This window comes from Brienomyrus brachyistius, chromosome 5 (genome assembly GCF_023856365.1).
Source record: "Brienomyrus brachyistius isolate T26 chromosome 5, BBRACH_0.4, whole genome shotgun sequence".
Classification (NCBI taxonomy): domain Eukaryota; kingdom Metazoa; phylum Chordata; class Actinopteri; order Osteoglossiformes; family Mormyridae; genus Brienomyrus; species Brienomyrus brachyistius.
In genome coordinates this window covers 29,904,263-29,976,351 of record NC_064537.1, presented here as the reverse complement: position 1 = coordinate 29,976,351, position 72,089 = coordinate 29,904,263, and the positions used below count along the sequence as shown (strand labels likewise).

Sequence of the window (72,089 nt, the reverse complement as noted above, 5' to 3'; positions counted from 1 at the left end):
CTTTGGAGGAATCTGTGTGGGCAAATATTCAGGTGACATTTAGTGGGCCTGCAGTGGTAAGCATTATTCTCAGTCCTTCGTCTGTTATTTAAAAGGGATCCATTGCATAAACCAAGGGGAAAATCACATAAAGGAAAATCTCTTTGGATAACAATCACTGGTTTTACAACCAAGTATCAGCACAGGGTTGTGGGATATCAATATTTTTTAAAGCTTGTTACTAATATATTTATGTAACAGTTATTGCTAGGTTGCTCTACAGCAGCATAGCCCTTCCTGGTGAGTGAAAAAATGGTTGCACTGGGTAAGACTCCAGGAAGAAAGGATCATAGACGGATTAGCGGATGATGTTACTTGGAGAAAGGAAGAAATTGAATGGGATGACATTTACCATGTGTGCAGTGAAGTAGAACTAACTGACGGACAATAGCGCATACGACATTTTGTGGAGAGAGGGTTAGCATGAGAGGCCCTGTCTGAGACAATGTGCATATTCTGAATGAAATCAGAGACTGGGTCTGCTCGCCCCGCCCCCCTCCTCATCCCCCCCCAGGCTTGTGCATGGCTGTATTAGATCTGCAGTCCACTCCTGGCCCTGTGCGTCAGAAATGACGTCAATCTGGCTAGAGAGGGGCTCCTATCGTAGGTGGACCGGCCTGTGGGTGGGCTGTGGTGCCTTGCATAAATGCGAGGCGAGCTGACATCATCAATGCCGTGTTTCGATTGGTGGGGTGGGGGTAGGGTGGGGGGTGTTTTTTACTGGGGGGGGGGGAGGTTCTTCTTTGCCCTGAACTTTTTTTGTTTACTTCTTTGAGACTTTTATGCATTTTAAAACAGCTGGAGACTCCGTGGGCTGAAACTGCAGGATGATCTCTAACAGACTCACGTCGTGGGGAGCCAGGGTGGAGAAGATTTGCAGCTCCTTGGTAGAAAGAGCTTAAAACCTTGTATCTGGGGTCACTGTCAGAACATCTGTCAGATTTATGTTTTTTCTGAGTAGGGGCACCACAAAGGGGGGGGGGGCTGTTAGGACGATTCCCGAGTGACAGGGGCCCTAAAAAATTTGGAAAATAATTGGATTGGTCTGGGTGGGGGGCTCAGTGTGATAGGCTTTCATGGGGCCCAAAATCTCTAGCAGTACCCGTGTATCTGGGAATGGGGGGTGTCTTCGTTTCTACAGTATAAGTAAAAAAAATAGCAGTGATAATTGTGGAAATTGTTCCCACAAGTAGTCTACATTTCATGAATATATTATGTATATATTTGGTATAAATGCTGTAAATGAATAATAATACTTCGATAGGCAATATACCTGTGGTTATGTTTGACAATATCAAATATGAATGTGTACAGTTTGGGCCACTGTGAAAGGTTACAGCTATACAACTGAATGGCTAGGAGACCTGTTGGACACCAGGTGCTGTAATACACATACGGCACAACCTAAACGCACACTTGCCGTCGCCTGGCAACCGGAGTTACTAGGATACAGCAGTTGCAAAATAATCTGGTTTCCATGACAACAGCTATGGCTGAGTCATCTGCAGTGCAGCATATCGTTGAGAGAGCTCTGCTTTCAAACTATGATCAACGTGTTTAATCTAATCTAATCGGTCATACTTTCACATTCATTCTACCGCACAGATCGTGCTTTCGAGAGAATCTGGTAAGCTTTATAGCAGCCAGGATGAACTTGCTTGCCGGTTCGATACTGCAGCTTCGTAGATTAGTGGCCAACTCGCTTGTGCAATGGCGGCATTTTCGCTTACTACTTTTCATCGAGGAATAAGCAGTGTATGTTGTTTGCAGGCCTCCTGACTAAACACAGTCTGTCTAGAACGCAAACGTGTAAAGTAAACATAAACTTTTAATAATACCATAGAGCATCTTTAATTATTTGTATATTCCTTCATTCATTCATTCTTTCAGGTCATATTTCTAGGGAAAAGGTTATTAAATCGTATGGTCTGCATTGTAAGATGAAATTTCATGTATGTGTTGTGTACATACACTATGTACAATGTTTGAGCATGATTTTATTTGCTTTTTATTCTAGTTGGTCATCAGACCCTTTCATTGCATGACCACATTCTCATCTCCTGCTACATTCTTCCCTGAGTACCCTAACCCTAGCTAACCCTATCCCAAGTGCAGCCTAACCCTAGCTAACCCTATCCCAAGTGCAGCCTAACCCTAGCTAACCCTATCCCAAGTGCACCCTAACCATAGCTAACCCTATCCCAAGTGCAGCCTAACCCTAGCTAACCCTATCCCAAGTGCAGCCTAACCCTAGCTAACCCTATCCCAAGTGCACCCTAACCCTAGCTAACCCTATCCCAAGTGCAGCCTAACCCTAGCTAACCCTATCCCAAGTGCAGCCTAACCCTAGCTAACCCTATCCCAAGTGCACCCTAACCATAGCTAACCCTATCCCAAGTGCAGCCTAACCCTAGCTAACCCTATCCCAAGTGCAGCCTAACCCTAGCTAACCCTATCCCAAGTGCAGCCTAACCCTAGCTAACCCCACCCTAACCCTAGTGAGCCCTAACCTTTTCAGAGAGCCTCATACTCACACTGCCCATTTCTTCATTGTTATTCATGCTCCCTTCACCTGTATAAAAGACTGCAGTAAAAGTACAGCATTTTTACTGCCACCCTGTGATGGACTGGTATCTTGTCCAGCCGTGTTCCCTGTGCTGCCTGGGATGAGCTCCAGGCTCCCCAGACCCTGAGCAGGATAAGCGGTTAGAAGATGGATGGATATATTTACTGGCATGGTTTTCTGCCAGGAAAAAAGAAAACTGCTGCCAATGTCAGAGAATTGTAGGGGTCGCTTCAGCTGCTTGTTTCTAGCTTTACTACGTTGTCATGGCTGCATTGTGCTATAACAGCAAATAAACATATAAAATGATGTGTAATTATCCCCTGTTAGTTCTACCGCTATTCAAAACATGCACAGCTCCCCAACAGCCCATCCCTATGTATACTCACTAAACCAATGAAAAGCAGTGGACAGTTTCCCTTAAGCTGGTGAGCACCGGCTTGCTTGAGCATTAATCTGGCCATGTCAGTCCTTAGTGAATCTACCTCGCTTCCAAACTCCCCTCCCCTAAGTCCAGCACAGTGTGAGCTGCTCTCAGACCTATCTTTGCTAACCCCTGGCTGTTCAGTGAGCCACAGAAATGTCTGTCATTATCAGCTTTTTACAATTCACTTTTTATGCCTTATTATTTATATAGCTGAGCAGTCATCCTAGAGACATTTTGCTTTACCCTGCTAACAATTTTTCATTCTAAGAACATTTAACGAATGTCATGATTAAGTTATGTAAATGTTCAAAGTATCCAGAATTCCTGATGTTCCCAGAATGTTACTACAACTACTATTACTAACAAAGAATAATAATACAAGGCAAATTAAGAGCATGATAAAGCAGCAATATTTTTCAACATTAATTGCGTTAAAAGTATGTTCAGGTAATGTAATAGTGCTGACATGTCAGACAAACAGAACCTTTCTTAAAACGTTAATTGTGAAAATATCGTTTCATTAATGTTACAGTAAGAACGTTCCCTGCCAACTTTGAGAAGACTTTCACATAACATTGGCCAAAGTTCTGGGAACATTCCCTGTTAGCTGGTTAGTAACCTCACTATAGCAAAAGCTGTCCTGGTTTAATCGGAAACTTTTTCAGCTGAAATCTTTAGCCATGGTTGCTCATGGTTGTGCTGTCATCTGGCACCTCCACAGCTGGGGGTTTGAATCCCACTCCTGCTCTGTATGTGAGATAATTGTATGTATCCCCCCCCCCCCCATTGTGAAGGTTTCCCCCTACAGTCCAAAGGCATACAGTTTGGTGAATTATTAACACTGAGTTACCCCAGGGTGTGAGTGTGTGTGTGCGTTTGTGTGTGTATGTGCCCTGTGATGGACCGGCATCCTATCCAGGCAGATCTGCTGCCCTGTGCTTCCTGGGATCAGCTCCAGAATCACCACCACCCCAACCTGTACTAGAAAAGTGGTTATAATGAGGAATGGAAGAGTCTGAGCATTCCGGAAGGATGACCCTCTCAGCCAAGAAGATTAATTGAACATACCCTTAATATTAGTAACATGTAAATGTAGAATGTTTTCTACATGAATATGTAGCATAATTTAAATTCCTCCTGAATTAATAAAAAGCTCATTATCTAAAAAAAATGCATTATTACTTCTGTTCTTGGACACAAATAGGATTCCGCTGCACTGTCCCATAAGGAGGGCAGAGGATCTGAACAGGGCGGCAGCTCTATAAATAGAAAGATCCCTTTCTTTTGCTCTCAAACTCTGTAGCAGTTGTTAGTGAATTCACAGTAAATATCTTTTAAAGAATCCATTAGTTCATTGTCATGGCCAGGATCCAGACATGGGGAAGTGCTTTTGATGGCTTGAATGAGGGTGGGGTTCGTTGAATATGAAGACATACCCTTCAGTGGAGGAAACAAGAAGTATTGCATGTGGATGATAAGCCCATCTGCATGTTGTGTAACCACTAGCTATCGAGACTGTGTTTTTCACTATCTGACATTTCACATATAACTGACAGGAATATATTTTTGCCCAAGTGCATGAGTCTGCTTGGAATGAAAACTGTAACAAGGCTAAGGGTGAATATGTTAATCACAACTTTGCTTCATGTGTTTTCTGTCATTAGAGCATTGCAAAAAAAATATTATGCAATCAGCATTTTGGTGCTAACGTGCAAAACGTACTCTTTTTATACTGAGTATATTTATCTCCCGTGACACTTTGAAAGCTTCATACAAAGTATGAAAGACTTCACCTGTTAGTTCTGTATTTGTAAAAATAAATATCGAAATACTATTCACTAAATGATGTGCGAAATATGTTGTTGCCTCACGCATCCAGGCTTTGAATACTGCTTCCACTCTCTGTGGGTGGAGTTTGCATGTTCACATGCTGTGTGCATTCGCTCCGCCTTCACTGGATTCCTCACACTTTCCAAAGACATGTAGTTGTGCTGACTGGCCCAGTGGGGTTTATTGCATAGGCTACCCTAAGTTATAGCCTAGGGCCCTGGCAAACATCAGGGCCGGCCCCACCTCAGCAAAATGGAATAGTTAACATTTGCAACACCTGGGTGACTATGCTTATGAGGCAGCTTTAGTCAGGGCAGATACAAAATTCCACAGTAGGGACAATGTAGAGATGCCAATTCACTCAACAACACGCCTTTGGACTCTGGGAGAAAACTAGGGTATGTTATTCCCTAGAATCCACTGCTGAATAAGCAGGCCAAAGATGGATGGATGGATGAATGGATGGATGAATGGATGATTGAATGTTGCAATTATTGGTCATAATAGTTAGAGCTACTTTCAACAAGACAACACAAAAGCTGACGGTGTCAAAAATGTGTTCACGTTGAGCATGTCTATGGCCTCCGGGTAGCAGTGTCAGGACAAACTGACATGTATTGGCTCTATTTCAGGTGTACAGCACGACATCTACCATGTTAAAGAGAATGGATATTAAAATGCTGCTGTAACCTTCCCTTCCAGGGCATTTTCATTTCGTCATCACATTTGTCACGAACGATGTTGGTGATTGTGCTGGAATTTTGATACATGGAATATAGTTTTTGTATTTAGTTTTTTAGAATTTAGAATGTTTTCTACTGCAATCAATACTCACTATAAAACAGTTAATAATTCACTGTATATGTTTCATATATCTCTTGACAGATCTGTCAATGGATATGCAATTTACTGTTATCTCTGTTTACTGGTGGATTCAAGAAACGGTGTTAGTTGCTGTTTAGCTTGAATATAATTTCGGGTCAATGTCTTAATACTTTATAATATTTTCATTTATTATGAATTATTTTTGCTCTTGGAATGGTGAGCAATTTGTATGATTCATTGACCATGCCACTGAACATGTCCAGTGAAATGATTATTCATTCTCATCATTTTGCAAATTGTCATTCATAAAATGATCAGCCAATATGAATAGAAGAGATATGTGTAAGAAATATGAATTAATTGTCTGCCAGGAAAATGACACCAGCATATAACAGTTGAATATTTGTTACAGAGGTACAAGTGATTTCTAATCTAGGGGTTGTGAGTCAGGTCTCCTGATTGGATTGTAATTCATGATCATACAGCCTGATTGGCTGACGGCCCTGACATGTGCTTGTATCCCTGTACAGGCTCAAGGAGAATTAATTTTTTTCTGGCTTATTTTGCCGTACAGTCGCTTCCAATCAGGAGACTGTGGCAAACACATCTGTCTTTGTGCCATTTTACTAATTTGTTTAGTGATAAAATTAGTGTCGCATTGATCTTGCTGAAGGTTTTTTTTCCATAAATCAGCAGAAATGCTTTTTGTAAATGAACAACAAAAAATGTTAGTGAATGAAACTTGCTAGAGTGCTGCTGATTAAAGTGCAACATGGAACACATTGCGGATATCATACATATGAAAATGCATTGCCTCCTCAAATCCTGGCATTTCGAAGCCCCATTGATCTCCTAAGTTATTATTATGTGGCTGCTTATGAAATTAGAGAATACCTTCCAAAACATCAATGGTAAATATTATCACTCATCATTTAATAAAACAGCATGAACTTCCCTCCATCCATCTTTTTTTAATCCTTTATCCTATTCAGGGTCTGGAGCCTATCCCAGAGACTATGAGTGGAAGGCAGGGAACAACCCAGGATGGGGCGCCAAGCCATCGCAGGGCACACTCACACACCATCCACACACACACATGCACACCTAAAGGTGATTTGGTAACCGTACCTGGAGGGAACCCCACGACAGCACAGGGAGAACATGCAAACTCCACACACGCAGAACCCTGGCAGAACTCAGGTCCCAGAGGTGTGAGGTGACAGTGCTGCCCTGTACCATGAACCTCTGTTGACATAAATGAAGAGAACTCGGAGCTGTCAAAAAATAGACAAAATGACATCACGATAAATAAACATACAGATTTTGCACGGATGAATTCCAAATGGACACATGCACACAGTGTTTTCAGTGTGTTTGTCTGGTTTCATGTTTTACATATATATTCATACATACAGTGGGCTTAAACGAAGTTCGGTCCATCAGTCTTCAGCACAGTGAAACTCAGTTTCCATCCACAGTTTGAAATTAAGCAAACGAACAAACTGAGCCCCAAACAGCTGTCAGCCAGTAACTGAGTCACCTGCATCTCTAGACAGAGAAGACGCTCAGCCTGTGAAATACAGTGCGAGGTAGAGACTCTGGCCTGCATTCATAATCAGGACACTGACTGTTTTCCTGCGGCAGCTCTTTGGGTTTTACATCCAGCGACTGCTGAGAACTCAGGCTGCATCTGTTACCCTTTACCCCGGGCATAACCATTATTACGGCATTCTTATAACGATCAATTCTGTGGTATTAATAGCGTTTCCCAGTATCTTTGGAAGATTAGATAGATCACCTTTGTAGTGTTTTTAATGCCAACAAAAGCTCCACTGATCCACTGATCTTGTACAGATCTTCAGGATGACAAACACAAAAATATTACAGCCAGAATTATGTATTTCTGCTGTCCGTTCATGTGTGAACTAAACTAGGTTTATGTTATATTATGTAATATTTCTTATCCATAAGTTTAATCAAATAGAATATCTCTATTTATTTATGTAATTCAATAAAATGTTAGGTCATTTACACCTGTTTTTTTCTTATGAGATGTTACAGAAGGCTGTATCATGTTGAGTGATTAAACAATGCATTATTACTCATGTTGTCTGCGCTCAAAAGTTACAAGTTGAAGAGACATTAATCAATTACAACTACACAAATTACACAATTTCTAGTTGTGTACCATTACTTACAGATTAATTTACATACTTCTATTTTAAGAGCATTTTAAATTTTGATATTTAAATATTGTAATTAATATTAAAGTTACTTTTGAAGTCAGCTTGCCTTATTATCGAGAATATTACGCCCAGAACTTCCTTCATAAACTCGTGTTAGAGCGCAAACGCACAACTCCAACAAAGCTGGGATGCTGTGTCAGAAGGAAATAAAAACGGAATGTAAAGATTTACAAATCAATCCATCCTGAACTGAAAGTAGAACAATGACAACAAATCAAATGTTGAAACAGAAATTTTGTTTTATGACAAATATATGCTCAATTTGAATTTGATGCCAGCAGCACATATCAAAGAACTTGAGTCAGGGGCGTGTTTACCACTGAGTTGCATCACCTCTTCTTTTAACAACATTCTGTAAATGTTTGGGAACTTTTTGGGACCAGTTGCTGGAGTTTTGAAAGTGAAATTTTGTCCCATTCTTGTCTGATACTGGATTTCAGCTGCTCAACAGTTCATGGCTTCCTTTGTCATTTTTTTTGATTTCACATTGTGCCCAGTGCTTTCAGTATGTGACACGTCTGGACACAAGCAAGCCGGTCTAGCACCTGTACCATGGTACCATGCTGTTGTAATACATGTAGAATGCAGTTTGCCATTGTCTTGCTGAAATATACAAGGCCTACTCTGAAAACGACATTGTCTGGATGGCAGCCTTTGTTGCTCCAAACCCTGTATATATCGTTCAGCATTAATGCTGCCTTCCCAGATGTGCAAGCTACACAAGCCATAGGCACTAATGCGCCCCCATACCATCACGGATGCTGGCTTTTGAACTGTCCGCTCATAACAAGCTGGATGGTGACTCTCCCTATTAGCTCAGAGGACGCGGCGTCCATGATTTCCAAAAAGAATTTGAAATTTTGATTTTTCAGACCACAGGACAGTTTTCCATTTTGCCTCAGTTCATCTTAAATGAGTTTGGGCCCAGAGAAGTGTCTGGATGATGTTTAGATATGGTTTAGTCTTTGCATGGTAGAAGGACATCCAGCATTTGTGGATACAGTGACAAACTGCGTTCACAGATAATGATTTTCCGAAGTATTATTTAGTCCATGCAGTTATTCCCACTATAGAATTGTGTCTGTTTTTAATGCAGTGCCATCTGAGAACCCGAAGGTCACGGCTACCCAATACTGATTTTCGGCCTTTTCCCTTACTGTACGTACAGAAAAAAAAGTTGGGATGCTGCATAAAATGTAAATTTAAACAGAATGCAATTTGCAAATCATATAAAGCCATGTTTAATTGAAAATAGACCAAAGACTACAAACCCTTCTCCCTTACATACATAGATTGCTACGGATTTCATTTTAACGACATTATGTACAATACAATACAAGTGATGATGAAATCCCACAATTCTTATCCACATTATATTGAGAACAGTATTCTTAAACTGTTGCACTAATTGCACATGCAGTGGTGAAGCTCTCCCCATCTTCACTGCACAGAGACACTGCTTCTTTGGGAGGCTCTATTTATACCCAGTCATCTTACTGACCTGTTGTCAATTAACCTAATTAGCTGTGAGATATTCAACCAGATGTTTTGTTTCAGCATTACACAACTTTTCCAGTCATTTGTAGCCCCTGTTCCAACTTGTTGCTGGCATCAAATTCAAGTTGAGCATGTTTTTCATACAGCGATAAAATTTTGCAGTTTTAACATTCGATATGTTGTCTTTGGTCTATTTTCCATTAAATGTGGCTTTATATGATTTGGAAATCATCGCATTCTGATTTTATTTACATTTTATACAGCGTTTCTAACTTTTTTAGAAACGGGGTTGTAGTATTGAGTCAGTTGTGAAGCATCTTCCCAGCTGCCAAATTCTCCCTCTGTTTTTATTACCTGCTTCTAACTGATTCACAAACGAACAACAAATCATTGGCATATCAACACCCTGACTCAACTCCTGAGACATGATTTTCACAGGTAGTCATTGTGAAATATGGAACATCGGGGAGGAAAAAAAAACTCATCCTATTCCATTCATAACGCATTAATCAATTTTAAAGAGGCCCTACCTGAAGATCTATAGATTTGCATTTGTTTCACAATGGGTAGGAATGATTCAAACACTTTCATTAGCCATCAGTTTACTACACAGCAAGCTCCATAGGTATCATCAGGGACGGATTATGGGTTGTGTGGCCCCTGGGCAAAACGTTCGCTAGGCCCCCCCCCCACCACCACCAGCACCACCACCACAACCACCACAATTCAAGGGCCCTTGGCAGCCAAACGCCCTCCCTATAGGGTCAGGGGCCCTTGTAGGCAGAGGATCAAAGAATGTAGGCCCTCTAAAATAGACAAACGAAAATACATTGTTGATAAGCATTGCAAATTGTTTTGGGCTAGGGGCCCCATGGGCCCCCTGCACCCCAAGAGCCCCTGGGCAGCCGCCCCGCTGGCCCGGTCCGTAATCCGTCCCTGGGTATCATAAACATTATTTGGCTTTTTCACATTAGCTGGGTATTATAGCTAGATAGCTTGAATAATTTTAGCTCAATGGGAACTTACACACAAAATATAAATATTTTTCTAAGACATGTATTTATACTTTCTCAGTTGATGTGTTGATTTTTGAAATGATAAATATGTAATGCATTTTAATCTTTTGGCTCACATTTGTCATGGGTTGTTAATAACGCCGCCAAGACTTGATCTGTGTGTGTTGCACTTTTGTCCCCATGCCGTTTTAGTCACTCGGACTTTAACTGAACCCCAAAGTACCAGGTACTTCACAGAGAGCTTTACACTGACTCAGTTCTGTGGTTCCCTCTTCTTGTCATTCAGGGTTTTGTTTCCATGATTCCTGCCTTGTTTGTCAGAACGACATTGGTTCTCTAATTCATTTGTGAGGTTTCGTCTTTTCTCCTGGTCCCCATGTCTTGGTTCCAGTCGCTCCCAGTCATCCACACATGTGTCCTCTTCCAGTGCACCTCCTCTCAGAGCTATCCATCCACGCAGCAGCACCACGGTCCCCACGATTCCTGTGGCGTTCACCCCAAGAGTGTCAGGGACCACTAGGATGAAAACTTTCCCGTGTGGTTGGGATGATCTGATTTAGGGAACTTTGCATCTGTATCTTGTCAGAGCTTGAACCAAAAATATGTGTTTATTAAACTCCTTGGGTTCAGTTGTGACAGAGTGCTTATAAAGTTATGCAAAATATTTTGAACTCAAACATTAGAGTTGCATGCAGTTTTGGAAAAAAAACATAAAGTAAATGCAGGATTATACTACAGGCATTTTGTTTTAAAACAGATATTTGTTATTTCACAGTGGGTAGCACTGTAGCCTCACAATTTCACAGTTGTCTGCTTAATTTCTGTGCATGTATGAATTTGTGTATGGACCCTTCCAGGACTCTTCATCCTGTAACCCAAAAATATTTGGTTTAGATAGCTGGTTTCTCTAAACTATCCTATGATGGAATGGTTTCCCATCTCGAGAGAGCCTGATACTTCCTGGGATGGATTTCAGAATCACGGTGACACTGCACTCTACTTCAGCCATGTACGGTGATGATAAGAAGGTCCCAAGCCACAGGTAGAATCGAAACTGCACCAGGTGACCAGCTGAAGGGCTGCTGATAACAATGCCAATATGTGTGTGGCTTGGCGTTTACTTCCTAAGAATGTCTTTGGTCTGTATCCCAATGATTGCCACTTAGTCTACAGATCTGATTAGATGCTGGATTTCTGCTTGTTAAGAGGACATGAAACTATGATTCTAATGTAGAGACTTTGGTGAACACTGTTGGCAGGGTGAATCACATTACAACCTCTCACATTACGCTCAACCCCTGTTGTCCCACTCTGTCCCTTCCCCGTTTGACCAGCAGGTGTTGCTGATCATCCCGTCCCTCGTGTTATCAGTCTTTGTGTTCTCCCTAGTTCCCTGTCGGCTGCATAGCTCAACTTGTAGAGCATGTGGTTGTCTGTGACTCCTTCTGTCCTGTGTTTGATTCCTACTTCCTTTTTATATATATTTTATATATGTTTTACTCCCTAGTGTATCATTTGTATGAGTTTTTCTAGTTCCTGTGTTTTCTGATTTGTATTTGGTTTTGGTTAAATTCTTTGTCTCCATGCTTGTGCTTCTACCTGTCTGTTATTCCCCAATGTTAGTTTCGGTTTCCCTGTTTCCTTGGTTAGTTCTTTGTTTCCCTGTTCAGTTCCCTGAGTTAATTAGTCTTACCTGTTGCCTGTTCTTGTACCTGCCCTTGTGTGTTTTCCTGATTGCTCCTTGTCCTGCACCTTCACCTATTGGTTAATTGTCTGTTTCACTCCTGCTTGTCATTACCATGTTCAGTTTTTGTATTTAGGTTCCTGGCTGAGTTTTAGTCCGTATTGGTTCATTGTTTGTGATTGATTGTGAATGTTCTGTTGTTTGTGATTATTGGATATTGATTGTTCTGATTCTGTTAGATGTATGTTCTGCTTACCCGCCTGTTTGTAATTAGTCTTGTTTATCCCTCTTTACTTTTGACCCCTCATGGTCCTTTGTTTTGTTAGTTTTTTTTTCGTTCAGTTAATAAACCCTGTTTGTCCTTTGAGCCGCAAGTGGATCGTCCACCTTCTGTGCCTGCATCATGCCTCGTCCCCGCCGAAAACTCGTCCGGATCCATGACAAAGGTCCCCACATGCTAGGATCACTGCTATACATTAGGAAGATTGCTACAATAATGGGGGGTGGCATGGTGGTGCAGTGGTTAGAATTGTTACCTCACGCTTCTGGAACCCAAATTCGAGTCTCCACCTGGGTCACATGTGTGTGGACTTTGCATGTTCTCCCCATGTCGCGGTGGGGTTTCCTCCGGGTACTCCAGTTACCCCCCCACAGTCCAAAAACATGCTGAGGCTAATTGGACTTGCTAAATTGCCCATAGGAGTGCTTGTGTGTGTGAATGGTTTGTGAATGTGCCCTGCGATGGGCTGGCCCCCCATCCTGGGTTGTTCCCTGCCTCGTGCCCATTGCTTCCGGGATAGGCTCCGGACCCCTCGTGACCCAGTAGGATAAGCGGTTTGGAAAATGGATGGATGAATGTATGGCTACAATATTGGCTTGAAAGACAATTCAGTACCATGCTGGTAAGGGGTGCAGTGGTGGGGGTAGTTAGGACAATTTTAGGGAGCCCAAAAATATTTGGAATATAGTTGGATTAGTCTGGGTTGGGGACTCAATATTATATGCTTTCTCAGACCCAAAATCTCTAGCACCACCCCGATCCTGCCAAAACCGATAACAGATTTTAAAATTTTACATTATACACCTTTGATCAATGGAGAGCTTCAAGAAGACCATGTTTCCCCACATGACTGCATCCAAGGAATGTCAAGTAAGGTGTGAGGTGCTTGGGACTTGTTAGAAATATTTCACCCATCCAGGGATGTGATGAGTCAGGCATATGCTAGACGCCAGAGAGCACGGAAAACAAGACATCGCCAATAAGATGCCAATCCTTTACATAGTAAGCCATGAGAGACACTGATACACCTAAATTACATGTGTCTTTCAACCGCGGGTGGAAACTGGAACACCCATGTGCACGCATGGAGAACATGCAAATTCTACATACGCAAGCATTTTGTAAAATATACAGTGAATATTCTACGATTCAATAGGTCTCAAATGCCAGCTGCCGTTTTTGTTGTTGCAGAAATAAAAAATGAAGGCTTATAGGCGTGTCTTATGCTAATTATATAAAGGTTTGTTCAAGTAGGAGTAGGAGTGCCTTTGATCGCCTGAAATATCTGTCACCGGCTGTGGCATTCACGGCTGAAAAAAGCAATACTACAGCTTTAAGAGTGGGCTGTTCTGGGTTCCGCTGTCAATGGGGATGTTGATATCGTGTTTTAAGTCCTTTTGGGCATCAGTCGAGGATATAAATACACCGGTGATATCAGCTAGAGATTGAAACAGCTAATTCTTCCACGGATCATCCACTTTGATCGATAGTTTACGATTCCGTTGTATGCCTATATCCCGCACCATTCTTGATTTCTGCGTATTTTGCTGGGAGGACAGGCACGCCACATCCAGAATAACATCTCCCAACGATCCCCGATGGAAGGTAATAACATGGCGATTTCAGATCGACCCCAGGGCAGGAGATAAAGACACAGCGCGAAGAGACATCCGAAAGCGGCGGGGGTATTGTTTAAAGGTAAGAAAAGCACAGGAGGCGCACCGTGAGCATGTATTTTTGTTCCGTGCTCCATGAGATCAGCCATTCATCCCTCGCACGGCTGCGGCTGCTGCATGACATAAGGGCTTGATTCCTGTATGCACTGACGCACGCCGAACAAAGGGATCCGATGCTGCAAATGTATCGAGCGGCCGCAGCGGTGCCTTCTCATTTGATACCTGTGTGCAATGTCTGTATTTCCATATTAATTTTCATTTGTTTAAGGTACTCTTCTAATGCACTGATGCTTTTTTGGGGAGGGTATGGGGGCGGGGGGAGGGGGGTGCACTGCTGTAAACGATCATAATGACACACGCGTCTTTAATAAATCTAAAATGCATTTTTCTTTCGCTTGTATTCCGACGGATGCTGCTTTCTTCTGCTAAATCGTTGGAGCTCCCTGTATTTAGCTGAGAGAGCCAATATATTACAAGAAAGGACGTGTCGCAAATTACTTATAACGCCTGCCGTGAAAAAATAAACAATGGAAAAAGTGATGTAAGCGCCCATATTGAACTATACTCATAATGTTATTTATTTCACTCATATATTCTAATTATTGCTTGATTTGACCCAAATTAGCAAGATAAGTGGGCTCGGAAAAGAGGGGGGAAAAGGGACCATTACCAAGTAGTAAGCAAATTAGGAACGGAAAAAAATGTTTTTATGAGACGTAGTTCACCATCTTTACACACTGTAGGCGAAGATTTGTCTAAAAAAACTGCATAATAATAATTTAATATTTTCCTTCTTATTGTAATTATTGTTATTTTGACTCAATATTTTTCATGAATTAAGTAGGCAGAAGATACACAGGATCCCTTATACTCCGGGAACTTCGGCCACTCTTACGTAATTGCCTTAGGATTGTTTAGATCGCACCCTTAGAAATATCAGACTGCAGCTGTCAGTAAAATAACGCACTACAGTCATACTTTTTATTTGGAAATGTGTCTGTAAACTGTACTGGGGATTGGGGTCTAAATAACTTGCAAATATAAATATTTCTGAAGTCCAATTTTATTACCTAGTGCACGTTAATATCAGCTTGCTTAAATCGTTCCTTATCATCGGCGCAGTACTAAATAAGTCCTACATATAGGATGCAATTAAATTGGAATTACACCCAAATACATATATGTTTTAACTGCAGAGAATATATCGCCAGTCCTACAGAAGCTGCATGGCCTTTCTTTGAAAAGTGAATTGACTCCTTCATATCCAGGAAAATTTCACACCCAGATGTCACCAGAAGACATTTCTGTGCCCATTTGTACTGCTGATCCATGGAACATGTCTGTGTCAACATTCACTGCCTTTACCCTGCACGTAATATGCGATGCTACTTTTCCTACCTTTGTAAAACAGCATATCAATATGGCTCTACTTACCGTAACAGAGAAGGTTCCCCATAACTAACTCCTACTATCTACAACCCTCTGTCCCCCATGAATAATCTGAGCAATAAAGAGGTAAGTAGCAGGAGACTAAGCAAGAGCACAAAATGCCCTGAAGGTGCAGTGTCTGCCTGCTGGATAGTCATGCAGTCATCCAGCATAGACCAAGAATGGATGACAATGTGTGTGTGTGTGTGTGTGTGTAATATTTGTATTACTGAAAATCAGCAGGCATTATTAATACTACTAGCGTAAATATGTCAGAGAACATGAGAATTTACCGAACCATGTACAAAGACTGAAGCAGGGAGATTTGTTAGCTATTACGTTAAATATTTCTAATTTCAGTATCTGGTTTTATATGCATTATAAATACACCATTTGCATTGCCAATAACCATCTAAATTAAATTCAACTTTATATTATATATTATTTAAACTACCCCCACTTATTTTGAAAAACATATGTTCCCTTTGAAGTGTGATGTAAGAGGCAGTATTGTTTTCTACATCTGTTAGCAATTAATGTTTCTAAGCCTTTATTAAATATTAATTCTGCACTGAAAGATAAAGGATGGCGACAGTAAACAGACATGATAATTGATAGGTACGATGTTAACGCTACAGCTGGTTGTTAGATAGTTATATATCATAAATAACGATTTTGGTGTCTGATGATACATTTTAGCTATAGGGGTGTAACAGTGGCTGTTATGTAACTATACCGAGCTACTTTCCAAACTGTTCATCTAGTACAGGGTAACAGTGAGCCTATCCTAGGACAAAACACCACAGACACCAGGCCATTGCAGGACACACACACCCATGATCGGCAATACCGAGACATCAGTCCGCTTCTTGAGGAAATCTGGTGCAAAAACGAACAGAACATCAAACTGTTCCCACCCAGAGCAACTGGTGGAGTACCGAAACCACAACCCAGGATGAGCGAGGCCTGTGCCTCCCAAGACGTTGGTTGTTTTTAACCATTTTAACGTATTCGTTTTGCATTAAATCTAAGTGTTAATGATGTTAAATTACTGAAACACATGTATTTAGGGCTAGACTGGCAGCCTTAATTTCATCATAAATAATGTTAAGTAAGTGTTTGTGGCTTTAGAGCTAGCTAAAAGAAAGCCCTTTGTCTTCAAATACATACAGTTTTTGCAGTAACTTACAATAGTTTAATTGATATTTTTCACAGATACCATTAAAGTTGCTCTACAGGCAGTTTGGTATATTGGCCATCAGTCTTACTGTCACCTGTGAGTCAGTGTGATTCAGCCATTTGTTTTTTCTTTCAGTTTAACGTGATATTTGCGTTGGTAAGTGATTTGTTTTCAATCACTTTCGGCAGCATTTTGGATCAAAATTATTGCTCAATATTCAGTATATGTAGTGATGAATGCTGCGGTGGGCTGGCCCCCCATCCTGGGTTGTTCCCTGCCTCGTGCCCATTGCTTCCGGGATAGGCTCCGGACCCCCCGCGACCCAGTAGGATAAGCGGTTTGGAAAATGGGTGGACGGATGGATGTAGTAATGAATGACCTCACTAGAGCGGCCAGCTGTGCCCTTCGTCTTCAGTGTACTACAGGTTGCTTATGTGCTTGCCGTATTCTTTGTCCGTCAGCTATAAATGCTTAAGATGTCCACCCCCAACGACCTGAAGTCCCCCTGCGTGCCGAGGAACGGCATGGTGAAACTGCCGCCTCAGGCTAACGGCCTAGGCTCTGCCAGCATCACCAAAGGGACGCCGGCTGCCAAGAACCGCCTGTGCCAATCATCCTCCGTGCCCACCATCCTGCTTCCCCCGACTCTGCCATATTACATGGAGCCCCTTCCGTCGGCGGCCTCCCTGCTGGGCTCCGATTCGAACGCCGCCGCCGATCACCTGTCTCACCAACAGCTGTCCATGTCTTCCCTGGAGAGGCAGCTGGTGCTGGATGAGAAGGTGCTGAACCGGCTGCTCTGCTACTTCACCACGGCCGAGAAGTGCATTCTGGCCCAGGTGTGCAAGACCTGGAGGAAAGTGCTGTATCAGCCCAAGTTCTGGGATGCCATCACTCCTGTGCTCCACGCTAAGGAACTCTACAATCTGCTACCCAATGGGGAGAAGGAGTTCGTCAGCCTGCAGGGATTTGCTCTGAGGGGCTTCCAGGCTTTCTGCCTGGTCGGTGTCTCCGACTTGGACATTTGCGAGTTCATCGACAACTACCCCCTATCGAAAAAGGGGGTCAAGTCGGTCAGTCTCAAGAGATCCACGATCACCGATGCAGGTTTGGAGGTAATTACACATGCTTTACATTGTTTTGTCATTGTTTTGTGTCCACATGAGTAGGGGTTATACTTCTCACGGGGTATTGCAAAGTTTAATCTAGCCAGCAAAAGTATTTTGAAAGGCTGCTCTATGGCTAAAGTCAACCATTTGCAGTGTAATGGTCTTAATTGGGTGTCTGTGCTCATTCTGATCCTTCCGGTCTGTAATGATAGTAATATTACATTCGTTTTGATGAAGGAAAAGTGGCAGTGAAAGAAATATTAGAATGCTTATTTTTTCTGTCAGGTTATTTCAGCTTTCAGTTATTCTTAATGCTTATTCCAAAGGGCATAGTGACTTTAATGGAGTTAATTTAGTAACAGTGAGCAATGCAGTACTTCTCTGCTATTGTAAGGGTTCACTAGTTATTTCTGGGTGCGGATGAATTTGACAAAAGCAGAGGTGAAAACCACAAAGCTTCTGCCATCGCCGTATATCCTGTGAACTCATTCAGTCACAGAAACAGAGACTGTGGTCTGGTTTAACTGTGGAAATTGAAGTGAAATTCCTGTTGGCACGTAGCTGTTAGATTCAAGGTTTAGCCCATTTTCACAGTTAAACTAGCTTTCAGTACCTAACATTTGGCTGTTTATTTTATGGCTTGCAAGCAACAGTTTGGAGCATTTGTTTGTGCAGTATACAAAGGATTGCAGAGTTTACATGCAGATTAGAATTCAGAGATGCACTTATTACTTAATAACTACATATATATGTCACCTGTTGTTCAGCTAATACAAAAATACTGGATAATATCTAGTACCAAGCAATCAATCACTTCACATACAAAGAGCCAGAGGGTCTGTCTGTAGAAAATTTGCCTGCAATTCTGAAGTAAGGTATTCGATGTTTGACGACTGAACTTTTTTAGTCATATGAATTAAATGTTTCTAATAAACAGTATTTTTTTGCAATGTAAATTATAGGTAGCCCACAATTTAACAGGTATTTGAAAGTAAACTGGAGTACTCTCAATGAATATTTATGCTCCAATCTAGGATTTTTGTGGAAAACTTGTAAATGTATTCAAAGGACAGGACTACAATGAAACAAATCCCTTAAAATACATTAACTGCACATGTACCAGCAAACATTACACACTTCAGCTCCTGTTAAAACTAATTGCACGTAAAGATATACTGAGAGACAGTCTACATAAAAAGTAATCGATGTAGTGCTGTTGTACAGCTGTTATAGCAGCGTTTTGTGACCACAGTAATTTGATGAACTAAGTATATAGAATAAAACCACAATCCTTTAAACTCCTACTGTTATATAATTCAGTTAGGAGAAATTGGTGCACATTTAATCTCTCTCTCTCTGTCTGTCTGTCTGTCTATTGTCTGCCTGCTCCTTCTGTAGATTCTGTCTTAAAGCCAACTTATTCTGGGATGTTAGTCAATAACTACAGCCGAAATGTCTTCAGAGCTGATGGAGCAAATAGTAATAATGGCAAGACAATAAATGGTGACTACATTTTTGATAGGAAACTAAGACATGGGGGGAAAAAAAACTTGATTTGTATGAATGATCAACAGAAAACACGAGTTCAAGGCTGGTCAGACATCTCATGTTAGGCAGAAAAATGGCCATCGATTCCCTTATGTGACAGTGTTCATTGTAGCATATGTGAGATATCAAATCTTAAACTGAAATTCTGCTTTACTAAGAGTGTACAAGAAAATGTCTCTTTTCCATTGATTTCATGAGAGCTCAGCAATGGGAGTAATGAGATCCATAAAGCCGAAACGCTGTAGGTGAGAGCATGTCTTTGGGGGCACCCTCAGCGCGGGGCGTCTGTCGGCTACCTACACAAATTAGAAACAAATAATTAAAAACGGGCGACAAACGCTGCCAGCCTGAGCGACACTGGCACCGACTTAATCTGCACAATGCAGCCGAATTTCCTCTCATTTGTTCGTTTTAATGATGTTTTCATTCTGTCATCAGTGTGCTTGTTATGATAACGAATAATCCTTAGAAAAAATAACTTAAGTGACAACATTCATTTTCACACTTTGGATCCTGCTAATTCTATTTAGTTATATATAATATATTTACCTATATAATTATAGCCAGACTGTGTAAAATTAAATTGCATTTTAGTTCTTTTTTTAACATTTGTATTTATATTTTATCTTTATTTTTTGATTAGTTAAAGATTTCTTGCTACTGTATATATCCGGAATGAACAAAAGAAATGAATGAGATTGCTGCCCTATTTACTTTGACAGATAATAATAAAAATGTGCTAAGATCCTGGAGGAAAACAGTCACTACATATTACAATATCAGGGTACTGAAACAAATATAAGCAATGAAAAGGAGATATAGGTCACGATTCACGTAGAGAGAATCACACAGTTTCACCAAAAGAAAGCAAACAAACATACGATTGTGGCTGATGTGGAATTCAGCTAAAATGGAATCAAAATTCTTGGTGGAGGCCTTTCCAGTGCGGTCATATCAGGCATTATCTAGGACACACAGGAAGAAAATGAATCAAATTAACCAATCACCAGTCAGAATCAAGTGCACCTGCTCTGTGAAAAGCACCAATCGTGTATCAGTGTCTAAGGCTCAGAATTGAATCAATTCACTCTCCCTATCCAATGGTTCAAGGAGGCGTAGAAACGGGTGAAACGTCTGCACTTGACTGACACAATTTTTATGATGTTTACCCAGACTTTCAGGGAGGCTCCGCCTCTGTTTGAGAGAGTCAGGCTAAGATTTGAGGTCTCAGAGTTTCGGGGTTTCTATCTAGTTTAGGTACCGCAACTTTTGGTTTTACAAGAAATAGATTTATATTAAAATCTGAAAGAAACAAAGATATATCTCTACTAAGAAAGCACCTTGGTATTGAGAGTTTAATCATTATGTGAAATATAATCAAAATAATATATGTGTTCCCCTGTCTGTACTTTGAGTATTAAGTGTAATGCAGACAATATACATAATAATGTAGCAGATCGAATTAAAGTAAAGTAAAAGCTCTGAATCCTACAGGGACAGATGCTGATAAAAGGGGGTGAGGAATGAGCGATGAGGCGAGAGTAACTCAATCAATGTAGAGTGCAGAGCGAGAGTCTTACTAACATCTATTTGGATGGCATGCAGGTCCTGCATTTAAAGACTTTTTTGAGGAAGTAGTTTCCAGGATGAAAGAGATGATGAGGAAGGTCCCATTTATATGAGCTGCATATCTTTTTGGCCTGCTGACAGATCATAATGGAGGTGAAGCGCTCCTCCTTCCCGACATTCCAGGTGGTTGATTGAAATCGACTGGTCTTAATAAATGTACTTTAAAATCAAACATTCTGAAGTAAGTTTTAGCAGACATTTTAAAACTGTCCCTCCTCTTAGATTTTGGAGTATGTCACTTATTGTATTTTTTATCAAGTTTACCAGCAGTGGTTTTGGTGTCATTGACTGTACCATTGAACTCTGTTATGACTCCAGCTGGCTCTGTCATTGATACATCTGCATTACTTATAATCCTGTGGAGTTACAGGTAGTCCTGTGGAGTTACAGGTAGCCTTTTGGAGTTGCATGAAGCACTGTGGAGACACAGGTAGCCTTGTAGAGTTACAGGAAACCCTGTGGAGATACAGCTATTCCTGTGGAGATGCAGGTAGCCTCGTAGAGTTACAGGAAGCCCTATGGAGTTACAAGTTGTCCTGTGGAGATACAGGTAGCCTTTTGGAGTTGCATGTAGCACTGTGGAGACACAGGTAGCCGTGTAGAGTTACAGGAAGCCCTATGGAGTTACAAGTTGTCCTGTGGAGATACAGGTAGCCTTGTAGAGAGACATGAAGGAGGGTTGTAATGCCGGATTAGTAGGGAAAACTATAAACGATTTTTCTTCAGAGATAAAGTCAATGTGAACAAGGTGTATTATATACAGTTTATGTATAAATGGTGACGGTGTGTTACAAATCACCCTTTTTCCTCCTGCAGGTGATGCTGGAGCAGATGCAGGGTCTCGTACACCTGGAGCTGTCGGGCTGTAACGACTTCACTGAGGCCGGCTTGTGGTCCAGCTTGAACGCACGTTTGACCTCCTTGAGCGTCAGCGACTGCATCAACGTGGCGGACGACGCCATCGCCGCCATCTCACAGTTGCTGCCCAACCTGTCGGAGCTGAGCCTGCAGGCGTACCACGTGACCGACACGGCCATGGCCTACTTCACGGCCAAGCAGGGCCACACCACCCGCACGCTGCGCTTGCACTCCTGCTGGGAGATCACCAACCATGGTGTGGTCAACATGGTCCACAGCCTGCCCAACCTGACGGCACTGAGCCTCTCTGGCTGCTCCAAGATCACCGACGACGGCGTGGAGCTGGTGGCCGAGAACCTGCGCAAGCTCCGCAGCTTGGACCTATCCTGGTGTCCTCGTATCACTGACATGGCACTGGAGTACATCGCCTGTGACCTTCACAAGCTGGAGGAGCTGGTGCTGGACCGGTGAGTGTGCCGTCCTCTCACAGATGGCAACAGCGAAATCCCTGTGAAGTCAGTGATTACCGAGGACCCCCTGAGGTCTAGGCAGTGCGTGGCTGTGTTTCCTAACCTCCGCTGCTACTTCCTCTTGCAGTTGTGTGCGGATCACTGACACGGGTTTGGGATACCTGTCCACAATGTCATCCCTACGCAGTCTCTACTTGAGGTGGTGTTGCCAGGTAAGATGAGCATAGCTTTAATTACCAGTGGGATGAGGGTAGCTGTCTTTGACGCATGGAAGAATAACAACAATTTAGGATGCTATACATAGTACAGCACATTCCCGATACATGCTGAACTGAAGGTGAATTGGAGTTGCACAATTTCCCATAGGTGTGAAAGGTGTGTGAGTGTCTGCAATGAGTTGGTGGCCCATCTTAGGTTGTTCCCTGCCTTGCCCCTCTGGGATGGGCTCTGGAACCCCCATGACCCTCAGTTTGACAAGTGGGTTCAGAAAAAGGATTGATGGACCGATAGAGAGAGTGTGTGTGTGTGTGTGTGTGTGTGTGTGTGTGTGTGTGTATATATATATATATATATATATATATATATATATATATATATATATATATATATATATATATATAAACCAGTGTAACCAGATCTGCATGTCATTGCCAGTTGTGTCTGTATAATGTATGCATCTGTATGCATGTCAAATAAATCTTGAATCTTGTTGATGTCTCACTCTATGGCCTTTCTTTCAGGTGCAGGATTTTGGTTTACAGCATCTCTTTGCTATGAAGAGCCTACGTCTGCTATCCCTTGCAGGTACATTAAAATTGATTCATTTTACTTAGTCTGCCCTAAGTTATTCGTAATAAAATGGCATCCATCATTCTCTTTTTGTGTCCAATGTTTTTGCGCAAAGAGGTTTGGTTAAGCATTGCTTGGTATTTTAGAACCATGGAGTTATCTGTTTGTCCGGTTCAGGGTCACAAACAGAGTAAACTCGAATTTTAATTTGTTTGTTGTAGGTTGCCCCTTGTTGACCACTACCGGGCTATCCGGCCTCATTCAGCTGCAGGACCTGGAAGAGCTAGAACTCACCAACTGTCCCGGGGCCACCACTGAGCTCTTCAAGTACTACTCTCAGCACCTGCCCCACTGCATGGTCATCGAGTAGTGAGAGTGAACAGCAGCACTACGCATCACCAGGACAGTCTCATTCAGTTTAAACATGAAGGCCGACCGAAACCGTCTTTATCCACCCAAGGGGAAAAAAGCAAGTGACACAGATGAGGAGAAGACGAGAGATGAAAACGAAACATATGTGCCGATGGAACGTACGAAAGTGAAGGCTTGGCGATTTCGGAGACCCAAAAGGAAAAGGAACGGTAATAAGTTAAGGCAGATTGACGCACACATTCAATCACACTAACAGTGTTCAAACGCATCATGTTTCATGAAAACAGCGAAGCCGCTTTGGTGTGACATTCTGTGTTTTATCGACTAATAAAAAGCGCATCCAGTTTCGTCCTGCCGCCTCCTGTCCCAGGACTCGGAGCCCAGGGAAAGGGGTGAGAGTAAAGGGGAGCCCCCCCCCCTCATTTCTATGTCTTCTACAAGACCAGTAGAATGAAGAATAGTCGCTTTCGCCTTCGTCCCTCCGAGCTGCACGCTTAAATCACTTCTTGTCACTATGTATTTTTTTTTAGATATATATTTTTTCGAGGTTATATTTTGATTAGTGGGACAATAAGAGAAGTAGCTCTGGCAGGCAACGAGCTGTTGGTAGAAGGTACTGCAGTCTTCACAGTGGCCTCATTATGAGGTTGTTGTGCTGCAGAAGATGGAAGAGAGTCGCTCCATACTTACCCTTATTCGTGGTCATAAAGGAATGTACTTGTATAAGCATAATAAGGCCAACTTGGATATTAAGACGTATACTTTATGTACATCCATGTTTGTAGTCATATAGCACTAATGACTGATGTTCAGCTACATCACAGGGCTGCCAAAGCCAGTGAGTATGAAAGCCAGCTGTCGCGATATTGCACATTCTTGGTTATTTCTTGATAGTGGTGCGTAGCACTCGACGTCGACCACAGCGAGTTAAGGAACGGACGTGCTCTGTCAGCTGTAATGCGAAAGTCATGCAGGAAGCACCTTAGTATCGTGGGAGCTGATTCCCCCGAAATATACAGGGTGTGCTGCTGTTAGCTGGTGGAAGGGAGCCGAACGGTCAAAACTGTTTATTTTCTTGTTTGAAAAATTACCTTCGTAATTGAAACCCAAGAGGTTATAAAAAGAAGCGGTGTTTGTGAAATGGAGAACCCCGTCCAGTGCAGACAGGCCACATTGCCATTCCTCCCAAGCACTCCGAGGGCTGAAATGTGGTTTTGCTCTCCATCTCCCCCCCCTCCCCATTTTATTCTGAATGTTGACATTTCTGACATATCTCGGGGTGGGGGCAGCGTTCCGGACACCATCCACATACCCCGCCTCCTTGCCTTTGTGTTCTCCTGCTGTCATTGAGAGACTCGCCTGTCCAGTGAGCTCCTCTCTGTTTACACCTGACCTCCTGTGCAGTGCCCATTGTCAGGGGACGCACAGTGGCATTAAGAGCACAAGAGGCTCTGTTGGAAACAAACAGTGGCTCTCCACGGAGCCCACAATCAGTCTTAAAATCAAAATAAATACATACGGTCAGGATTTTGAAAGCATTTCGTTCCTTTATTTTCCAGCATGATATTATTTTGGGTAAAGCTGCTCCTTAACATCCATGTTCACACCAGAAAGTCCTATTAGAAGAGATTCTCAGTTATTAAAATAACCATGTGTTAGTCATCTCTGCATATGTATTAGGCTGATTGATAATCAGCAAGTTTATTCAAGGAAAGGAATATAAGGGAAGCTGAACCATCTGTGAGCTAAAAGCTAATGTATTTCTAAGAGCTGAGGTCACCATGAGTAAACACAGAGTGGAAACCTGTCTTATTTTGTCTTCAGTCTAAACAAAGATGGATTTCTTCTCAATAGTCGATACAGCAAATCAAGATATAAGGCCTCAGGTTATGTCACCGGAGGTCCAGCCGTATGGAGACCCGTCATTTTGGATCTCCTCGATTTAAATTTTTTAATTTTTTTGTTTTCTACGAGTCTAGTAGAGAGTTTAAATGAAATAGGATTTGTTGCAGTTACATATCTGTAAAGCAGTCCATGCAGATGGGGATGTCTAAAAAAAGAAAAACGATGGACTAAGTGGATTCCACTGGCTTGTAACACTTTCTACATTCTCTGTTCTTAATCAAGGCCAGTGTGGCTTCACATAATACTTCATGCTTCTGTATTCCTTTTTATTTATTTTTCCTGTGTACCTGAGTGTAAAAATATTTTTTTGTTGTATTTATTTATATATTTATTCAGCGAAAGGGCCTGTCAGGCAGGAGTATGTTTTGGGTTGGGGGCAAGGGACGGAAGTGTTTTCGAAGTATCATTTCAGCTGTTTGTTGGGCTTGCACCCTACATTTACGCTCCCGCTTAGCCATCTGCTAACCGCACTGAACTGGCTGCACTGCGTCGCTGAATCAGAAATGTTTAAAATCACAGCTTACTTAAATATTTGTGTAACAGCGCCGTTCCCAAGCGGCGAGACGCGGGGCGATGGCGAGGTCGATCCGTCACGCCCCCTGGAGGGGGCCCAGATGGCCGCTGTAAACTTAGCTTTCCTGACACCTGCGCTCAGGCCGCTTAGCGACCAGGCGCCACGGTAACGCTCGTGCTAGATTGGTGGAAGAGCAGCTAGTGACACGGAGCAATGATCCTGCTACTGCACAGAGCCTGACCTCGGCATAGCAGACTGAGCAGTGTCACCCATGCAACTGGTCATCAGGTTTTTTAATGCATAGAAGGAGACCAATACGATGGAGCCCATTACCTCGTGTTTTCAAACCAAACTAGCCAAGTTCCTAGTTTAATGTACCTATTTAACAGTAGTGACCGTGTGGCAGGATGCATAACCATTTGGCCGAGGTTTGTTCAAAGCCCAAGTTTAACTTGTTTTTCCTGTTTTTGATTTTTTGCATTAATGTCCTGATACTTTTTTGGAAACATACATTCTATTAATAGATGCGTAGACATTTCAAATGATTACACGATTCCACAGGAAATTCAGTCTGGTTATTATATTAAGAGCTTTCTGAGGACTTTATTTATTTATTTCATTCTGGAAGATTCTGTTTTGGTCTGTGATGGTCAAATGAGAAAAGGAAGAGCGACTGTAGCTTGCAACTTTAAACCTGCATTTGTTGACATCACTGCACTTGAATTAAAAGTGAAAGTGAAAGTGCACCTCCGTTGTACTGATGCTTATTGTTACATTGGAAAACTGCTTGTAATTGACAACATTGAATTAAAAATGTCATTGAATTCACAGGGGGCTGAACAGCTGTTTGACTTAATCATCATGTTATAGTTTTGTTAACATGATTTAACATAATAGTACAGGAACCTGACCACTGAAAATGACAGGACTGTAAATCAAAACAAGTTCATATTGTTTTAAGAATTTCTGCTGATTGTTTATATATATGTGCAAGAACCAAAGGATGGTAGACATGACATATATTATCAAATCTGAAAATAAGGTCGGGTTTTAAACATGGGTTTTTAATAACCTACAGACATTTCAATATACGGGGTATGTGTGAAATTTGTAAGCAGAAAATGAGTCCCCCTTCAGTTCATCCCAAAGAACTCAAACTTATTAACTTCTCGTGTACTTTTTCTATGTCATTCTGATCTTTAGTTTTCACTTATTTATGTTTAAAGCACAAATAAGAGTCGGGTCCATAAACGGAGAGAGCAGATTCGTAAGGTGGATTCTGTGGTCAATTCTTTTAGATTTGTTTTTGGGATTATTGCCTCATTTTAAGGTCACGCTAAACTTTTGATCTTGGTGGACAGAATAAGAATTCATGCCAAAATATTCTGTCTTATCTATATTAATCACTGCAGGACATATGGATGCAAAACAGCCCAGACAGTAGACCTCTCACCATATTTCTGAGCAGGCCTAGAGTTATTTATGACATGATTGTCTGATGCCAAACAAAATACTGGATGCCTAAAACAGTAACCAAAAAAGTAGGGTAACAGTTGCAGTTTATTAAACATGAGGATTTCTTCAATGACCTAGAGAAGGAACCTCTATTTTGTAAACCTTTTGTACAAATTTTCCTGAAAGCTGTCATCAAACGGTGGATTCTCTTGGTCAGGTTTGGCAGGACAGCTGAGCTCCAGAGTATCTTCTGCTTCTCATACCACCTGTCTGAATGCTTGTTGGAGCAGCATAACAGTATATCATCTACCTGGCACATCATCTTTAATATTTATAATTTAGTCTAAAGACAGATTTGGTTCATAACAAGTAACCAATATCCACTTTGTGCTGGATAAACCCCATGGGAGATGCATGGTATTTATTATCAAAGTAATGCTACCTATATGTCCTGATACAATCAATAGATTCCTAGACATTATATTGCATATTCATTATCAAGTCTTATTGTGTGTTTCCAATACTGAAGAACCAGCCACTGCATGCAGTGTGTGCACTGCGATGAGTTGGTGCCCCATCCTGGGATATTCGCCTGTAGCTTCTGGGATAGGCTTTGGACCCCCACGACCTTGTGTAGCACAAGTAGGTATTGAAAATGGATGGATAGAAATAGCCCCCAAAAGCCCCCAAATATGAAAGGCAACACAGATACTGTGAACCGTCACCTTGGGTTGTCCTATTTTCCCCAAATATAATATCATCTTTAATGCACATTTTATGTATGAGATTTTGTAGCTGTTATTAGGAATTACACAGACTACTTTAATCAAGCATTCTTTGTTTTATATGCATATTGTTATTTAACGGTAAGGCATATATATCACATTTGAGATGTTAATACAATTAAAAACCAGAGACAAGTAGGCAAATAAAAATTGTCTGTACAAAAGAGATTTAAAAGTAGTCATATTTAGGATAAAAATATTAACAATTATTATTAGTATCTGAATATCCTTGCAAAACGTCACTAGTGAGCATTTTTATAGAAAAAGATATAGTCAACCTCTTACAAAGTAATAAAAAGTTCCAGAACTTCAAGGGGCCTTATTATTTTGCATAACAGAGTTGACCAGCATTTAATGCATATGACTAATCTCAACAAACAGTTACCATCCTATAGCTTACTTTTCCCTGTAGACTCCTTTTTAATTTTGAATAAGCGTAAAAAATTAAAACACGAGATCACAGCTTACGAAGATTTTGGCACTGCTAAACACACACCATCTAAAACTGGCCAGCGACAGAGAACCATCGGAATTTTTGCAAGGGATATTAAGAAGTACAGAAAAAGTACAGTGAAGATGCCAGAATGCGATGCACTATAATAGCATGATTCCAGATTTAAGAGCTGACTGGCACTGCTTGTTTTATCCGTAGTCAGAAAGCGTCACATGTCACACACCGTTAATGATTCAAAGGCCCATGCTGAGTGACCCTCTGGGGACCGCGCCTTAGGACGAGGCCGCTGCTTTGGTTTGGACGTGTGGCCTTTCTCGCTGACATATCACTGTGCTTCTTGTAAACATAGGCACTGCTCCGTTTCCAAGGCTACGGAACATGCAGATTAACCGGAGACAGAAATACATATCACAGCACTAATGCCCCTGCCCCCCCCCTTCCAAAAAAACCCACAAATCTTATTTATTTCTTTGTAACTTGAGAGCACTACAGACGAGGCCATGAAGAGGCGTGAGTGTAGCGCTGCCGCTCATTCGCTGACTCCTCTGTCAGAGGACAATTTCTCCCGTGGTGATGCTCAAACACGAAAGTCCCAGACCGTTCACATTGCTATCGTTAAGCTTCCTGACTCTGTAGGTCTCGTAATGGATGTTATGAGTAACATCCTTTAAGTCTTGCAGGTGGGATCTGTAGAAAATAGAACAAATAGAACTAGGATGAAGGGGCAGCATAAACTAGAGCGATGAACTGAAAATCTGTCTCTATACTCCCTGGCTCCCATAAATAATCATGAACGTTATCATCAACACTTCAGCACTTCAAAACCTTGACACTCAACATAGCTGAAAATAGCTTTCTGCCGAATGAATTTATCCCCTGATTCCTGTACGTGATGTTTTCTCAGTTTAGAGCCTGTGGAATGGGTATTGCTTTATCAGCAGAAGGGTAAGTTGTTCTTTCGGGGGACCTCAGCGAAAAGGTGTAAGATGAGCTGCTGGTGGCTTCATACTAAGACGGGAGGAACAAAGAGGAGCGTGACGAAGCCATCGCTGTCATTTGAAAGGGGGCCAGTGGTGTGTTGGGCCGGTGTCACTCTGCATCTTTGGTGCCGCTCTGTGTTTTCAGTTCATGGTGGTAATTCAGAGGAAATGAGACAGGAGCGGCGAGAGAGAGAGAGAGAGAGAGAGAGAGAGAGGCACGATACAAGCCTGCATATCCGCAGCTGAGACACCTGAAGGGACTTTTCATTTACTTAGGGAGGGTGCAGCAGTGACGACTTAACAGGCCGATGTCGTTACTTGGCTCTCTCACCTGATCAGCAGATCTCTGAAGTTGGTGAACTCGCAGTGTGCTACGTTTTCAACTGCAAAACCAAGAGTTTTGTTCAGGCGTTAATACAAGCAAACACGTTCCTCAGAGGATCAAAACATGATATAAGGAGCACTTTTAAATGCTAGCTTGTAAATGAACACCGCTGGCTCAATGTCTACAAACAGAAAGCATGAAGGACCAGCTTTCAGAAAACAAGCACGGAGATCTGAAAGCTAGCCAGAGCAGGCTAGCAAACATTTCAGAAGAGCATGTCTTTCTGCACGGCTGGCAAAGTAATAAAGGTCTAAAGGCTGCTGGCCTCAGTAAAGATTCAGCAATTGTACATTAGCTTTCATTCAAAGTGATTTTTTATAACTTACAAATTTCAATATGCATATAAGTTGATGCACTAAAATCATCAAAGTTCTGTGTCCTGTCAGGGAAAGTGCAACCTTTCTCTAAAAGCTATGCTAATGTGCAAAACTGGTTAATATTCATGTTCTCCAGTGAGATCTAGGGGATTATCACTTTAGAAGATTGCCCAGAACACTCAACTATCAGTTCATGAGTATCAGCACAATCGCATCTATTAGGTCACCTTGAAGTATCATAGCCCTTTTTTGCAATTAGCACCTGTTGAGTGCCCCACACCCTCCGCCTTTTACATGAGAGGCTGAGAAAACACAACTGAACGTTACGCATACTGTATGCTCTTATGGTAACCTGATGTAGCTACATGCGGGTTTAGAAAGAAACAGTGAGATCTGTTTATGTCAGTAACAGCTCTAAACTCTAAAAGAAGCATCAGACATCAAATCACAAAACACAATGCAACAAATAGTTAAATGACTGTAAAGCAATAAATTACCCTGGATGCGGTAGGTGGAAAATTACATAATGGATATACAGTATGACCATACAAGTATAGCTGCATCTCAGTTTAGACATATTTATCCACAATAAACAAGTTCTGTATATGAAGATGTGGTGAAATACAATATTTATAAAAGTGCACAAACCCGCCAGTGTATTTATAGTCCTTGTGTTTGACTTCTTCCGCCTGCAAAAACTTCCACGTACGTCCCTGCCAGCCGCCTCCACTAAACCCAGAATACAGCTGACTTGTCTTTCCTGTGGTACCAAGCTGGGGTATTGTGGAGAATACACCTCAATCTTCTTTATAGGACAAGGGGGATTTGAAGGGCATATGCTTTTAGTTAGGTGGGCTGGGTCTGGGTGGTCGCCATCTGTGTTATCTTGACATAGTGTTGTTCTGCCTGGAGTGATCTTGGCTGGGCAGAGGTGCTGCTCCACCGAGCTGACGGGCAGTCACATGAGGAGGAGGAATAGGAGAAGCTTCTCACGGCTCCTTTGAGGGTGTGAAGTTCACAGGCCTTAAGGTAAGACCAAGTCTGCTCAGCATCACACCAGAAAGTGTATCAGACTGCATGGTGTATTTCAGGGCTTGGAGATGTCCCAAGGGAACCTAGTCCACTGACTGTGGGGGCCTGTGTAGTTAAGTGAAGCCCTGCTCACAAAACTAGAAACTGTATTAGATTTTCTGTCAGATTTCTCAAATCAAAGCATTGTCCTCCCCAGTACATCCTGATCCTCCCAGTCCTTGCCGTTGTACTCAGACTGATTCTAGGCCTGTTCCTTGCTTGATATACAGCTGACAGTAGCTTGCCCTGTCCTACAGCTGTCTAACTACACCATTAGTCAGCCTTGCAATACCATTGAACTAGTGGCTTTCGCATAATATGGAAAGCTTGCTACATTCTTGTCCATATGACCTTGGAAATGGGGCTTTTGGAGGTATATATACTAGTGCTACATCCTAGAAATGATTAAATATCCTAAGGCTCAGCTGATCACATGATTCTTTATTTGCCACTTGCACAAGTATGAGTACTGGCACATCTGAACGCCTCTTCTCACTATCTCATTTTATTCTGCTCTGAGACGCATACAAACATAGATACAGATGAGAATGAAAATTGCGGTCCAAGCACAGGATCGGGGCATTTATCTGGCACCCCTGGAGCATGGATGGGTACTACTGATGAAAACGGAGAACTTCACAATACAAGAAGAACCCATAGTACTATCTGCCCTGTGAGAATGGGAGGGTCCCTATGGTCAGTGGCAGATTAAGCAGTTCAGGGGCCCCTTGGCTGCACCTTCTGCAGGCTCCTCTTCTGCCCCCCACTCCCCCAAAAGATACAACAATTAACAATTAACAGAGATCTCACTGAATAAAGGTCTCTCAAGAACGGCAACTTTAAAACATTACACTGTGATCCAGTGCGTTTCAGCTGCATCTACAGTGTGCAGTCAAGAAACATTTAACATAGATAGCATTTGGTTCGCGACCAAAAATTTGGTCAACGAATAGATTCTCCGACCAGATTCCTTTTTTTATACTAGTGTAGCACAGGCGGGGCGCATATCCCAGCATGCCCCACGTGCAATTATAAATAGAAGGACCACAACAGGCACCCAACGAGCACCGATCCCAAATACACAGACGGGAAAAACAAGGTTGTCAGACGCCGAACTGCAAGATGCACAGAAGGTGGAAGATTTAGACACGCTAAATACACGCGAGGATCGGACCGGGTACACACAAGACACGGGCAAACACACGCGCGGCAATAGGGATATGCAACCATTAACATTAACAATAACAACAATACGATGGTTAAGGACTGCTAAGACAGAGCGTGATTTCCCCGGCAAACAAGTCTCCATGTCTCTCTCTGCTCCCACGATGCCCGTCGCCATGCTATATTGTGTTTTTCTTTAAAGTTTCTACTATAAAAACCAGAAAATTAATAATTTTTATTCAGTAGGTTTGTGAACGAATTAATCAAATTTCAATGCTTTCCTATGGGAAAAATTGCCGTGGTTCGCATAAAAATTGGTTCATGACCAATTTCCTGGAATGGATTGTGTTTGTGAACTGCAGGCATCACTCTATTAGAATGTGTTCCTCCATGCTTTCCTGGCATAAAACTCACTGATCACTGATTCCATATAGGACACAGATTATACATACCAGAATACACATAACGGTAAAAAAAGAGATATGTTTAGAATTGGCCTTGCCGTTCAGGTTTAACCAATCACCAACTTGCAAACAAATAAACGACCAATAACGAATCATGCCTAAAAAATAAGTATATAAAAAAATTTGACAGCCAGTAGGGGCCCCATGATCATTCGGGGTTCCTACGCTGCAACCTAGGCAAGCCTGTTCATTAATCTGCCCCTGCCTATATTGGCAATCCCTCACAATCACTCTGTGATGCTACAGACGGTGGTGGGTCCCAGGTTCCCATCTGCTACACTTACCTTCTACGATGCCCCATTTAGTTTTCCTCCCCAGGACTTTATTTCCATTCACCTGATGTTCTCTGTCTGTTCCCACTACTGCAAAGGGGATTTTTTCCTGCAGGTAATATGCAACACAATAAATAGACTGCAGAGGGCCATTAGCAATCGAATCATCTTTCACTGTTCTGTTAAAGTAACACTGGTAAACTGTTAGCATTAAGACAATAATTCATAACTGAAGAAAGTTCACTTGAATACAAAACACGTTATAAAAACAAGTCTCTCGCATCGTATAAAACATAGCTTCTTTGATGAAGATAACAAAATAATACAAAAATTCAGATTCAAAATTTTACCCTAATTTTATCGTTCAGTATCCTGTCCTCTGCATCTTCATCGTACTCTTTCTGTGGATATACTCTGATTTCGTTGGCTTGTAGGTCATGCTGGATCTGCAGTGATGCAATACAAGGTCAACAGATTTAGAGCGATGTTGTCACATGTTCACATGGACCGAAAATCAGCTTCACAGGCATGTTGATTTATATACAGTATGCATAGGGTAACTGGCAGGTAATGAAGTTAATACGCTTCTATTAATCACATTATTCAAGCTGAACATTTGTTACATGTTGATGCAAATGTATTGCGAAATAAAACTGTTCATCCCTAATGGAATCACATTTTTATGAGAGAAAAGGACTCTGGTTGTTCTTGGTGTATCCTCAGTATGACTTTGCGTCTTATGTAGCAGATTGCTAACTGTCTGAGGGTCACAGAAAAGCAAGATGATGTGCTGATTAACTGAACACTGCTCCACGACAGCTGTCTAATTGGAAATGGAAGAAGTATTTCTTAAGATTTATTTATTTAAGATTTACATGATCGGTAATCGCAATGATTATGTGTCTCCACAGACTTACATTATACCCCATTGATCTATTGTTTATTAACACACCGATCTTAACCCTATTAACTGACACCATTGTTACCATCACCATCAATATCATATAATAGTAAAAATAACAATTACAATAATAATAATAATCATTTTAATTTGTATAGTGCTTTTCAAGGACTGAATGGACTGGCACCCTATCCAGGGTGTACCCAACCCTTGAGGTAGAACAACAAAACAAATCCAGACCACGATTTTCTTTCAACCAACCAGCTGCGTATAAAGAGTTACATTCACAGAGTACTCAACTGGTTGGTTGAAACAAAATCTCGGTCTGGATTAGTACTTTCAGTACCAGAACTTTCCACCTCTGCTGTCCAGGATAGGCGCCCCCAGGACCCTGACTGGGATATGCAGTTAGGAGATGGGTGGATGAATTATGAATATCATCAGCAGCAGTAAAAACCAGTGGCCAGCTCAGTCCCCTGAAACATCTCACCTTCTTCCTGAACTCCTGTCGTTCCTCGATGGTTAATGTGTCGGCCTTGGCGATGACAGGGACAATGCTGACAATTTCGCCGAGCCGCTTCATGAACTCAATATCTATGGGTCGTAAACTAAAACAAACAAACAAACAAACAAATAAATAAATAAATGCCAGGGTTGTAGGTCAGTGTGCTGACACAGCATGAGTCCTACACGCCAAAAGAACACCAGAATGCAGAGAACAGATACCATCATGCCCTCCGCCTGCTAGGAAAATGCAAAAATAACAGAGATTTATCAGTGGTGAAGAAGACTGCCACCAGAAGACAACCTTTAAAGGTACCACACCATCAACAGGAGAGCCAGGTCATGCCAGTATCTGTCAATGGGCAGCTCCTCCCTCTTAAAACCCATTCGACGGCACGTGGCCCAGAGACGTCTACCTTTCCATAAATTTCAAGGTCTTAAACCGCTAGACCAACATGCTGGGATACAAATGAACATACGAAGCGGAAGTACTGATGAGCCGGGGCCAAAGAAAGATTCCGGAGCCATAGACATCCATGACACGGTGAGGGCATGTGGTCACATGGTGGCAGAAGAAGCATGCTGCTCCTAAACTCGTGCCAAAGAAACATGCACACAAGGGTAAGAGAGTACCAGTGGCCGGTGGGCGGCAGGAAGTAAACGCAGCAGTGGACCCGGGTGTCTGGGATTCTCCTCTTCCTGTTGATGCTAAGCTCTTCCCTCAGGTACTTCTCATACTGCTCATTGATGTACTTCACTATAGGCTCCCAGCTGAGGTGAAATTGAGGACATATATGGGATCACTTCCTGTCTAGCGAGGAATTACACATATATTGCAACAGAAGGACATTCACACCTCCTACAGTCAGTTAACCGCTACATCATTTTCAGATGCTCCCCCACTCACCAGTTGTCATTGTTAATCTGATCTCCAAAACCTGGGGTGTCAATCACAGTCAGCTTCATCTTCACCCCTTTCTCTTCAATCACTTGTGAGAAAATAGAAAAAAAAGAGCTGAGTGAAGGTAGGGATACTTTGTAAGTAACAGACCACTAGATGGCAATCTCACTATACTAGAGTTTCAATATGTTGCCTTAGCCCAGACTAACCATGTCCCTGGATAGGTGGCTATAGAAAAGGGATGGATGGATCTATATGTATATTGGATGAGCTCTATTTAGAGTTTAAGATAAAATTCATGTTTTGTTCCGCCACTGGCAACAAGCATGCAAAGGCCAATTTGTATTCAAATTTTTGCTCTGAGAAATGAGTGTGTTCTGTAAATATATTGAAAGTGACTCCTGGTAAATTTGCCCTTTAAGCGAATCACAACTAAGAGCAAATTCAAAATAGAGGAAGCCAGAGTTATGCAGAGGTTCACATCCCCTTGTTAAAATTGCATATCTACTTCTGATCGATTTCTTTTCTCATGATCCATGCTCCGGATGACTGTCAGTCATCTTAGAAGTAAATTAACTGCCAGAAAGTTGACTGCAGCAATTGGAAAAATGATACACGTAAAATTCTATGATAAAAGGTTATCGCCTGCCCGATGCAAAACCATCTTGAATAATCTTTCCCTAAACAAAAAACAAGATTTGCTTGTAGATAAAATGTTTACCCTACATGAAAAAATATTTTGGTTCCTGAAAGTTTGGTCTAATGGTCAGGGGCATCAGAGTGACACGGAGACCCTGGCAGATTCAGGGGGGGCCGCCACTTTACAGGGACCAAAAAATATAATTTCAGGGACCTGGTAAGAATTATTTACCGACAAGGTTCAATGTGACATTTTGTCAGGGTCCCCCGAATTTCTAGCTACATCCTGCTGATAGTTGGAAGTCTTCCTGCCCTTTTGTAATTGAACTTGATGGTAGGTCAGGAGTGAAAACAGTTATCATTCATCCTGGCTGTATGGGAAGTAGCTGCATATTTGTGCTACAATCCAGGGTTACTTTGTACTAAGGTTTAAAGAATAAAGCTCTTGTCTTGACCTCTTCGTGTATCATACCAGTGGCCTTCCTTCTGTTTCAGTGGAAAGTTGATCACTTCTGCTTTCTTAAGTTTTAGAAGTAGTGTTTTTCAGTCCTTGAAAAATGGAATGATAATAGTCAGTCGAAAGGTGTTGGTTGAGATAGGGTACATGTGGAACATAAAATTCATGTCAAGGTTGTGTATCTAAGGAGGTGGACCATGTCAAATGAAATCCGCCTAGAAGAAGAGAAAATCGGAAGAGATCTCAAAACTTTTTCATTTATATCTCCGAGACAACTATGAAATCTTTGTGGAACCAAAACGAGACTATGGCTTAGTTCTCCTGTCTCTCTCCAGAAAACAGACACACAAAATCACATATCAGCCTTCCGTTAAGTTTCAAAAGAGATCTCATCAAGATCCAAAATAGTGCTCAGATACTCTCAACTTTTGAGCTTCATTCTGATCTCAGAAATCAGAGATCTCTCTTTATGAAACCAGTCTATTTTCATCCCAGCCAGATTCAAACACCTGCATGAATTTGGCATCCATATGGCCATAAAATAATAGAATTACGTCCGTTTGCTTGTGCTGGTTTGTGCAGCAAAAATAAACACTGGTGGTATATTGCTTTAAATATTTAAATTTCTGGTACTTCGACTACTGCTTGTGACGTCCAGCCCTGCCTGTTTGTTTGCTTCAGAGCGTTTTCCTTCTCTGAAGCGCGTTAATCGTACCTCGTGTTCCTGCCCTCTTGTTAACCAGCCACAACTGCCTTGTGTTTGCTCCTCTGTTAGTCATGTTTATTAGCATGTCTTAGGCCTGTGCTTCTTGTTCAGTCACTGTTCTCTGTCTGTGTTTGTCTGTTTTTCTCTGTGAGAACGTGCTTTTCCCTCCGCTTTGTGATACTGCTTCAATTAGTATATGTACTGCTGCCACAACATTTAGTAGTACAAGTTTTTCCTTTGGGGCGGCATGGTGGTGCAGTGGTTAGCACTGTCGCCTCACGGCTCTGGGACCCGGGTTCGAGTCTCCGCCTGGGTCACATGTGTGTGGAGTTTGCATGTTCTCCCCATGTCGTCGTGGGGTTTCCTCCAGGTACTCCGGTTTCCCCCCACAGTCAAAAGACATGCTGAGGCTGATTGGAGTTACTGAATTGCCCGTAGGTGTGCATGTGTGAGTGAATGTGTGTGTGAGTGTGCCCTGCGATGGGCTGGCCCCCCATCCGGGGTTGTTCCCTGCCTCGTGCCCATTGCTTCCGGGATAGGCTCCAGACCCCCCGCGACCCAGTAGGATAAGCAGTTTGGAAAATGGATGGATGGATGGAAGTTTTTCCTTTTGTAGTTTGTCAATTTTCTCTTTATCCTCAAATTCAAGGCCATATTTGGCCATAGTTGCTGAAGTGCCTGGACCCTGTGTATCATGTGCAGTTTTGTGGGGACAGCAAGGTGGCACAGTGGTTATTGTGGTTGCCTCATACCTCTAGAGATCAGGGTTTGAGTGTCTGCCCCAGTTTTCCGTGTGTGGATCTTTTGGCTTCAATATATCTCACTTATGTCAAGATATCTTGTTAGTCTCAAGTATGACTCCTGTCCTCTGGCTCAACTATACCTACTTTATTTCCTCTAGTGAATTTTAAGAGAAACATATTCGCCAAAATAGAAACTAAAATGAGGCTGAAATAAGGATCACAATTTTGTCTTTCCAAGCAGTAGAATGGCAAGCTTTGAACAGTAAAAATTTCCTCCGGGCATGCTCATGGATTTCCATGTCAAACACCCATATTTTGAGCAATATGGAGAGGACAAAAAACACCTTGGTACCAAAATAGTTTTAGCTGATGGCTTTTCATGTGTTAATATTTATATTGATATGTTAATACGTTAAAATCAGCTGACAGAAATGATAAACATCCCTCACAACCAGCCAAAACTCAGCCAAAAGTGAGGCAGAGAGGAGGTGTTTGTGTCTGTAAGTCTGTGTAAGTGAAGGACAGTCGGGCTGAGAACGTCACTCTCGGCAGTGGTTGCTGCTTTTCATCCTGCAGATTGAAATGCGAACCCTCAGCATCGGTGCAGGGCATTTTTATGTTGCATTTACCTGTAACACCAGCCCTAACTGCAGTGACACAAATCTTTCATTCAGAGACAATTATTGCAACAAAAGAGGCTTTTTGTCATCCTTTCTTTGTTCAAACCTTTTATAGAATTAAAAATAAATGAATAATCTTCTACAAATTTCATTTGTAGTAGTGGAAAACCACAGTCTGTTTAATTTGTAGTTCTATTTAGTCCTTTTGCACGGAAGATTATTATAATTTTTTTTTTACCAAAGGGCATTTATTACAATATATACGAAATCTGCTATTTACCAAGCTCATACTTAGCTATCTCACGACATAATATAAAAGGCTTATGTGAATCTCAATGCGACTTGCTTAGAGGTACTAACCCAAATATAACATAAGTGATGTTCTCAAAAATTTGTGACAAACGAATATGTGTTTATACCAAAAACCAGTAGGACTTACCATGGCTGACAGACTGCAAATGGACAGTCTTCTGGATTTTTTCCTCATAGTCTGGGGTGCAGGACTTTCGACTGACTTTGGACTTGAACAATGTGTTCATAAGGGTTGACTTTCCAAGACCACTCTGACCTAGAAGAGGAGATCATGAGACAGAGAAGGTCAATGCTGCTTTTCAAAATGCCTGAACTGAGAATACCTCATTCAATATTAAGGGTCTTTCTACACTGTCATCTTTCACAGATTCTCTAGGTATGGATTGCATAGTGCAGACATCTGATTTAGCAAGCTTGCTTGGTAAACAAATGAAGTAGAACTATTCACCTGGCAACTGACAATCACACAAACCGAAGACCAGCAAAGGCAAGCAGATACAGGACCAGAGCTGCACAGGCAAGTGATCCCAGAAATCGGTATGTAAAAATAGTCTCTATGAACATTCTTCAGTTTCTTATGAATATATGGAAAAATCTGAGGCAATGAACAATGATTCCTAAATCATCCAAAACTATTTCCCCATCTGTAACATTATCAGGTTATTCCACCCCATATACAGTATTAAGGTATAAAACAGACGTTTGTTATTGCTGTAAATTATCAGAAGAGGTAAAACATCACATACACAATGCACTGAAAAGCACAATGAAGTTCTGCTACAAAATTGGTCTAGTGTTAAAATGAACTTTACCAACTACGCAACTATTACCCCCCCCCCCCCCCCCCCCACACACACACACACACACAGAGTACTGACAGAAAGTCTTTGGATGCTTGCTTGTAAAAATATTGCAGATTTACTGGTTTTATAACAAAAATCATTACTTCATTCATTTGTTTACAAAAAATCCATCCATCCATTTTCCAAACCACTTATCCTACTGGGTCACGGGAGGTCCAGAGCCTATCCCGGAAGAAATGGGCACAAGGCTGGGAACAACCCAGGATGGGGGGCCAGCCAATCCAATGACAATGGGGCACACTCACACACATGCATTCCTATGGGAAATTAGCAAGTCCAATTAGCCTGAGCATGTTTTTGGACTGTGGGGGGGGTAACCGGAGCACCTGGAGGAAACCCCACGACGACATGGGGAGAACATGCAAACTCCACACACATGTGACCCAGGCGGAGACTCGAACCTGGGTTCCAGAGGTGTGAGGCAACAGTGCTAACCACTGCACCACCATGCCGCCCCTACAAAAAATATATCACATTTCAAGTACTAATGTACTGAAACCAAAATTATTGTTCTAAAAAAGTTGTTCTGAGTTAAAAAAGTTTATTGACAAGCATCATTGGGTGCTTTGTAATTAGTAACACCTTTGAAATAATAAAAAAGCACCAAACATTTGTGTTTGGAATGCCAATGGGAGCCAATGACCACAATAGCAATTAATAGTAAAATGGCAAGAACAGAAGAATAGAGACACTTAATATTAAGAAAATGTCTGTGCGGAGGATATGTGCTGATACGTTAAGCACTGCTTGTCAATGTACTTTTGTTATGAAAACAAAAAATTGGCAAAATTTTTATCGAATTAAACAAGTGTCCCAAGACTATTATTGACCGCCATATATCATCCCTGTGTTGTACATGTTAAATATAAGAAAATCATTGCTTTGTCGACATTCAGTTGTTACAGTTTCATTTTTCAAGTAATTGATGAATATAATAAACTATTGTTCATTCATTCAGTTCTTCACAATGATTCATCCATCCATCCATCCGTCCATCTGTCCATCCATCCATCCATCCATCCATCTTCTACCCGCTTACCCCCAGCGCCTAGGGCCACTTCTTCATGATGATACATGTGAAATTTATTGCGAGGTTCTTTTTTTCCCCAATCAATGAATTTTGTATAGGTTTTTGTCCAAGTAAAACTGCAATGGTCACATTGAATTTATCAAACAATTTGTCGCTAAGGGCAACCCAGTCCCCAGTTCACTTTAATTGTATTTTCATAGATTTATTATAAAGGGCTTTTGCACATTAAAACAAAATGATGAAGAACCTCCTTGGCAGAACTAAACCAGAGCTAATCACCGGCAGAGTTATTCTGTTTTGACTGTACATATGTATTTCTGTGCATGCAATGTGTTTCTATTTAAAGTGATAAAGCGGATGGAGTGGGAACAGTAATTTTAATTCATTTTGATTCAGTAACTCATACACTGATTTGATTCAGTAATGCTTACACTGAGAGGAAGTGAATCAAGCAGAAACCACTAGAGAGGCTCTCTGTATGTCACGGCTATAAATGGCCAACCATTCACAGCTGATCATATGACCAACTGCAGATTTGCACATGTAATTTCAGCTGAAAAAAGCAATTTTCAGTCAGTATCACTGCAAATCATTGTTATATTAAGTTTTCACAAATATGACATTAAGGGCAAAACCTTTAGGAGGACAGACGTAGAAAGGCCCTGAATAATTCAATCAACCGATGCCTTGTTTTAGTATTTGCACTTTTAATCTGATAAAATTTTATGCTTTGATTTTTATTAAGAATCAGATAAAGATTCTGTTATTAATTTCAGAACATAGGTCACAATTGGATGGAGTACATACATACATACACACACATACATACACACATACATAGTAATAAGTTAAATTCTGGAGATAATTCCTTAGATTTTAAAATCAATCACCAAAACGGCAAAGAGTTCGCCATGCAAAAGAACATTCATGGGATTCACTTCCTATGTTTATGACAAACGTAGTACACATCCAATTTAATTAGCACAATCGTAGCATTTAAAAGGCATTTTGCTTCAGGTAAGAAAACCACGAGATGAATCAGTAGGACTTGGCAGGTGCCAGGATGCCATGCGTCATGCTGGAGAGGATGATCACTGGCCTCTGCTACAGTATTCTCCACTCATGAAAGCACACAAAACCACAGCAGGCGCCAATAACGCCGAAGAGGCGATGTTCTCCTGCTGGCTACATCGCATTTCAGGCTATTGCTGTTCTGAATCAGGAAAACATTCCCATGTGACACTATTAAAGCTTGTTCGATTTCCTCGTTGAATCACCCACCCCACATGAAAGCAGAAATAAAAGGAGAAAAGCCAAGCAAGAGAAAAGCAACAGACTGTAATTAATGTTCTTCAGCTTAATGAATCTAGTCCATTGATGAAAAAGTAAGCATTAGATGGATATGATGTAAACCTCCTGGTCTTGATTGTTGCCTGTGGTTCAGTTATATTAGGACCCCACAAACACCAATTCAAATGGGACTCTTAAATTTTAATGAATTTTAAACAAAAATCTTTTCAGGCTGAGTACCAGCCCTTTTGATTTTGATAAATGAGACAAGAACGTGTTTCTGTTTTAGAGAGCCCCTGCACAAGCTGTAGAATTATTTACAAAATTTTAGAATTACCAGCAAAGCCCTAAAAAAAGCCAAAGTGTTGATATACTGATACATTAGTGCTGCATTTAAACACATTATTATAATAATAAAAATCACCATATTCAGTATTATAACATACACAATTGGAAATGCAGTAACGGCTAATTACTCGGCATATGAGCAGCTAGCTGGTGGCTGATTTGAGCCTGGTACTGGGTGTCCGTATGTCAGTGCGGTTCTGCCTGAGGAAAGGTCTTCTTTGGATGGCTGTCAAACTAACAACAGCATTGCTAAGCAACGGATGGAATGAATGAGGAGAAGGATACCAATGAGAAAGAGAAAGTCAGCACCACTGATAGATATTACTGTGCTACTATTACAATCAAACATCACACATTTCAGTCAGGTTGTTTTAAGCAAATTTCTCTAAAAGCAATCATTGTTTCGATTAAACCTGAAACCTTAAACCAGATAAGCTGTCAGAATAAAAATGTATGTATGTATGGATGCATGAACTTGCTATGAGATTCCCTGTGTGACTGACTAGTCTTGTTTCTGCATCCTCCGTTAGTCTGAAAATCAGCAAAAAGTCACCGTGATCAAAGACATAAAAACAGGTTTAATCAGCGCTGCCCCTCCCTACACACAGAACACACGCTGTGCGTAGGGCCCCTATGATCCATGGGGGGGGCATTTCCGCAAGGGGACACACTCTCTGCAAATATGCAAAGGATGCGCGTCGCTGCCGTGAGACGCGCGTAGAGCACCAAGTCAGCCCAAGGCAGGAGAGAAAAAAAGAGACGAGTAATCTGACACTGCAGGCGTTGCCGTAGTGACTGACAGCACACAGCATCTGACCAATCAGCAGTCACACGCACCGACAGGCAGTTGGATCCATGCAGGTGGGGAGACGGCCTCCAAACGGCAATATGAATGGGGAACCAGCAAAAGAAAGAAAAAGTTAAAGCAAGAGGCGGCTCGTGCTTCACGTGAAGGTGGGTCTGTTGTTGAAATAAAATAGAAAAACTTTGTGGCATAAATACAGCAGCTGCTACCCTGCTAATCATGAGACAGAAGAGAGGATCATTCTGTCTACATGTGGACTGGAGATTAAGTTTTCCAGCGGCCCTGATTATCACTTATTGAATGTCTTGTTAACTGCATATACATTCACCTCTGTTGAAAAAGGAGTGGTTAATTGAGCAGTTGGTGGTCGTATGCTGTCTCAGGTTTATCGCCTATCAATCTATGCTATCAATAGAAGTTTTGGGCTATTTTTATGGAGGTAAAATGTCGCCATCTCTTGCAGACGTGATCATCTGTAAAAGGCTTGTTCCATTGTCGGAAGAGGCGATTCATTTGATTCATTCCTACTAATAAAGGTTGTAAACCTAAATTGCATTTCGTGATACAGTCATTTTGTAATGGGGGGCGGGGGGGGAGGAGGAGGGGGGCTCAAAATAAAATTCTGCTTAGGGTCCCAATTTGGCCAGGGACAGCCTTGGGTTTAATGATTAAAAGATTCAAAGATAGGATTCTGCAGTTGTGGTCTCAGTGGTGATTAGGGGTTTCACTTTCTAGACGACTAATCAACTAGTTGACTAATAGATTTACCAGTTGAAGGTTTTGAGTTTTGGTCGTGGAGGACTAGCTGCTGGCAATATAGTTTCAGAAAGCGTCACCACATTTATAATAGTAAATTTATACTTAATTTCTCAATAGATTAGATTGTTTGCCTATCTTTCTTTGGTTTTGAGGAATTATAATATTTATAATTAGTGCCTATTTAAAAACATTCACACGATCTCAGGCACACACTTTACAATGGACCGTGGCAATGTACCATGATGCCTTAATTTCTGGCCAGTGTTTTTGTAATTTGATTTATTTTGCTTACTGTACTGCTGCCAAAACTTCATATTCTGGTTAGACTCTGCTAGAGGTATGACGTGTGTAAGAAGCAAGCTGTGCATTGATATTTTAATGCATTTTCACTGGGACATTAGTAACAAATAAGCAAGGATATTACTTGCAGTGATAAGCCATTTTGATGCATTTTTAAGTTTCATTTACATTTTATGTATTATTTTATAAATCAAGTACTATTTAACCACACGACATGTACAATACCCATATCATATGAAAACAAATCGTTGATCACGTTATATTTTGTATTGCTTTAAAATGGTAGCACAATATGCTGATCCTCCTGTGTGCCATGCCCCCTTGTTACCTCGTGTGGAATCCCGGTGTTCTCAGCTGTGTCTAGTTGGTTAACTGATTCTAATATTTAGTTCTTCCAAGTCTGTCTTTGTTCATGCTTTCTGTCCTGTGTTTTGTTGCTTTGCCAAAATAAAACCCCGTTTTCCTGGCTCTTCGTGTCTCTGCTCCTGCTTCCCCGTTTCGGACCATAACACATATTGCATCTTTAAAATCATAAATACATATGATAACTAATAAACTAATATATGGAGCAGCTTATTAAAGACCCCCCCACCCGGACTCTAACCCCAGTACAAAAGTTTAACTGTCATGCACAGCCAGCTAAAAATGAAACATCCACTGGCCAGTACTAGTACCACTAGCACTAGCCATACAGAGCAGAGGCAGAATATTCTTTAGGTTTAAGTCATTATGTAAACAGTGATGTAATCAATGATGTAATAATAATGATTAGTCGACTACTATTTTGCAAAACTTGGTAACAGAGTTGTGAAACTCCGAACTGATGACATGGAGACATCTCTGTAAATCAGTTCGAACGTGATCTCTTCATATTTATAAAATCTTTATAAAATCTTTCTCCTGCAGAATTCTGCCCGATCCTCCATTGATTTCCTCTCCAGCCACAGAATTCCCAGAAGCCCCTGTGCTCCCAGAAATCAGCCTTCAGCATCCTGTATTCCCACTGTGCTGAGGCTGCAGTATCATTTTCTTTCCACTACTTTGACTCTCACTGCCCATCCTGTATGACGAGTTTGTTTTATCAGGAAATCTTCCCTCTTTTGCTAAGCGCCCCCATTCAACAGTGTGCAAAGTCTGACATAATAACACGTAGAGGATTACGCTTAGAATGGAGTGATTCACGAATTACAGAATTCTGATTCATTTCCTGTATCGGTTACAGCTGAACCACTATCTCCATATTCCGCAGAAATTCCTCCGGGGCCGAGTAAACTTTCATTCAAATCCAGCAATGAGGAACCCTGGAACTGTCAGATCACCACTGAAGTTCCAACATCTGCTTTAGATGTACGACCATATGTAACCGAAAACTGAAAACAATAGATGGTGACTTCAAGTGCCTCTCAACACTAATCTTCAGACCTCATTTCAGCAGTCTAGAAGTATAATATATAGATCTCCTATATATGAAGGAAATGTAGGCAGCGCATTCCCGTACAAAATTCTTTTAATGCCATTGTTTGTTGGTGACAGTCACTGCTTTTCATTACGTGAAACATCTAAAAGCCACACACGGTGAGTGCAAGAAGGAAAAATCCACTGGAATTATTCTGAAGACAGAACATGGACAACAGAGTCGCATTAGACAGCCCCCAGAGGCATGCAAGAGGATGTATATTAAAGTGTGGATTTCTGAAGGGCTCTGATTTCGATTCCTCAAAAGCAGTGAAATGTCCTAAACAAGTGTCAAAATCTTTTCCATGGACTGGCTAAATGACCTGTCACTGGCAACTCTTAAACACCACAGGTATAAATTAACTTTGGGGTAACGTGTATACAGTTCTTTTTCCCCTAATAAATGCAGTTCCTCATGAATGCAGAAATTAACATCTCAATGAACCTTAGTGCTTACATTAACAACTTTGCTTTATAAGAGGAAGCAATATTTTATTGTTTTCATACTGAAAGCTGAAATGCTTTAGACAGCAGTAGTTCTTGTTAAACAAGCTTGAATCTAAAAGTGACCAGAACCATTCCTTTGCACCATTCATGTTCCACACGCGGTTGTTTCTCAGATTCTGATCATAGATGTTTGCAGCGATGATGAAAATGTTATAATATCTGTTACTTCTATGCAAAGATTACATAACAGAAGTGACTCATATTGTAATCTATAGTCATCACTTTTCAAATGTACAATTCAGATGGCATATTTACACGTAAGTGTACGTGTAAAAAGTCAAAATGGTAAATTAATTATGTTCCCCCCCCCCCCGAAATCATTCTCTAGGTAACACACAGTTGTGTCTTTTTCCCCGAGTTGATAAGGTATCTAGTGTAAATGAATAATAAAAGCATTACTAAGGCTGATGATTTTGCAAAAGATATTAGTTGAAAAATAAATAAATAACCCATGCCTCATCCAATCCCTTACCCAGTATGTGATCACAGGGAATACTAATATTGACATAATAATAATAATTAATGAATGCTCAGATCCTGTCCCACATATCCCACCCAGCCTTGTGTCCCGTGTTGTCAGATATGATCCAGCCTCCTCTGCGACTGTACCCATAACGGCTGGAAGACTAATGGATGAATGGACTTATCAATATGATTGTCAATATATGGTTACGTGTAAGGCGATATGACATAAAGGTGATGTTTGGCTGCTCTTTATTTACACAAGGGTGTGACTTCAGAGAATACTCTGCCTGCAGAGAGGAAATGGATGTGAAACACATGCAGCAGCTAGTATGAAGAACCTGGCAGATTGTCTTCACAAAGTTTAGTCATCAGCCGACATTTTGCCATTCTAAATAATTCAAGTTTTCCATATATTAGGCAAGTGGCACATCAGTTGTACAAATGTTTGGTCATATTCATCTAGCAACATGACATAAGACTTCACTGCACTGGGAAAAAAAAAAATCCTGTTAACATATCTGACAGCTACATCTGCTTTTCCTCCCACATGTTGCATTAGCAAACTATGTCTTACTGGCAGGATATACGAAGCAATAGTATTTTGGAATTTGTCATACTTCACATTTCATGAATACATTCCAACACTCTTATTTGTTGCAGCGCTCTGATGTTTTCAAACAAGAACTGGGTCACATGTCAGCACAGACTTCCTCATGCCATCCCTGCTGGGCTCATGAACCTCAGTGTTTATGCAGTTCGACACTGTTTAAAGCAGGTTTTTCGCAGTCTAGAAAAAAAAGGTATATACTAAATGTTTCCAGCACATAAAGCTACATGCACCCATTAATTAACATTTGAAAAGGTAAAGCCCAGGCAGGATGCATTAACCCCCCCTTACAGTTACTAGGGCTGCAAAAAAACATGCTACAGTGACATAAAAGTTACAAAGTGCATATTGATGCAGGTTTTTCTGTTCTTAGATTTGACATCTATCCTGCAGAAGCTCAGCTCGGAGCTGTACAACGAGGCCTTAAGTATCAGCATAGCATCATTGATAAAATCACATTATAACGTAAGATGGTGCCAAAGTTAGAAAGAGAGCAAAGCCTCCATTATGTCAATGTGTACAGCATAGCAGGATAAAGAAAACCTAAAGAGGAAAGCTATGATTATTATTATTGAATTCCATATTGTCGGAAAGGGTCTTAATGTAGCTCTTAAAATGCATGGAAATGCCAGTTCCGCCATAATCAATAAGCCACTAAAGTCCACAAGAGGCCAGAAAATAGATCAAAACCTAACCAGCATGGCTTCATTCATCCACCCAATAAACAGAGCGTTATATTACAATTATGAAGCTGTGTTCCCATGCCAATCTCAAATTCTCCCCTATGCTGCTATACATTTGCATCCATAAATACAAGTAATAAAGATACAGATTCCATTTGCTTGTCCTCTTACAATTTTCACTATGTTTTAGTAAAAACTTTGGCAACTTGCAATTCACATTAAAAGACCACCTATTGAAGAAACATGTAAGAATTCTGGCGTGGTAGATTTCATAGTCTCCAGGAAGAAGTAAGCATTGTGAACTTGTCTCAGAACAGCAACAATGAGCCTATGCAGTGCAGCTCAAATAAGTAACGATACAAAACAAAACTACAGTCCTCTGTCCTCCGTGTGGAAGCAGATGGTGGCCTAGACAAGCCAACTGCAGCTTAAAATATGTGTGTGTTGGGAGGGACTGATTAGTCATGCTGGAAAAGCTAGGGACTCAAAAAAAGCCAGATGTCCTGCAGCCTTTTCTGTTACTTATTCAAAGTCCCTTTCTGATATCAAGTCCACACTTCTCTTCTTTTCCAGAAACCATTCATCAATGCATTGATAATGTACTGACCTACTATCCACCACAAAAGGGTTTTCTGTGTGAACATGTACATTAGGAATGCACTGTCACCCTTGTGTAAAGCATTTAACCAGTTTACAATAGTATAGGCACTTTAACACCAGTATGCACTGGATTTACAATGTGACAATTGCTCAATATGTAATCTACACTTGGCCAAAATACCAGGTCTGATCGACTGGTATGCAAATGACTTCTTTTACTCTGACATCCTTTAGTGTCACTGACAAAACCCACAAAAGCACTGCCCTTTCATACGCTTCTTGTAATATCACCACTCTAAGAAAAGCTTAAAAAAAATCCACTGGAATTTCTCATCTTGCCTCCACTCATGTATCTAGGGAACATTTCACAATCCTGGGGGTTTCCCTGTGGATAGTCTCATCCATAGTTATGGTTTCTATCCACCATTCCCTGTATAGTGGAGAAAAACTGGCAACCGAAATGCAGTGCCTGTGTTTGGCTTTATTTATACAAGTGTTTTATGTCTGCACAACTTTAAAGCACCTCTATCTATCTATCTATCTATCTATCTATCTATCTATCTATCTATCTATCTATCTATCTATCTATCTATCTATCTATCTATCTATCTTAAAACTTTATATAGCAGGGTAGCTGCACGCAATGCTCTCCTATGCCATTCATTTATAAAAACAATTCAGTGTCAAAACCAAATCAAACATGCCAATATATAAATCAACCTTCTCAGAAGCGCTTACAATTGTATGTGTACATAAGTGAGGCAAACCGAAAGGGGAAAGATATTTGGCCTGTTCAGGTACACTGTACACTGTGTGATGTGCATTACAGAAGTATCTTTTTTTCCCCAGAATAATTGAAACTCAAGACTAAACATTTCTAAGTTCCTCTTATTTGCAGTAATAACAAAACTAGGGAAAAAGTACTGCAAAAGGATTAAGCTGACATACTTACAGTAAAATACAACACCTCTGATTTTATCAGACAGCTGTTAGGCCAGTAAAAAGTGCAAAATTGAAACAACCAAATTAATGAAAACAACTAAAACCCCTAAAAGACACGATTATTGACATAAATCTTAAAATTAGTTAAAAAAAACATTTCTTAAACTACCTGTTAATTTAAAGTAAATTCAGTTTGATTAAACATGTAATCACTGTTTAAATTTATATTTTTTTCAGTCAAAGGTTCAGTAAACAGCCAAACTGATCTTGAAAAAATGCAAACAATACATCACCCCCACATCTGTTTTCAGATTTTAAAATGTACTGATTGCGGTTATGATTAGTTTCACTTTATTGAACTGCATTAGGGGGCGGCATGGTGGTGCAGTGGTTAGCACTGTTGCCTCACACCTCTGGGACTCAAGTTCAAGTCTCCGCCTGGGTCACATGTGTGTGGAGTTTGCATGTTCTCCCCATGTCGTCGTGGGGTTTCCTCCGCGTACTCCAGTTTCCCCCCACAGCCCAAAAACATGCTGAGGCTAATTGGAGTTACTAAATTATTCATAGGTGTGCCTGTGTGAGTGATTGGTGTGCGAGTGTGCCCTGCGATGGGCTGGCCCCCCATCCTGGTTTGTTCCCCACCTCGTGCCCATTGCTTCCGGGATAGGTTCTGGACCCCCTGCGACCCAGTAGTATAAGTGGTTTGGAAAGTGGATGGATGGAACTACATTAGTTTCAGTATTTTTCATACTGTATATTCGATACTATATAACTACTTCATAGACATTGCACCCATTTGCAAAGAAATGCTTTAATCAACATTTTTGGCTGGTATATAATGAGTGATTGAGAATTTGTATTGTAACTGTTCATTCATAATTGCACTTGGAAACAATACGAGGTTAACACTAAAAATATTAACGCTATAAAATCAACTTTAGCATCCTTTTCAAACAGGGCTTACCTACAACCATAATGTTGAACTCGAAGCCAGTCTTCATTGCCTTGCGTCTCATCTGGTCTAACACTGCTTCAATTCCCACGTAGTTCAGGGGTGCATGGTCCTGGGTGTGGTCCTCTGGGCCAGAATCATTGGCGCAGGGCACCTGTTCCGTTGGATCTGTGTCATTCTCCTCCATCTGGACCTGTGTCTTCAATCTCTGGGGTATGTCTGAGGAGGAAGGAGGCAGGATTGAGGATGGCACTCAGATAGTGTAAACAGCTCAGGTAACGGTGAGTTAAAAGGATGATTGGCAGGGGCTTCGGGTCTGCAGAATGGAGAGTTAAATGTAAGTTCATTTTATACATTGCCAATTACAGAAATTTAAATACAGAAAGTGTTCTTTGAAAACATCATCTGGGCTTTCTCTGGTGACTATAGGTCAAAATATGATTACGTGAACTTGTTTTAAAACTGATCACTTCTCAGACAGGTCCCCCCCTCCAAGACGATGTCCTTTGTTGACTTGGAAGGGGTGGCATCTAATATCTACTTCTTCTAATGTCTGTGCATTATCATCATAACCTGCTCTTTTCTCTCTGGGAGTTAAAGATTGAATCTACCTGATAGTTCAGGTCCAAAAAGTAAAAATCCAGACCATGATTTTGGTTTCCCACCAGCTGAGTATAATGAGTCACAGTCGCAGAGTATTCGAGTGGTTGGCTGAATCAAAATATTGGCGTGGTTTTTTACTTTTTGGACCTGAAATATCCACCTCTGTTGCTGAGAATATTTCCAGTTTCACCCAGAACTGACAGAGGATGTTGCCGTAGAGTGATGATAAGAGGATGGAACTCAGCCGACCCAGTAGAACCAGGCTAACGTGTTCTTTGGGCCTTTTCACCTAAGGCAGTTAAAAAATGAATCTACATCAGGGCTAGAATCCAACAGTTTGTAGATTTATCTGTTCAAACACACCCACTAAACCTGGTAATTAACTGATTAAGATGCATTTGAGCAGGGAAATCTATGAAATGTCTAGGGCCAGAAATGAGGAACACTAATCAATACACCCTCATTGATCACACCCTCAGTTTCACACCTAATTGCCAGAAATCCCCCTCATCTAGATTAGTAAATTACCGGTTGTGTGTACCTGTGCTATATTTCTCGCTAGGATACTTAAACCCTTGGAACTCTCACCTTACTGCAAAGTCCAGTCTCTCCTTCTTGAGTTACAGCCTGAGCGTTAGTTTCATTTTGGATTCTCTTGTTTATGACCCTTTGCTTTTAATTTCGTTTTGCAACTATGGACTTTCCCAAACACCCCTTTAGCAGATCTGTCTGGGGATGAATCTCACCATAGAATGGAATTACATCATTATTGATATTGTGGACTTTCCTGGCACTACCTAGTCAGCTATCCCTCTCGACTGGCTTTATATCACTTCTGCAATAAATTGGGAGTAAGTATCACAAGTTCACTTGTAATGGTAGAATCATTCTGTGTGTTATAGCCTTAGTCAACTCAACTGACTCATTCAAGTGAGACATTGAATGTCCTGGTCACTCATTTTCCATTGCCCATGATAGTGAAAGCCAAAAGTATTAAACCAATAGGAACTGGCTATATAACTCAGATCACCAGTCACATCACCCTGCAGCTCAGGTTCCTCCACACTGAACCCATTATTATTCATTTACACTAGAACCCAGCCAGTGTGGACAGTATGTTGTTTTCCGCTTATCTTATTGTTACCTCTAACAATAAGAAGAAGGCCACTTGTAAATCAATGCTTTGACCCTAGGATTGCACAGTCAACCATCTATCAGAAACCATCCATCCATCCATTTTCCAAACCGCTTATCCTACTGGGTCGCGGGGGGTCCAGAGCCTATCCCGGAAGCAATGGGCACGAGGCAGGGAACAACCCAGGATGGGGGGCCAGCCCATCGCAGGACACACTCACACATCATTCACTCACACATGCACACCTATGGGCAATTTAGCAACTCCAATTAGCCTCAGCATGATTTTGGACTGTGGGGGGAAACCAGAGTACCCGGAGGAAACCCCACGACGACTTGGGGAGAACATGCAAACTCCGCACACATGTGACCCAGCCGAGACTCGAACCCAGGTCCTAAAGGTGTGAGGCAACAGTTCTAATCACTGCACCACCATGCTGCCCTCTATCAGAAACCACTCCCCCAAAGTACTGAATCTGCCTATAATCAATCCCAGAGCCCAAGGTCGATAGAACAGTGCCTCTGGAAGCTTTGGGACAGGGATTTATCTGGCCATCTAATTTTCTCATAGCAGCCAGCTTCTTCTTCATTGAGAAGAAGGATGGAGGTCTTCCACGTGCATCGATTACTGCGGTTCAAATGAAATCACAGTGAAGGATCTCATCAGGATATGCAATGGAGTGAATAGAAGACAGTATTCCAATGGATAACTACAAACATATTGCAATGCCCCGTGGTTTGGTTAATGTGCTTTTCTGTTTTGAATTTGTTTTTCAGACCTTCATCAATTAACTTTATGAGTACCTTTAAAAATGTGTTTGCATATACAGACGCTCCTCTACTTATGAGCGAGATATGTTCCGAACAGCCGTTCGTAACTTGAAATGTTCGTAAGTCATTATCTAACATCATTTTAAAGGGTATACGCAAGTACAAAGAACTAGGATGCTGGGAGTACGCATGCTACGCCGTTGTGCAGCGGGAGTAGTGGCGAGAAGTCGTACTAGGCGGAACTGACATGTATTGGGGACAGGAAACAGGAATACAATTTGAATACAATTTGAATACAATTTGGACTTACAGTCCTCTTCGTTCGTTTGTCTGAAAGTTCGTAAGTTGAAAGTTCGTAAGTAGAAAGTTCGTAAGTAGAGGAGTGTCTGTATTATTAGTGGTCACCAACTGGTAGATTGTCTACTGGAATACAATGTAACCATTGGGATCCCCACAATAGATGATATATTGCTCAGCCATTAGATTATTAAAGTTATGTAAAGCACAATCACCTTGTACTGAAGACGTTCCAACAGGCTAACAAAAGGTTAATAAGTTAAAACTAACAGCCAGACCTCACTATACATTTTGGGGTAGACGAAGATGCTTCAGAACCAGGGGTGGAAGCAATACTCTCCCGACAGTAATGCAACCTAATTAGCTTTCAGCCAATGAAAGGATTTATGATTGGTAAAAGGGAACTCTTGGCCATTAAGTTGGCTTTTGAGGAGTGCAGGAACTGGGACTTGAAGTTCTAAGCAACACTTAAATTTATATTTTCCCTTTAACAAGACAGAAACATCACCAGCAATTCATTTCTACAGATTGAAAAGCAGGTCTGGAATGTTTTCTAAATGACTCCAGTCAGTTAAAATTCAAAATTGGACATTTTGTTTGAAAGCAGACACCAAAACTGCACAAGCAGATATTTGTTTACAGCGATAGTACAATTTATAAAGGTCATAAACCCTATAGTAAAATGCAAGGTACCGTGCAGGAAACTCACAGCAGGGCACTGACCCTGCGTGTTCCTTGCCATGCTGTTGGGTATGTGGTTTGTCGATTCATTTTCATCTTTATAGATCTGGAATGCTCTTCAGCAGTCAGTTTGCAATGAAAATGAGACTTAGGGCACATGATAGTCCCTTTGAGAGAATTAAAGTGTGCTCGCCTGTGGTCAGAAAAGCAATTATATCAATTACAATTACATCATTCAAATGGTAAACCAGGGTAGATAATTGTGGCTGCTCTAAGGAATCACATTTCATTTTAATTCATTCTTTGGAAACACGGTAAATGTTTAGTAATATTATTAATAAATGAGAAGGTCCTTCAGATACAGAATATAGCAGTGATTGTGAGTTATTATGTTTCTCAGGACAGATTATCAACAATCTTGGAAAAAAAACATTTTGGAGAAAATTACAATAAACATTGCCAAAAATTTAGGACAGAGACTGAGTTATTCACATTTACTTAAACACAACAGTACACTGCACAGATGTGCTTTTATCGTGGCCATTTAATTCCAGAAATTAGATACAATGGTACTATTCTGAATTCAATATATTATTGTAACGCAGACAGACCCTATAAGCAAGGATCTTGTAACTACAGATTGCTCACAAAGCCTTGTAAACCAGACCAAAGTACTGTATGACACAATCTAGCACTATAAGCTGAGAAGATGAAATGAAAATCCCTCGAAGAGATGAGCTGACGTTAAAGAGGTCAACCAAGGTGCTACCTTCCTTTGACCTGCCTAGAAATGCCTCCCTCTGTGGTGACAAACACCACATTTGAAAAGTTCTGCTTCTGGCTTCATGGAACAAGGCAAGAGAATGGCAGGAAGCAAACTCATTATTTAGGGTGAGGGACACAGAGGCCAGGTAACATCTAACAGATGTTGTTAGATAATTGGGATGTATTAAAGAAAAGCAGAGCAGGCATGACGCTGTAGATGAGGTCAGCAGGTTTGCTGGACCTCTCTGTGCTCGGTACATCTTGTTACACTACAGAGTCTCATAGGGACTCAGGCACCAAAATTATTTTCTCTCAATCAATATTGAATATCATTTGTTAGGCTTAACTCTTGGGACACTTTTTAGCTAAATAGTCCTGTTTCTCCTCTGGCAATCGCCCTCAGCCAAAAAGATCTTAGGATCACATTAATGGTAGATGAACTGTTATTAGAATTGTGGTAGACTCAAATAAAAGCAGACTGATTCTCAATATAATGGTGATAAAATACAACATACATATACACCGAACACCTCTAATTGACTCATAACTCCTGAGCAGAGCCAATAGAACGACACAATTTAAATGAACATAAATGTGTTGCATATTAGCTTGCAAATTAAAGAGTTTTACTAGAGGGTACTGCTGTTTACTTATTTACTTTGCAACTTGGCCTTCAGTGAAGTCTGACTGAACCAGAAATAGAAAACAACTAAATAATCTGACTAAATAAAACATAGATGCACCAAAATATATAGCAAATTGCAGTTCAGTAATTAAGATAATGATCTAAAAACCAACGACTCAGGAAGGAAGGGGGCCTGAATCCGCTGTAAGTTGATAATACCTAGAAAGTTGCAAATAAAGGTCTGACTCATTAATTATACGGCTATGAGCATTTTGTATCTGGACATATAGTTCCAAAATTATTGTCCAACTGGCAGTTATAAAACTACATAATCAACTGACACCCCAGCTGAGTAACAGGAATTTAGGAAGCTGTTTTACGAACCTAATCTATCTCCACATTGTTGGTGAAACGAAACAGGAACAACATTTTTCAAGATAACTGTGCTTTTTTTCCTCCTTCCTGGGAGACAGTTTTAGTCTTTTTGTTTCTGGTCTTTTCTGTGAGAGCCGGTTCCTACAGACCAGCGGGGGTGAGAAGGAGCAATGGGAGGGGAAAGTAAAGGGAGGTTAGAGAAGGGGGCACGGTTAACCAGGAAGAGAGCGGGGGAGGGGCTGCACATATCCAGAGGAAGGATGGGCAATTCCGAAAAACAAGCTGTTAAGGGGCAGAGAAAAGGGACAGGAGAGAGCTGACAGAAGCTCAGTGGCAGATTATAATATTTGGGTGGAAATGCTAATAGTGGCTGAAATTTTTGACATTTTGAAAATGATTTTGAAAAGTATCAGGATAAAATCTTTCCTTCAGTATTTGTCTGTTTTTCATTTCAATTTATCGAAAATACATTTCATTGCAACATTCAGTGAAATATTTTTAAATATCAGTAGGCCATGCCAGCAGGACATCGTCTGAGTATATCACAGCAGACCATCATCATCGTCATCATTATGATATTTATCATCATCATCATCATACCATTATTTGTAGTCATACAATGTTCGCAGGTATTCTGTCAGACACATTATTCATTACAGGACATACTATTTAGATTTGTGATACAAATCTTACTTTTGCAGAGCAATATCTATAATCTATGCACTTTTATTTAAATCATATAGTGAACTTTAACTTAAAGTTTCAGGGTTCATTGAAAAAAACATTTCTTTCTGTAAAATATTTCCTTTTTCATCTTGCAGTTAAAGGAAATTATAGGAAGTTAAAGGAAGTTAAAGGAAATGGATTCCACAATTCCCTGAAGATATTACTGAACAAAATAATTATGCATGATTTAGGTGTACACAAGATTTTGACCTTCCTTGCACTTGTTTGGTTTTCACTTTTAATTTTTTCAGTCTGGCAATGCACAGTGAGCCTAACTGTGCTGCAGTGGTTAATCTCATGAGCTGGAGAAACACAGGCATGGTTTACTTTTATTCCAAAATAATTATTGCAGAAAAATATTTTGCAATCCGATAATGTGGATTTCTTAATGTACAATTCTCAATCAGAGAAACATTTGTGAATACAATAATCTTACATCCGATCACGCTAGAGAGCCCAATTACTTTGTGATACTGATTAAAAAGATTAAATCTACCTCTAAACACTGACCTTGCAAGAAAGATGAAAAATCAGTAATACATAATAAATACTGATACATATGGAACCCTCTTCAGATGAGTCTCCCCCAGTTTGCCTGCAGTTGCTACAGTAATGGAGCATTTCTCAGCAGCCATTTGGCGCTCAGGGCCAGTCCTCTTTCAAACCCACTGAACAGATTCCTACCTTCTCTCATTAACAAAACCCTCCGCCAAACTTCTGCTCAGCAGTAATGCACCAGTTCCTCCACGAAGCAGGCCACTGCTCCTTCCGCTCGCCCTGCAGCTTCACTCCTGCAAAACGTCTCAGCCCAGGACAGGAGGGCTGCGACCGGAATATCTCTTTAAGACTCTCCCTCGCCCCGCTCACTCTCCCCCTCTTCCTCTCTCCCTCCCAAGTGTGGCAGTGAGGGGTCCAGCAACTCAAGCTGTTCTCGGCCATTCACATGCAGATTAGCGAGGGGCTCGCGCTAATCTAACAGACGGCAGAAGCCCAGGCACCGTCCATTTCCCTCCTCCTCCCCTCCAGCTTTTCTTTATTGCCAGCTCTCCAGGCTTGCTCATGAACAAGTGTTACAGCTGACAGTTCATCGACAGTGAATCAAGTGACTTACAGACCGAAAATGTAACAATTAGTATAGAGTCGGGAATACTTTTAACCTTCGATAAGTTTTTTGTAGTAAATAAATGCTATGTGATTATTATACATAATTTAGCATATTGGTATTATAGATAATAATTCCTATTCCTTATTGATGATGTTGCTGTTATTGTAATACCAAAAAAATCTTGATTAAATTTTATTCAAATTAACAGGAAGAAAAAAATCCTGCCAGCTATCACCTCCTTCAGTGCTTCCTGCCAGGAAAAACAAAACATCATATCACACAGTAAAATGAATGAATATCCACTGTTCACAACCGCTTATTGCTTTTAATGCAACAGATGACTTGATGTTCTAATTATATTTTGTTTCCTGTTACCTGGAAAACATTCTACGCTAATTATGACAGCTGTTTTCCCAATTTATGCTAAGTTAAGCATAGGCTATATCACATACGTGTGGTTGTGGGCGTGTTTGCCACAGAGATTAGTTCATGAGATATTAGTTTCCTTGTTTGTAAGGTCACTGTTTCCTGTTTGGTTTTAATCATCTTGACTTACTCTAGTCCGTCTGACTAAGCACTTAACTGTGTTTAATCTCCATTTGTTTTGTCATTCTGTACTTAAGCATGTAATAACATTTAAACAAATTACAGTAGAGTATACGTGATTTTTTAAAAAGTACACAATAAATTATTGTGTTAACTGAAAAATGTAACATTGTGCATAGCCATAAAAAAAGAAACATTCAGATACAGGAACCTCTTTAGTTTAATTTATTTAATTAAATCTATTAAACCTCTCTTATTCACTTCTTTGGTCATTTTTTAAAGTTCAAATGTTAAATTAATTCAAAACAAATGAACTAACAGCAAACATAAAAAAATATATCACTACTTATTAACGTGGAAAGTTTGGTCCCGATGTTATAAATGCAGCATTGTCTGCTCAACTTTAATAGTGGGGTTCGGGGTTTCGTGGTTTCAGACAGTTGTGTTAGTGGCATGGCTCCGACATTCATTTTCCGTCCTTCTGAAAAGCAGTTGCAGACTGTGTGCATTCCCATCCCACATAGTCGCTGCCCCCCCCACCATACAATCTGCTGACAGTCCATTGTCAGCTGTAAATCGGCTAATTTCCAAAGGATAATACAATCTAGCTACTTTCATAATCTCTGTGGATCATTTCTTCTATAAACGCTCTTTAAGTCTTCTCAGATATTTTTTCTTTCCTTTTTAAATGCTCCTTGCATTGATCTGCAGTGATATGAAATGTTTTGCATATCTTCATGCTGGTTTTCATACTGTACATATACATACTGCAGTCCTCCAAAAAATCAGTAATTGAACAGCTCATCACCTATCTGTATTATGGCTCAGAGAACTATGCACTGAATCTCTGTTCCAGAACTGAGATATAAAACAGGAACTTTATAGATGTTATTTGAAAATAAACAGTTGCCGTCACCATTGCGGCTTTTGCCCCTGAAGACAATTCCCAAGGCCTCACCACAGAGTTTTGACTCTGCTTTTCCAGGTCACCGATAATTTATCGCAGATTGAAACTGTTTGCTTTTACTTCTATACTATACCTAAAAGGGGCTCCACTTTCCTTCAAAGTTGTTCTACTCAACACTGACGAGAAAACAGTGTGAGGAAAGAGAGACAGAACACAGGAAGAAAGACATTAACACCTGTGCATGACCCAGTTTACTACAGTATATAAGAAGTCATTGGGAGCAGGAAAAAGGACTGACTGGTGTAAGTGGAAACCAAAGCTTCCCAACTAATTCTAGAATTCAAGACTCTAGACTCCATTTGACTTAGAGAATTTATCATTAGCGAATAAAGCATTTTTTTGTGGAGACTGCTGTTGGTCATTGAAATTTCTGAAATTACATAAATCAGTTATGTACTTAAGCAAAAATGACAGAATCTGTACTTGAATGGAAATGTTTGACATCTGAGAAGAACAGACTCGCACATGACAAAACACAGATCGTTGCTGTATTGACATTTATGATTACTTCATATTCACTGAACTCTTACACTATATTGTATCCAGAATGATGTGATTGGTTAGTGAGAAAAAGTCACGTACTGTAGAACAACTTGCTTAAATACACATGTAAAACATAAAAATGGAGTGCATTGAGGGACCTAATTATATGCAGGACTCACAGACATTGCCATCTGAGATTCTCCTACATTACTCATTTATATCCAATGTCATGTTATGGAGTTTCTTGAACTTTACTGAATAAGTGACAGAGAGACTGGATGATATACAATACTGTCTATAAATTAATATACAGACCTGCTAGTTAGGTTACCAATTTTCTTGTATCTATCAGATTGACCTTTAACTTGTTTGTGCATTATTAATACAATATAGGTCTGTGCTTGTGTGTATGTACGAGTCCCTATATTACATGTTAATGAAATAATATGCAGTTAAGCTGATTACCAATTGCTTCAACGATGGTTATAGATACCAAATAGATACTAAGTACCAGTTTTAACTGAATACTAACTCCCTACATATACATCACACACCTTTTTTTTGTTTCTTTTCAGTATAACTTTCTGTTCCTTATTACATATTTATTATACTGTTTTATTCTTTTATTGCTATTACAATTTTTATTATAGTGGAGGTGACCACCTTTAACTTCACCGCAGGTCTGACGGTATCCTTGATAAAGATCCATGATTCCATGAATGTCGCCCTGTACTGCATATCCATAGAAGATGAATGGATATACGCAATTACACAATAGTGAGGTCAATAGTGCCAGTCTTAGAGAATTCCTTCAAAGACATTAGCGAAATGTGCAGCTCCATTCATATTACTCATATACAAAATGGCCGATCATTATACGGTACATAAATTATGCTTACGAATCAAAGTTTAATTGCTCACACTGTCGGCTTTCACCTCCTACACAAATGTTGTACCAAAATAACTTTGTTTAAATTTTATTTACAATACTTTAAATTTACATAGTTTTCAAGTTTATTTGATAACTATGATGCCCTTTACCAAAATAGCTTTGTTTTATATTTTGATGCAGAAAAATAGCCTTGTTTTTTGCGTTACTATTAGAACACTATTGGCAAGAAATATAGCAATTTCAATGAAAAAAACAGTATTTCCATGTACTGGGATTAAGGGGTGTTCTAATGCTCTCTAGGGTCTGTGGTGCCACGGAGGACAGTGAGGCTAACCTCTCCTTAAAACGATAAAGAGAATGTCACAGTGGTTGTTACATTCCGATGGTTGTCTAGGTAACTTCGCAGGGGAAGCTGAAAGTTTCATGTTACCTCAGAGATAAGAGTCAATGCTGAGAAGAGCAACCTACAGTATATGCAGACATGGCTACTTCCCAGCAGCAGAGGGGTCTGTTCAATCAGAACATCTTCATTAAAATGCTATCAGTAGTAGCCATGTGATCCCAAAGCAATGAACCTCTGGCTCATTAACCTTATCATTTTCTCGGTCTTCCTGTATAACTTCTCTTAGCAGGAATCCAATGAAGAATGAAACAAATGCTAATTGCAATAGACAAAAACAACATTAAAACTAACAAAACTGGTTATAAAACCAGAATGTGTGCAAAAGTGTAGTAGCTGTGGATTGATGTATAGATGGTAAATTACAGAGTGCAAAAATTTAAGAGTGAAAATCACTCATTGCAAATATCTTGCTCCCGTCAAGTCACATTCATTTATTCTTTCCACGAACTGTTTCAGCTGTACATAAAATACTCCTTCCAGCTAATATTCATTATTGCAGACTTGTGATTTAGCCCATGCAGCATCTAAATTATTTATCTGAAATTTCGTACACTGTGCACCCCGAGTAGCATTAAAAATAAAGCATTCATTTTCCTGAATAAAAGCAAATTAGTATATGCATCAACCTTAGTAGAATTCAACAAGTCTCATTTTTACATAATGATGGTTTTCAAACTTTGATAAAAATTGATGACTGAAATGAAAGGTCTTGTAGAGGAACTTGTCAAGCAATAACAGAAGTTGCACCTGAGAAATGACAACGTCGGATGGAAAAAAACGTTCTCTCTAAATACAGCTCCATCTGGCAGCTTACTCAGTCTGCTGTTTAGATAATATAAAACTTACCTGATATTGTGACAGAAGCAACCAGACCTGTCCAACTCTAGCTGGCTTTGATGTCAACCTGGAAGGACGTGCAACTTTTCCAACTGCTGCAACATGTGATAATTAAGAGTTCCCCTCTAACTAAGAATAGAAAAGAAAGCAGAACAGACAGCGATGCAACTGCAATGTGAGAAAGGGAAAGCCAAAGCAGGAAACAAGGAACCATTTGCGGGGCTGTTTGCACAACGAGGAAGCGAGGGCTAGCACTCGGGACACTCGCACAATACAAATTAACCCCCACGCACTCATTCAGACAGCTGCTCCGCCCTTCCCACTCCTTCTATGGCGCTGACAAGCTCCAGACCTATGATCCGTACAGTTAAAGGGACCACAGAGGATAAACACATCTGTGCTATAGAAGGTCTAAGTTACAGATGCCCCGGATTCTCTGGCCATGCGAGCAGCTGGACACGGAGACAGTTAATTTGGGATGAAGAATATCTGCAGGAACTAAAAACAAGCCCCTTCCATGCTGTCAAAAAGGACGTTACATCTAACCCTGCTCCTTTCACATTACTCCCCTGGCCCTGAATCTGACCCACCCCCTTCCTTGTTGCAGTCTAGAAAATTCCATAATAAATAGGCATTTGAATTACGGCACTGTCAGGGTGCCTGAAATGGCAGCATGAAACGCATTCTGAAAAAAAAAATACATAAAAATGTAATTAATTATATTTATTAATAGCACGATTCAGACATGCCAACAATATTGTGCACTGCTATACAGTAAACTTATAAGGTTATGGGGTTAATTTATTAGTTTTCAAATATAAATCTTCTGGCTAAAATGGTTTTGTCATCATTTACAGCCAGTTCCAATCCTGGGTACCTTTAATTTGTAAACCATTATTGCAAATGTATTCAGACCTTCTGTCCAAATTCATGACATATATACATTATAGAAAGTACCTACTGCTTATATAACTTACATTTCACATTTTACTTTACATTTCTTTTTTACTTTCTATTCTACTGAAAGCAAAGGATAACCTACTCAGAAAGGTGGTATCCACAGATTTTTCAACACCCCTGATAAGAATTGCAAAATAAAAAATTTCAAAGAGCAAAATGTTAAAGATGTTGAGAAATTGCAGTACAGAAAAGCACCACGAAGATCCATGTTGTCCAGGTCAAAATGAAATGAAAAAAGTGCAGCAAACACAGAAAAGATACGCTCAACGACATGCAAAATCAAGACTGCTGTAGGAATGCATCTTACAAACATATAGGTTTATTTTGCTGCCATCTGCTGGAGATACATATAATCTCAGTAGCCAAACATACCTTCTTTTCCCGTGATTAAATTTCACCTTCATTGACCGAAAATGATTGATACATGACAGACATTCTGATTTATATAAAAAGAAGCAGTTATTTTTACTGTGCTGTCTTGATTTTTACATTTTAGTTTTGCCATTTAGTGCTGAATTTATCGATTTCTGCACAGTGTCTGTAATTGCAGTTACATTTTCCGGATTCCCTATAATTTCATGATACGCCCACAAAACTGGCAAAAGGGGACAATCTGCTGTTTACACATTCCAGGTGGATTCTGGTAAAAAATGAGCATGTGATATATTCCATAGCATCCAGTTAATGTGTTTCTAGGCAGTTATAACATATATTAAATACGAATAACAACTGCACTCTCAATCTCTTAACAGCATCGCTGTAGCCTATACTTCTGTAATTATTCAATTACATGATGTTTATTTTCATATAAAATCATCTATCTTTTATTCAGATTCATGTCCGTATTTGTTTTCTTTCATCCATCCATATTCCAAATGATTATCCTATTCTATGTCATGGGTCTTTTATGATTTTTTAAAATAGGCATTTTATTTCTATTACAATAAATGTTGTAGACTATTTACCAGCAGTACCAGGGTGCTAAGAAATGTTTAACACTGTAATTAGGAATACCTCTGATATGATTCCAAAGGCACTTTCCAACCCAAGTTCAGGACCAACTTTTGTAGATCCTGGCCACTTCTGTGTGTCGATTTCCTACTGCAGAACAGGAACTGTTCCCCAGAGGAATCTACCCGAGGGATTAATAAAGTTTCTATCTATCTATCTATCTGTGGCCTGCGTGCTAAATATGCATAGGAGACACTAAGAAGCTTGTAGGTTAAACCTGGGCACTGGCGATATTAGACAGATGTATACCAGTTTTCGGTTATGTTTTCTAAAGCAGAAATATGGAGATAAATAAAACAGTTTAATTTTTGCTCCACTACTCCTTTCCCCATATTTTCGGATAACTTCCAAGTATCCGCCAGTGCGTGTGGTCAACAAATCAGCAAGTTTACCACTATAAGCTGCATCCAGGTGTTCTTGGTCGAATGAGAAACACCCATGCAGGACAAAAATAGGTTCAGGAACTACTTCCTAGGACCAACAATCGCAGTAAGTCCCTTCAATGGAAATGCGACTTAAGTTCCTGGCTCCTGAAAAAAGATTCCTGCGGTGAGGAAGTGTCTCAGGTTTCTCAAGATCTTACCAACAATGGACAAGAGCTATACTCTATGTGTGTGTGTATGCGTGTTACCTGTGTTATCCGATGTCGATTCCTTCTAGATCTCTCAGCAGGCACAATACACCACACTTTCCTGAAGTGTCATACTATATGTATATATATATCACACATACTACCAGTCAAAACCATTCATCCATCTTCCAGTCACTTATCCAGTATGTGGTCGTGAGACCAGTCAAAAGAAGCTCTTCTAAACTAACTTCATAAATAGCTACGCCTTCAAGCTGTGCTTCGGGAACTGCTCTTACAGATAAAAAGCTAATTTGCTCCTTATGTGGTCTTTCAGTGGATGCCCCCAGTGAAACTGCTCAAGCATTTGTAGACGTTTGTTATTAATTAAATTGCTGATCTGGCTAAATCCCAACGTCAAGGAGACTGGGATACATTAACAGATCCATCTAAAAACCCTTTTAATGCACTCTGTATATTTTAAGCCAGATCTATAACTGTAGAAATGTGTTTTAAGGTTGGATGAGGACATCAATGGGGCACAACATAAATGCTTTTCAATGACATATCACACATGACAATGGCATATGTCTGAACAAACGTCCTTTGTTATGCCTTCCCAACATTCCATAAACGATCCCTCACTTCACTACGAAAAATAGATGTGTTGACAGCGTATACAGATTGACTGCTTGGGGCCCAGCTCAGTTCAGCAGTTCAGCACCCATACTGCCGTGAGGATGACATGCACAGATCATGCAGACAGTCGTACAGGAACTTCAGGTTGCTCTCAAAAATGTTAATAAGCCATTTAGCCATAGACCTTCAGCTGCTGCATGTTATTAACTGATAAATGATGCACTGTTGCTGTAAAAGCCCAATAAAAGCCAAATAAAATATTAAATCCTTTTGGGATGAATTAAAGTAACACATTTAATATATTAAACCTTTGATTTGTAGAGTGCAGAAAAAATGCTTGCTAATTTCTGAGAAAGTTCAAATGACACTTTGTCACTTAGGTCTTGCTCAGAAATTAAAAGCATAATCGATTTGCATGCACCTTTGGGAATGAGCTTCAGTGACACACACGCATAAACAGCCACTTCAGTGGCTGAAAGTGTACGTAAGTGCTGTGTAAAAATCATCAAGAAGACAAACCTAACAGATAGAAATGTCTGAATGTATGAAGCAACACTGGAATATTGTTGTGTTCGGTACATTTCTCACAAGTAAAATTGGAGAAATGTATATTGTAATGAATTTAAAAGTGCAGACCACAAAAAGTAATAGTTTGGAAATAAAGTATTTTATCACTGAAGATTTCAAGAGGAATCTGGGATCTGATCATAGGTACTTGGACTTGGCTTCTCCAAGACCCTACAAAAACAGGCCCATCTGTTTTCTAACATTGAATATAATAAATGTTACAGTATATGGTGGGTCAAAAATCTCTAACAGGACCAACCCCAACAATCCTACTTCTTCACTTGAATGTAATTGTTATGGCTCTTTCCACATAAGATAGGAAAACCTGGATATGACTCCCTGACTGACCAGACTGTGATGCCCGGCCGTCCGCTCCTCGTGTGTGCCACGCCCCCCTGCTTACCCACGTGTTCGTTCCTGATCGTACCCAGCTGGGTCCGTTTATTTTGATTAGTCTTTGTGCATTTAAGTCCTGGTCTGACCTGTTTCCGTGGTCTGTCATTGACGTTACCTGCCGTTTGTCCTTGCCTGCGTTTCCGTCCTGTTCCTTATCCCTATTAAACCCTCATTTGCCCCGTTACCGCCTTCCTGCCTGGTCCTTCCTGCCCACCTGCCTCACCCGTATTCTAGTATCGTGACACAGACAATGTTTGGAAAAAAAATCTATGCAAATGATCTCTTACCTGCATTATTCAAAAATAAATCAAGTGTTATAAAAAGGCTCTTCCTTTAGGCAGAAGATTTCCAAGGTACAGCGAATACCAAATTCCCCAAAGGGCGTCATGAACATTAATCACCTCTGGAGGACATTTTAATGAGGAACTAGTACCAGCAGGTTAAATATCATCATACTACTCTACCAAAAACTTTCTTATGGAAAATCTGAGAAGTAAATTAAAGAAGTAAATAGTTTTTGTTGTTAAAATGCAAATACAAATTTCACACTTTATTATAAAATAAGCCTTCTGCTAATGATTTTGCCCAACTGTAGGCTAATGCACGTTTTCTAAGCATGTTTAAGGCAGGCCAGGCTATGATGTCTGTTAGGTTAGGTGTGCTGTAGCAAAATGCATTGTTGCCTTATGATTTTATTGCCTTAGAACAGGTTTATCGGAATGCTACCCCATCATAACCATCTTTATTTCAACCCTGATGTAAATGTATTTCATGAATCCAGAATGAATAATGTAATAGATAATGCAATAGATGTTTCCAAAACATTATACCATTGAGAATTTTATAACTAAACCAATATCCAGTGATCAATAAATATCTAGGCAGGACTTTGACAAATAATCGTAGATAACTGCTGATATCAATAAGAATGCTATTTGCGTTTTTGTTGTGTGAATTTTTATGCATAAACAGTAAAATTTTAAACAGAAAAAACAAAAATAAATATATGAGACATTTAGATTTAGAATAGACTGACAGTTAGGAAACACATATTGTACACAAATATATGAATACGATATGTTATTCCAAACACGTTAAACTGATAAACCACACTTTGAAAACTCATAAAACCGATAAAGAAAATGTTTCTTTGTTCTCTGCGCATGCGTCATGTCATGACCTGCGTGTCCAGTCCTCGTGTGTGCCACGCCCCCTGATCATCCACGTGTGCTCCCCCGATTGTGATCACCTGTTTCCTGTTATTTCAGCTTGTCTTGTGTATTTGGTCTGCGTCCGAGTTAGTTTCCCGAGATCCATCATTGATGTTTGTCACCATCTGCCCTGTCTTCCCCAATAAACCCCCGTATCCCGCAATCCTGCCTACCTGCCTCGTCCTTCCCCGCTTCCCACCTGCTCGCCTGACCCTGGTCACAACACGTCAACCCAACCAGAAGGGACTTCAGAGTGGCGATGAAAGTCTGCAGCCATATATTATTGGATATGCCACAGCAGAAGCGTAACAACAACCACGTGTATAACAACAGCTAATTGAGAGGCCCGCCTGAGTTGTAACTGATGGCTTGTCTGTATTTCCAGCTCTTTCATTCAAAAATGAACACATTTACAGTTTTGTCTACACATTCACAGGTGTCAACTGTAACTGGTTTAAAACATTTATATTAAAAATTGTTTTCATAAGCCCAAACATCTCAATAGTGTAATGGACAACATGATTTAGCATCCTCTAAGAAGAGTTACTGTAGACTGAGGTTCCCCAGCTAGTTTTCCCTGAGGACCAAATTCCATCTGCAACACGGGGGTGGAATCGATCGTATGGATTCAATTGAGTTTTGGCCTGGCAGTTGTTGACCACTGATGTTGACCATCTGTGCTTCATATGCTTGGGTTTTTAGTGGTAAACACACACACACACACAAACACATGTTTGTAATTATATGTTTGTGGGGACTCTCCATTCATTTCTATAGGGAAAACTCTAATACCAACACCATGACCACAACCCTACCCAACCCTAACCACAACCATAAGTAACCAAGCAAAATTCAAGTCATTTAGCATTTTTAGTTTTTTGAGTGCATTCACTGGTCTTTATGGGAACCTGAAATGGTCCCAGCAATTTCAAAAATGTGGTCCACACAATGTAATATAAACATAATCCACACATGTACTCACACACACATACACACACAACCACACGAGCAACAAGGAAGTGCATTAAAAGCCCAGGGTATATCCCTGCCCTGCGTTCTATACTGCCACTGATTCCCCCCCCCCCCACCCCCACAACACTGCTCAGGATAAACTGAAAGGTGGATGGATGTATTATTTTAGAGCAAAAGAACCAGCTAAGCAATATATTAAAGTGCATTGTCTTCTCCTTGAGTTATCATTCTTATAAGTTTTTAAACATAAAAGACTATGCATAGTTTTAACCTTAAAGCTTATACATATTTAAAATAATAATTACTTTTACCTCCATTTTTATAAGCGTTTATCATAGTGACGAGCTGCAACACTTACCCAGCACTGTCTCAAACTTGTTCTGTTGCTGAAGTAAGTCCATTTCCACATAAATGCCTCTGTGGGCCTCACTTGGTCTGGGTCTGTCAGCACTGGGAAAGGTGAAAATCCTCTGCGGTACTGAGCCAACACTCTTCGCTGCGGCCTTTTCCTGTTCAGGGCCACAGGTCACGTTCGTCTGAGAAGGCGGGAGGATCGTCGCAAGATTAAGCCCTTCCAAATTTGGCTTGAATCCTGGTGGCTGCGGTGAGGAGTTTGACAGCGGGTACTAGCTGAGATCAGAATGGGGGTAAAGACCCAGGTGAGGCCAGGCACTTGCGTCGGCCTGTCCGGTTCTGGATGGATAGCATTTCTTTAATGTCTCTTTTTAGTGTGTTTGACTAATGTCAGACAAGCTACAGATATTGAGGTGACTTTGAGCGTAATCCGTCCACAGAAATAACTTCAGCAGGTCGGTTTAGCCAGCAAGATATTAGGATCAAGGGGCTTTGTTCAATTGCTCAAAAGACTGCTGACTACTGGGATGTGGTATAGTAACATTTAGGAATTTTGTTCCACAATTCTCCTATGTACTAGATCTAGGACTTGGGAAAACTATCAGAAAAGTGTGTGTTTACTGAAGGAATGTGATTGCGACTTAATGCAAATATGTTCAGAAACATAGTTAAATGTCTATTCATTAACTGCAGGGTTATTGAGGATATTGTGTTCATTAATTCCTGTTGGATCCTTGGTAAAACTCAGATGAGAGGTAATCCGGGAGGATCTTTGGTGATCCATAATGGAGGAAGAGCTGTGAAATCCATATCTGTAACTTTCATTTCTGGAGGTCGTGGATGAAATATCCAGGTCAAAGGTCAGAGAAGAACCGCCGCTGACTCCAGAACATGCATGACCACTGCATAACACAGACAGTGTTAATGGGCATGCAGCGAAGCATGTAATTATTCAATACAGTGCCAGGTAGAGCAATTGCCCTTCCATTAAATTGTGACTGGTAGAAGGAGAAGCCCTGAGCTCCATCCTCAGTTTTGTTTAAAATCGGGTACAAGTTGAAAGGAGAGCCCACCATGGATGCTGGGAAGAATTTATGAATTCTATCCTCACCCTCTGAATCCAAGGATCTTTTGTGCTGTGAATAAAAACACACATGATTTTACAAACATATACTGTCTGTAAAAATATACTGTGAACAAATGTTTATAAAGACAGCAGAAAATATACAGAGTGCTTAAAAAACAGATAGCAGATAGACAACTATCAAATGCTAATTCGTAAGAAAATTACAATTATTAAAATGTTAATTTTGAAAATAATATTGTATATTTTAAATATGTCAAAGTTATAATGAATGAGCCTCATTAGGAAGTACAGGAAATAACTTGTAATTATAAATAGTTTTCTAGAGCTATCTGGGAATCAGAAACATAGTTATGTAAGACATATAAAAGCGTGGGTGGTTTGACAAACAGAAAGCGACACAAAATGCAATTTTTAAATCTTCTACACTACAGCAAACCCTAGATTCATTTAGTAAGTAGTGAAATGTAAGCCACAGCAGAATTTATACTGATAATGCTTGGATGGAAAACCAAGTGTGAGTTTTACATATGATTTATGGACAGCAGCTGGGAAGGGCGCTTGTTCAGAAAGTGTGTAATGAAACAGGAAGTAGTTTACCTTCCATTTAGCTGGTTTTGTAGATTGATGAGTTGACATTCGATTACTGCTGATATACCGCGATGTACTGAAGGTTACTGATAACAGTCAAACGCTTGTTTGGACAGGAGCGGCCTGATCCTGGTATACTCTGTTATGTAAATATCCATGAATTATTACACTACTTTCCCTGCTTTGTCAGTTTTGTAAATATACAAATTTACAAACATACAATTACGTAATTTTTGACCCTTACTAAAAAATCAAAGAAATGGTCAAAACAACTTGATATTATTATGACATTGACTGATAAATGGTTGTTTCTTACTGTACCTTTCCACAATAGTCTTAGGAATGCCATACAGCTGCATCAGAAATGTACAAAACTTGCACAAAAAGGCTGGAACCAAATTCAAACCATTTTCAAACCATTTCAAAGGTTTTTATTGGATAAGTGATTATAAACGTTTGTGGTAAATGCATTGCAGAGATCATTCAATACTGTTGGCTATTTGTGGTGCTTCTATACAAAGATCACAGACGAATACGGTTCAGAGTAAACTGAAGCTGAGGGGTCAACTGACATTATTTAAGAAGAATCAAGCCATAATTCAAGAGACTTCAGGGCAGTCACCAAGTTTACTACAAATAATGAAATGCTAACTCAAAAAGACACTGGCTAGAATTTTAATCATACATCAGACTAAAAATATCATATCACGATTTTCAGGCACGATCACGATTCACAATCTTATCACGATTCTTTTTCATGTTCGTTTTTTAAGACTATTTTACAAGTTAGTTAGCAGTAAAACCATTAAAAATAGATAAATAGATAGATAGATGGATGGATGGATGGATGGATAGATAGACTGATTGACTTTTCACTTTACTGACGTTAAATTATTTTTAAGGACCAACTCCTCCACTTTGTCCATGCCGCTACATTGTTAAACAGGGAATGTGTTGCATGTTGCACATTGCATGTTACGACAAAGGAGCAAAAGGGAGAGAGGGAAAAGTCCAAGGCACTACCTCCTGTTTGCTATCATGGGTTTACTGGTGTGTCAAAACGGATTTGGCTGACAAAACATTAGATATGTTTATGAGAAACACAACTGCAACTGATATAATGTGTACTGTAGCACGATACCAACGATCTCTCTGTAAAGGCAGACCAGGGAGACATTCACAGACATATTTACAAATATTGTCAAATTGCACATCCTTATTTAAAGTAGTAAAAATATTTGCCATATTTAAATATTGTCTGTAGTGAGACAGTTAGGAAGAAGGACCTTCCCTTAACTAGGAAAATGCCCAGTAGAAGATCCCGCTATTTTCTTTCTCTGGGTTCCTTTAAAGTATTTAATGATTCATTAATCTTCAGAACATTTGGTGTGTTCTGTTTACCTGTGGAAAATTCCACCAAATAGACACATTCACAATTATGAGCTGATGGGGGAGAAACACAGGGGTATTAGAGAAAACTTGCATTTAGTGTCATCTTACAGCCAGTTTAGGTAACGTGTAAAATCAATGAATCCGAGAACAAATGCACCCAGTAGCTTTGAATAAATCACATTTATGCTCAAAGAATGGTGCTCAGTAATATGCAAATGATTCAGAATGTGCCTCTGTTTTAGCATAATTTTAATTAGACTGAGCGGGCCAATGTATTCCTGCTCTGGGGTAAAACAAAAAGAACTTCAATCAACCAGGTGCATTTTCAGAAAAATTCCTAACAAGCCACTTACATCTTTTTTTAATTTGCTAAGCTGTCATATAATCACTCACAGAAAAATCCAGAAGAATTCACCTTAATGAGAATGTTAGAAAGAAAGAAGAGCCACTGATTAAGTACTCAGGTGCCTTATATATCTCCAGATAGTTAGCACTCCAACTTTCCAGCAGACC

General features: G+C 40.4%; 2 protein-coding genes across 3 annotated transcripts; one reads left to right on the top strand and one right to left on the bottom strand.

The window, feature by feature from the left end:
• Window positions 1–13,698: 13,698 nt before the first annotated feature.
• On the top strand, window positions 13,699–26,713 carry LOC125741732 (F-box/LRR-repeat protein 16-like). Its single transcript, XM_049013015.1, has 6 exons — window positions 13,699–14,105; window positions 17,153–17,806; window positions 21,794–22,302; window positions 22,433–22,517; window positions 23,046–23,109; window positions 23,316–26,713. The coding sequence occupies exons 2-6, from the start codon at window positions 17,159–17,161 to the stop codon at window positions 23,462–23,464; spliced, it is 1,455 nt and encodes a 484-aa protein (XP_048868972.1). The 5' UTR covers window positions 13,699–14,105; window positions 17,153–17,158; the 3' UTR covers window positions 23,465–26,713.
• Window positions 26,714–28,161: 1,448 nt separating this feature from the next.
• Window positions 28,162–62,212, bottom strand: LOC125741733 (neuronal-specific septin-3-like). 2 transcript variants are annotated; one of them, XM_049013017.1, is made up of 10 exons: window positions 61,841–62,212; window positions 50,634–50,840; window positions 39,143–39,271; window positions 35,545–35,626; window positions 35,271–35,408; window positions 34,624–34,741; window positions 33,583–33,678; window positions 33,245–33,341; window positions 29,891–29,942; window positions 28,162–29,266 (listed from the first exon to the last, which is right to left on the bottom strand). In XM_049013017.1, the coding sequence occupies exons 2-10, from the start codon at window positions 50,806–50,808 to the stop codon at window positions 29,128–29,130; spliced, it is 1,026 nt and encodes a 341-aa protein (XP_048868974.1). In that variant the 5' UTR covers window positions 50,809–50,840; window positions 61,841–62,212; the 3' UTR covers window positions 28,162–29,127. The 2 variants fall into 2 exon arrangements, with proteins under 2 accessions (XP_048868974.1, XP_048868973.1); XM_049013016.1 differs by lacking the exon at window positions 61,841–62,212 and adding an exon at window positions 57,283–57,463.
• Between the last annotated feature and the right edge of the window lie 9,877 nt (window positions 62,213–72,089).

Coding starts and splice junctions, on each gene's coding strand:
- LOC125741732 (XM_049013015.1), top strand. CDS start 17,159: ATGCTTAAGATGTCCACCCCCAACGACCTGAAGTCCCCCTGCGTGCCG. Junction 17,807..21,793: donor TCACCGATGCAGGTTTGGAG/GTAATTACACAT, acceptor TTCCTCCTGCAG/GTGATGCTGGAGCAGATGCA. Junction 22,518..23,045: donor ACTTGAGGTGGTGTTGCCAG/GTAAGATGAGCA, acceptor CCTTTCTTTCAG/GTGCAGGATTTTGGTTTACA.
- LOC125741733 (XM_049013016.1), bottom strand. Junction 35,409..35,544: donor CAGATTAACAATGACAACTG/GTGAGTGGGGGA, acceptor ATTTCACCTCAG/CTGGGAGCCTATAGTGAAGT. Junction 34,742..35,270: donor CTGCCGCCCACCGGCCACTG/GTACTCTCTTAC, acceptor TGTTTGTTTTAG/TTTACGACCCATAGATATTG.